A 72,089-nucleotide genomic window follows, 5' to 3' on the forward strand; every position below is an offset into this window, starting at 1 on the left:
AACATCACTATCCCTCAATATTAGATGTAAACACCTTTCGAATTTGGACAAGTTTGCCTGTTCGCTGGGAGTGATCTGGCCAAGGAGGGCATAAAAGAGCTGAAATTGAATTATAAATTCAAAGCATCTACAAACAGGGGCCCCCAAAACCCTGAAGCTGTCCATTATTGAATTGACCTTCACAGAGTGCAGCTCTCAGTATTTATAATTAGTTCATGATGTCCTGTCCTTCAAGTTTGTGCTGTTTTCAGTTGATTCTCTGCCTCTCTTCTGAATTAAAATTCCATTAAATAGAAAGTTTAGCAGACAATGCTGAACACTGTCTGTTTCTGGCTCATTTACACTATAATCTTTAGTCTCCTAAAATCCTGTTGTAATAGTAACGTGTTGTTGGCAGGGTTCAGATTCGTTTCTGATTGCCTTTATCATTAGATATGCAAATTTCCATTTAACGAGAACAACATGCCGTTGAACACAGGTATTCACACTGATTAATTGTTAGGAGTCTGACTAGCTGCTTCCACGTTTTTGGTTGCAGAGGTAAGATTACATTTGCATTTTGGAGAACAATTGCTGTTTGTACAAAAGAAAAACTTAGTTCAGAATGCGACTAATGACACATTTACCTTTAATTAAAGTGTTTACCTTTCCTGCCTTCAATTCTTCCCTCAAAACCCTGGGTACTTCGCTAAAAATGCAAAGTGTGCTCTCGCTGATGATACACGATTTACGGCTGATTTGAGACTTTAATTTAGTTTTATGATTTGCAAATGTGGTTGAAGAAACCCTGTGATTATTAACATTGAAATGCACAGAGAACTGCAATCTGCTCTCTTCACGACCAGGACGTGTTAAGCTGTCTGTGTAGCTCTGAATGGCACAAGCAATATTTCAAAATGGCATACTCTGGATAAGGTTGAAAGAAGTTTATTGTCTTTCCAACGCACCACCATCAGACACTGCCAGCTCAGTGGTCCCCCAGTCTCCAACTGCCTCAGCAGAGACATTACCATGGAGACTAGAACACACAGCACGAGCTGGAATGTAAGGCAAACATAACACGTCACTACAAAACAACACTTAGCAAAATGTAGGCATAAGTCGGAATATTATGCCTGTTCAACGTGGTGATGTCAAAATGACTAGAGAGAAGATTCAGTACAGCATAATATATTGGGGTTCAAAGGAAAGGGGGCCCAATGACAGCCACAATTGTGAATAAAAATGTTCAGAGAAGGGAGGCAATAAACATAGTAATTAGTACATAGTTTTTTTTTTTAATTGGGTTACTGGTTGACTCGGGTGTGAGCCCTGGTTAAGCAGAAACCACAATCCCAGTCAGGGCAAGGCACAAGCAAACCCCAAATTAACCTGTACTTAACTCCCTGGTAGTTTGGCACAGAGCAGTCAGGATTAACTTAGAGGCAATGTGTGAAGTATTTGTGCCACACTTCGAGCAGTAAAACAGTGCAAACGCCACACAGAAAGATCCCACACTACGTTTGAACAATAGAGCTTAATTTAATAAATAAAACAAGAACAAAACAATGAAAATCCAATTTGTAGAACTGGAGTTTTTAAACAATAAACTGCAAAATAGGACCTAGAAGCATTAAGCAACAACTGGGGATATCTGGTAGCGCTAAACCGGGTCAAATTCAAAAGTTCAAGCCAACTGCAATGGAGCACAGGTCGGATACAGTCCCAGATTAGTCACACTGAAGGTTTACCTTCCCAGGTTTGGTGCCAATAGTCCTGTTCATGTGGTAGATCGCTGGGAGCAAGAATAGCGTTGCTGCCAGTGGTCGGTGTGGCACGAGGAGCACCCCGGTTGTCCAAACGGGTGACCTGGTGCTTTGTGTTGGCAGTCCACGTGGACGATAGATACTTGCTGTGTGAGGAGATGAACTTGTGGTGGCTCGCACTGATTTTCAGAACAAGTGGCACAGTTCTGGCACAAATGGGCTTGTTTGTGGTTGTGAACAGCCCAAAAGCTGAATTTAAGAGCTCAAGAACTACACCAAGGGTCCAGAACCTGAGGGGCACTTGTTGAGGTTCAGGATCTTGCTGAAGACAGGTCCAGAAACTGTGGAGAGACTGTTAAGTACTGGAGACTCAGATCAGGAGGCCGGCAGACTAGCCCTTTGAGTCACTCCGGGGCCCTAGTTTCAAGATGAAGTTGCAGGTTCAGTTCTTCTTCCCCAGGCAAGAGGGCAGCAGGCAGCAGCTCAGCACAGCAAGGCAGCAGCACTTTCATAATACTGGAAGGTGAAGAAGCTTCTAGACAGTGGCTTTAAAGTGCATAGAATTCTCAGCCTCCCCTGCCCTGGCTCTACGTTGGCAGAAGTGACAATGCAGGGTGGTTAGGCCCTTTGTGTGGAAGTAGGACACAGCCTATTCAAGTGTAAATGGGGCTGTGCCCAACTCTGCCTTCCCATCCTGCCAGTGATGCCCTATTCAGTCACGCCTAAGCTTTCCATTGTATGTGGCTGTCAAGGAGGAATACAAAAAACCCAACTGCCAACTACACTCGGTCATGTGATCAGAGTCAAAGACAAACTGAAGGCAGCAAATATCTAAGGAAAGGAAATGCCAACATTCTATAAGTGAAAAACAAAGAAACAGCTGTGTTGCGCTCAATTGAACAAGAAAGTAAACTGTATTCAGCAGAAACAAACAATACTATTTATAGTGTGCACCCTCTGGGGTGGTTCTACCCAACCACCTGGTTCAACAACCATTTGCAATGCAATCGGTCTCACATTTGTGAAAGTTAGAGCTTTTGGCATTGTAAATGAAAAAGTTTTTTACTTTAGTTTTTCTGCTTGCAGTGGAGTGATCATATTTGCATAGAGCTTTTGCCATTCATATGACTTTATGGCACCAGAGAACCAGAAACTGGGAAAAAGGTTACGAGGTAGTGGAGGCGAAAAATCAATGACACCAATTAAAAAAGGAATTATAAAAAATGGGAAGGATTTGCTTTAAAGGGTCAGGGATAATGTACTACAGGAGAGGGCGTGATATTGGAGCAGAATATATGTGTGAGAGACAGAGTGAAAGAGGGTTAAGAGAGAAGTGTGCCTAATGGGGCATAGCTATGTTCTAGACTCTATCACCGTCACCGTTTCTTTGCCATTGGATGCCAGCAGAAGATGAAAGGTGGGTGCTTATGGCCGACCTGTGACACAATAAAAAATGAACATGTAAATCTGTTAAATAAGAGCTTTAATACCAGCAAGTGCACATGTGGTACTTTTTGGTTTGCATAGACAGAACTATTGTTTAGAAAGCAAGAAACAGTAATGCTTTAACGCTAAATTTTATGATTTTGAGGAGAAAATTTGATAGTGCACTGTGACAGTGATGCGACCTGCAGAGACGGTGACTTAAACTGCAGAACGGACAAGTAGAGAGGGTATTCAGATAAGACACCTAGAGAGAGGTGGGGCCAGGGGCCTGGGAGTAACACTGGATAGCTTTACAAAACAAGCATTTGCAATGCAATAGGTCTCACATTTGCGAGAGATTAAGCTATTGGCATTGCACATGGAAATTCCTTTCATTATGTTTTAAAAAACAACACGTAAATAAAAGGCATTGTTGTTTACAATGCCAACAGCTCAAACTCTCACAAATGCGAGACCTATTGCATTGCAAATGCTTGTTTTAGAAGCAGGCAGTGGTCCAAGGGACCAAAGCTTCTAAAAATGTTTATCGACAATCCCTTCTCTATTGTAAATGGTTACCATTAATTTGGATTTGGTTGTAAAATATTAATGTTTTGTAACTGGATGTAAGTTGCAATACATAAGTTTAGGAATCGGTATTTGGAAGGTATGCTCTTTGCACACCCTTTCCAAATACTGAATCTGTATTGAGCCTGGAACACTACTTGCGATTCCATAAAAATTCTATTTTGTAGTCGCAACGGCTCAACTTTGACCTCTGCAACTGCAAAATTGCTTTGTGCATCTGGCCCCATGTCGCTGGCTGTTAAGAAATGCGCCGAGCTTGACGATCACAAGTTTAAACCTGGCAATGAGATTTAGTATTTCATCCTTGCAAGGTAGGTAAAATGAGTACCATTAAAATGCATTGATTGCAACAAACGCTGTTTGTGGTGAGAAGTGCTATGTAAAACAAGAAACAAAAAACCTGTCACTCACCCACAAGAAACCTATGTGTGACTGTGCGCTTTACAAATATAGGTTATGTATGAAAAAACACGTATTTCTACATGTTACAGCAATACAGGTTGTGTTTAATACAAACGCCAAAGTGGAACAAAGTCCGTAAATAAAAGCAAATGTTTCATTTGGGAGACAGCACCCGGGAATATCCCAAACATTACAAATAACGCAAAACCAATCGACCTTATTACAACACACCGCAGCTCGGTGAGCAAGCAATCAATCGACCACCGAATAGGCACAGAACAGGTGGTAGCAGTGCAAGTGCCTCATACACATACAAGATACACTGCAGCACATTTAAGCGCCCCTAGAGAACATACACAGCATGGGAAACATTAGTGTGGGCTTCTCCCACACACTAAAACATATAGGTTGTATACCAGTAGCGGAAGCTTCCCATACACACACAGAACAGGTAAAACAGTAACGAACAGGCGTTCATCTTTCTGTCTAGATAAAGAACTGGTGCTGCGTGGGGCAAGTCGAGCAGCAGGACTGCAAACCTCACTTACATATTCTGGGTACAGTACAGGCGGCAGTGGTGCAAGTGGCCTAAACACACATACCCACACATCTCACAGATATAGTACAGATTGTAGTGCTGCACCATTTAGAACACAGACTACACCCCCAACTTTACACACACATATAAACGCAAACATGTACACACTCGCATGCATGCTCACGTTTACACAAGCACACACATGTAAAAAGGCATCAATAAAGCAAAATCCAATATTTTTCTTTTTGAACTACCAGACATTATAGTCGTGGTGTTGTGCGCTTGCAGCCTGCTCCATGGGGAACAGTGAAAACAAACCATCGCAGTACAGAGAGTCCATAGTGTTGTAGTTAAGGACACGCAGATAACAGAGAAGTTCAGTAACACTACTTGGCTGCATATTGATGGCAGAATGTATGAAGAAGCAAGATGAAACCCGGGCTGGGGGAGGCGAAGCCGGACCCATGAGGGGCCCGGGTCAAACGCCGTCCGGGGGCGTGAAGCCCCTCTATGGAAAAGAAGTAGCCCGTAAGTGTAAGCCCCAGGATCGGGGGCCAAATGGAAGGGGGGGATAAATAGGGGCTTCTAGGCCCATGGAGACACAAGGAGGCAGAAGAAGAATAGGGAGAAACCCTATTGTGTGAGGAACGATGACGCTGGGAAGGAATTGGAATACGGCAGGGCTGGTTTTGCGTGCTTTGTGACCAGGCTGCGCTTGTCCCCTTCCAGCAGCGGTAACCATCGTTGGGCCGGTGGGAGCAGTATAGGAAGAGCCTCCACCCTCGCCATCTGCTCAAGCAGCGTTTTCTGGAGGGCTACCAGCCGGCGGGAGCAGTGTAAAGAGAGCCTACACCCCCGCCGAAGCAGCAGCGGTTCACCTGGAGTGGACCACTTTGATTAGCAGCATTGCGGGGGCAGCGTGTGCTGAGCCTGCACCCAGGCAAGACAACGGAAAACAACGGTGGAGCAGCGGGGCAAGCGGCAATCAACAGCCGGCCTTCACGCTACACCAGGCTCCCTTGGTGTTTGATCGACGCGGCGCAGGAGAAAAGAGTACGCGAAGTTCCTTAATCAAATAAAATAAATAAAAGAATGTGGCCAAGCAACACAAAGAGTATTGATTTTGGGGGGGGGTACAATGGTGCGTGCGAGTAAGCAGCTGCTTTCTATAATCGATAAAAAGTGGCTCAGGCGAGACGTATCAAGGGGCAGGCTCCACGAAGAAAAGAGCCCATCAAGCAGAAGGGAGGTGGGTGCATCCAGCCTGCTTGAAAATCTCCAATTACAAAGGAAGACTACAGCCTGCAAAACAGATGCCACTGAAACAGATGGCACTGAAAGAAGTGCAAGCAGAGTGAAATAACACAGTAGTTAGGCGCCGCTGTATCGGGACTACACGGAAGTTAGGAAATCACCAACAGCCAACAGAAAAGGAGATACCAACAACACTAACACAGCTAAGCCAATAGCAAGCGAAAAGACAAATAACATGAAATTTAACCCAACATAAAGATTACTTTAGGTCTCGCTGAGACAGCGCATGCAGCGCATGTGCTGTCAAGGCGAGACCTAAAAAGGTGGTGCTGCTAAATACACAGACCAACCTTCTGTCCTAGTTTAATCAGTAAAAGAAAAACAATAGGTTTAGGGCACACCCACGAGCATGTGACTTTGTCTGCAAACAAATAACTAAAGACCACACAGTCTTTGCACCCACCATCCTTGAAATATAAGAAAAAGAAGGCTTATTTGTAAGCTATAACCTCACTTGCACAAGCTCTAAACTCTGAGAAGCATTCTGGTATCTTCCTTTGTAGTCTTTTCTGGAGAAGTGTGCTCAATGGTTAGAGCGGCAGACCCTGATGCAGAGGTCTGGCCGGGGACCAGGGTTCAATTCCCCGCCTCGGCGGGTCTTGGGCTCAAAATTCCACGGACCTGACAATTCTCGCCTCGGAGCCTATTCCAATCATGGAGTCCCACTCTGCAACTCTGGGCAATAGCTTGCTTAATCTCCACAACGGCCCCCACAACGCTAAGGATGCCTGGCCTCCACCTTGGGGGTGCCCAGGAGTGGACACCTCACAGGGAAAGCCAGGATGGGTTCCACAGCGGTATTCGTACAAGCGCCTTGAGACCCTTGCGGGTGAGTAGTGCGCTATACAAGTATCAATTTACATTTTTTTCTGTATTCTGCGTTTTGATCATGGATAAACAACTCTTTTATTTGTCTTCTTTTCTAGCTGTGTGCTCCATCCTTATTGGCGTCTCTAATTTCGGTTTTGACAATCCACATTCCTCTGATTACGTTACCATGTAGGGAAGGGATGTGTCTGCGGAAGATGGGGTGAGCCGTGCCTGCGCTTTGGCTTGACAGTTATAGCACGCATTTAAACAGCTGATTTGTATGTAAATAAAGAACATATGTCCTTGTGCATGATTTTTGTTTAGGCAAGCAGATTAAAGTGTTTGGCCAATGTTTTGCAACAATGCTTTTGAAAGGTTTCATAACAGCCAGAACGCATTGTACTGGGTCAATTATTTCGGCACCCAGACAATTCCACCCTTTCAACTATTATTGTGCTCAGTGGCAGAATACACCAGTGCAAGATGGCCGTGGCATAAACTCACACAGCTGACAAACATCCTGTTACTTAATTCGTACTCCATTGTCCAATTAATCCCTTCGGCCCCTATGTCTGTACATGGCGGCTCAACAAACGTTCAATTTGAACAGACTTCAAATAATAAGTTAAGTTTATAGGGAAGCACTGGTTTGAGTAGTAGCACGCTCAGCCATTGGTTGCGGACGCAGTTACTGAGCAAGGAGGCACCGATATAAAAAACAAAGCAGTACGCGGCTACTCATGAAGTGAACCTCTTAAACAGCATTCACGCCATTGTTAGGCACCAACATTTGAAATTAATATTTTTATAACAATGCCAACGAAGTATATACATGTATTTGGATATGTTTGCAAAAACTGGAGAGAGCACATTGACGGTAACAATATTAGCAGCTACTCTTTGTTTATTGAAATCTTGCTGGTGGTTCCACATTAAACTATTTTTATGGTAGGCAGAGACCGGGACTAGGGCATGATGCGTGCGCAGTGGGCATTGCTAAGGGGGGCAGGGGGCCTCAATCGGTACACCTTGCAGGTCAGGAGTAGCTGCAGCTGAATGTTGTGCTTCGCGAGGAACGTCGGAGATGCGTTATTGCGCAGTTGTGGGGTGCAGCATGTTCCATCTGATGCTAGAAGGGGGGTTGGGGGGGTATGAAGACTTAAGACCTAACACAGGAACTTGCTCGTGGGGAGGGAGGGAGGGAATAGAATAAGGTAGAGCTGCCACCGGAACTACCAGCAGATGTTTAGTGGCGGTGTCTCGTGCTATGAGGAGCGGGGGCCGCGAGATGGGTGTGCAGTATAACTTTGGTAAATGAGGGCATGCCATGACGTTTGGACTCCACTGCATTTGTGTCAGAGGGTTGGAAGCAGCGACGGGCTTTAAGGGAAACTCCGCGTTTTTGTTGAAGGGTGGTGGGAGGGCGGAAGCAAGGCCAGGTGTAAAATAGCCTTTTAAAAAGAAGTTCCGTAAAACCACACATAAAGAGAGTAAGCGCAAGGAGATTGTGCTAGGCCTGTGCTGCTTAGTTAGACCGGAAGTGACGTTTCAGCTGCGTGGACGACTTGGGAGGCAGCAAAGAGGAGCAACGCAGGAGCAAACGAAAGGTAAGTGGTAGGCGGGAATAAAGCCATTTGTAGACTACAATCGGTCTTGCAGACAGCGCATGTGCAATGCCTAGGCTCGACCTAAAAATGAAGAGAAAAACTAAGACTTGAGCCTTAGACAGAAGATGCCCTACTAAATACACTCTTAGAGTGTCTATCACATGATGTTCTCATTATAAACTCGTTCACATCAATAGACAAAACATAACAGAATCTAAAGCATCAATTACATTATTCACCATATCTCAGTGAATTGTCCTTAACACAGTAAATTGTTTGCTTCTTCGTTATTTATTATTCAAACGCAGATATTTCACGGGACAAACAATTCGTCATTTTTGGTAGCACATTCCTTTTCATGCTCTCATTTTTAAAGAGTAAGTAGTCTGACCTGCCTTCTCCTGATGAGGCCCAGGGACTTGTGCCACTTAAGGGTGAAAGGTCGACAGCTACTGAAAGGACTGAATATTTTTTCAAATATTAGGAACGTCTCCACAAATAATTGCTCTGAATTCCGATCACACTTAAACACTTTTGCATCTACTCACCTTCCTTCTCTGTGCACTGAGATCTCAGTGCTATTTGCATTTGGATAACCATCGAATACATGAATGTTGTTTATATACCACATTGCATACTTTACTTTTGCAAACAAATGCTTTTTGTTTGGTACTTCAATTTGTGTAATTTCCTTTAAGAAAATTTGGCGAAATGACCACAAAATCACACATTATTGCATATAATGCCGGTTTCTGTATTCTGCACTATTTTTTGTCGTGAGGATGCATTCTATGCAAAAATGTGCAAAGTCACACATGACACAAACAACAGCCACTCGTGCTCAGTTAATTTGTGTTCTTCCTATGTTACAGAGAAAGGGTTTTCCCAAAGTGTCATGTATGCATTGTGGCTTACTGGTGTAATCGTATGCGTTTGTAACACTTCTAACGCAAAATGCTGGAAATTATGCAAGATCACGCTGACGTAAATAAAATTTCACCTAGTCCTAGTGTTATTTTTGTTGTTTTGAAAAAATGCCTTCACTTGTATTGATTGCCTGTTGTGCTATTTGATGTACGACTATCCATTGAAAACATGTGGATGAGTTACCGTGTACGGCATAATAACTAACTTTATTACATGACTGAGTCCTTGGGAACTTCCAGTCTCCTAGTACCAGAGATCTATTACTACAATTAATGAATGGCATCATGGCTGTGATCTATCGTTCTTCCTAAATCACCCTTCTACATCACAAAATATTCATGGAAATCAATGTACTTCGAACGGAAACTGTAATCCTGAAATTCAACCAAACCAAACTCGCCCAATTAATTATTTTAGAAAGTGAGCCACCATATTCTCCCCACCCTTGGACAGAACCAGTTTTCCACCCCCACCACAGAATAAATCAGCACACATTATATATCATACACTAAGCACTATTATTTATTTATTCCAATGTGTGTCTAAGTAAACAAACTCATTGACAATTTATCATGACTGCTGGGTAAGTCCTTCTCTGACTGCTGAGTGCAGAAATACAGCGAGTCATATCTATGTAGTTTTCATAATTTGGTCATTTAGATGCAATTGGCTACGAGACGTTGCATATTACAACTACCATAATGTGGTGGGGAAGGAAGAAGATGACTACACTTAAGAGAATGAAGGCACTTTGAAGCGGTCAAAGGTGTTTCCATCCCCTGCTGAAACTTGCCAAACTCATAAGAAAGCGGCAGCCTCCATCACAGTCTATTATTTGCATGAAATTGCTCCTATTTAGGAAATCACTGAGATTCCAGCACCCCGAGATTCATGAATATCTCTTTTTATTCTCAGATGGACCTCACTGGTGTTTTACAGATAATAGAAGCCATCACGACCTCTATTTAACGTAATTGCTAACAACAAATGCTGGAAATGTAAAAGCTATATCTGTCTACAGCAAAGGCAACCATTTTCCACCAGGGAATAATATGTACTCTGCTTTGAGATGAAACCAATATCAATGTAATAAGCTTTAGCAGTGGTGGGTATTTCATCACTAAGCGCTTTCCTCGTATTTTATGTCAGCGTTACCTCTGCGGCGGGATATAGGAATATGGCGGAGAAGTTGTCAGCTGACATTTCTAGATGAATGGTAAGTTATTACTTCTTCAAGGTTGTGAATATGTCATGTGTCATTCCAACTGCCCCCATTAATCTCGATGAGGTTGGTAATATTTATTTGAAATCCACCTGATTTGTATTCCCATCTTTCGAATACCTTATAATTCCCCATGTAAACAACTGAGAGTACCTCACGCCAGCACTTTAAAACCCCAGGGATCCCTTGCACTAGCACTTCTAAAGCACTTGTAATAATTCACACCAACATTTTAAACCACTGAAAATGCTCCATACTAACACTTCGAAAAATTCTGCATATGTATCCCTGACACACATACACCATTCGAAATTACTCATGTTTCCTAACACAGTGAAACCACTGGAACTATTTTGTGCTTTTAATTCTGAACAGTTGATGATAATACCTCGTGCTAACTCTTTTAAACCACTGGGAATACTTCAAATGTGCACTTCTAAACTACTGGAAATTCCACTTACTATTACTTTCAAATCACTGGGTATACCTCCTGGTAACAGCTCTCAGCTACTAGGAACACCTACATCTAACACTTCTAAAACTAAGGAAATTCTGATTCTAACACGTATAAACCACTGACAATACATCACACTAACACTTCCACGCCACAAGGCGTCCCTCTCGCCAACACTTCTTGATTGCTGGGACCAGCTTGTACTAGGACTTCTAAGCCATTTGGCAACAAATCACACTAATACTTCTAAACCTCTGGAAATGCACACAGTAACCATTTTAAACCTTTGGATGTATGTCCCACTAACATTTCCAAGCCACTGAGAATACCTTACACTATGACTTTTAAGGCATTTGCAATATCTCACACTAACACTTAGAAACTGCAGAAAATATCAACCTGCTTCCACAAAACTAGTAATACCACTGCTAACAGCTTTAAACTTTTGGGAATACATCACCCTAATTTCTAAAAAACTGTGAGTGCCTATGGTAGTTGTTGTTTTTTTTTTTACTTTGTTGTACTTCTCTTTTTCGTTGTTGAACTTCTTCTTTGTCTAGAGAACTAGAGTTATGCAAATCAGTCCTGCCTTGCTGTAAAAGAAGACGCTTGGCCAGAACTGCAAAGGCACATCAGTACTTCATACGATGAGCAATCCTAAAGTTTATCAGCCTTACAGGTCCATGCTGAACAAGACTACCTTATATCCTGGTTGAGGAGCATTGTGAGGTCTGGCGCCGAGGATGCAACCTGCAACCCAGACGATGCGTTGGTTTCAAGAGGTTACGAAGATGTCATGCGTGGTCCTGCATCGTCGTAGAGGATCCCATTGTTGAGGGCTTGCGATGCAAATTTTGGCATTGAGGATGCGTTGCACAGTCGAGGCCAGGCCTCTGTTCTGAAGAGCTGTGAGGCTGCGTTGCAAGAACCTGCATCATCGCTGTGGCTGCCGTCAACAAGAGATTTGCGATTTGACCTTTGCCGAGAAAGCTTCCCACAGATGGCGGTTCCGATGTGGACTGTGCGGTCCATGCGGAGTCCATGTGTCAGTAGAACCCTCACAGCAGAAGTGATGCATTGGTTCTGCTCAGAATTGCACCGCGCAGCAAAGAATTTGCCTTGGTTCCGTTGGGTCCACATATGGGCTGGCAGAGCACCTTTAGGTCCACTTCCAACGATCCAGGACCGGGGTGGTACCACTTGGCAGGGTAGAACTCACAGATAGCAGGGTCCAGGTGCTAGGTTCATGGTGGATAGAGCCTTCTTTTTATTTATTTTATTATTGTTTTTTGCAGTTTTATATGGTGTGAACTTGGCCCTAATGTATTGGAGTGCTTTACATGGACACCAGTTACATTAGAGAAGGACACATTCATTTTATGTAGGCACTGGGAGATTAAGTGATTTGCCCAGAAGCACAGAATGTTGAGCTGATGCTGAGACTCGAACCTGGTTCCCCAGCTCCATTGTCAGCAGCTCTGGCCTTTATGCCACATCCTCTCACCTTCTGTTGCTGAGGTTGTGATTAGGAGGCCAGCTAACTATCAATTGGAATACCTCTGGGGACCTGGGATAACAAGATGCAGGTCCAGTTCTTCTCACCCAGACAAGAGGGCAACAGGTCAGTCCAGTAGAGTGGCAGTCCTTCCAGCAGCACAGCAGTTGCACTTACTGACAGAGTACCCACAGTTCCAGAAGTGAACTGAAGAGTTGGTGTCGGAGATCCAATATTTATACCCATTTCTGCCTTTGAAGTGGGAGAAGCTTCTAGAGGTTTCCCTTTGACGTTCACAGGCTTCCTGCCTTCCCTTTTTCTGGCTCCACACTAACTACAGGGGATATGCAACCATTTTGGGGGGGGGGGGGGGAAGACCACCCATTGATGTGTGAGTAAGGCTGTCCCAACTTATCTCTCCCATCCTGCCAGTGATGGCACATCTATCCTCTCTATCGTGTGTGGCTGCCCAGGACACATACACAATCCTAAGTGTCAGCTGCACCCAGTCATGGGACCCAGAAACAGGCTACATAAACTAAATGGCTAAGGCAGGAAAATACCAACTTTCTAAAAGTGGCCTTTACAAAATTGTAATTCAAAATCTGACTTCACCTTAAGAGAGAATTGTTCATTACAATTCCACAGACACCAAACATTATCTGGTGACCTTTTCCCATTTGGAAATTACAGCTTATTTAATGTAATAAGGTTTCTCCAATGTTATCCAGTGGGGGAGGTAGGCCTTGTAGTAATGGAGAACACATTTAAACGTTTTTCACTAGCAGGACATGTCAAACTTAAAATCACATGTCCTACCTTTTACATACACTGCACCCTGCCCTCTGGGCTGTCCAGGGACTACACTAGAGGTGACCTTTATGGACTTATAAGAACATTAATAGGCCAATTGGGGATAAGCAATGTTACCATGTTTTAAGGAGTAAGCACATGCTCTTTAGAATTGGTTGCAAAAACAACAGTTGATGGACAGAATGCAGAACAATGTCATACATTCACCCCAATACAGGGATCTGTGCCTAAATCCATCGTTTTTTTACTCACCATGCCATTCCAGTTTGAACCCAGCCATATGCAAATCAGTCTTGACCCTGTGCCTAATGGGAACAGTCCAGCCCGAATTTCCAAGCCAGGTCCTCCCTGGACAGGAAACAAGCATCCTAGGACTGGTTTCGGGGTTTCACCCCTCTTCAGCCAGGATAGCTTGATTCCAGTGGCATGGAGAGCACAGGACCCACATCTGGGCATACCCATCCCAATCAGGGTGACAAATGCAAAAACAACAGTTGATGGACCGAATGCAGAACAATGTCATACATTCACCCCAGAACAGAGATCTGGGCCTAAATCCATCGTTTTTTTGCTCACCATGCCATTCCAGTTTGAACCCAGTCATATGCAAATCAGTCTTGTCCCTGTGCCTCATGGGAACAATCCAGACCGAAATGCCAAGCCAGATCCTTCCTGGACTGGAAACAAGCATCCTAGGACCGGTTTTGGGGTTTCACCCCTCTTCAGCCAGGATAGCTTGCTTCTAATGGCATGGAGAGCACGGGACCCACTTCTGGGCATACCCGTCCCACTCGGGGTGACAAATGCAAAAACAACAGTTGATGGACCGAATGCAGAACAATGTCATACATTCACCCCAGAACAGAGATCTGGGTCTAAATCCATAGTTTTTTTGCTCACCATTCCATTCCAGTTTGAACCCAGCCATATGCAACTCAGTCTTGACTCTGTGTCTAATGGGAACAGTCCAGACAGAACTGCCAAGCCAGGTCCTCCCTGGACTGGAAACAAGCATCCTAGAACCGGTTTCGGGGTTTCACCCCTCTTCAGCCAGGATAGCTTGATTACAGTGGCATGGAGAGCACGGACCCATGTCTGGGCATGCCTGTCCCACTCAGGGGGACAAATGCAAAAACAACAGTTGATGGACAGAATTGGTTAGCAGTGGTAAAGTGCACAGGGTCCTAAAGCCACAGAAAACGCGATTAGCAAAAGTGGAGAAGGAAGGCATCACATTTAGGGGGAATACTACCATAAGGCTGGCAGTTCTAAAATATGTCTCTCCCACTGAAAGTGGGGAGAACTACCTAACCTCTTGCGAGTCCTCATCACTAAGGCAAAATACCTTGGATAGACCATTAGCTTTGGTGCGGTTTGACCCAGGATGGTGTTCCACCATAACATTAATTCCCTGTAGAGAGATAGACCACCTCAACAGTTTGGAATTTTTACCCCTCATTTGCATGAGCCATCTGAGTGCTCTGTCTGAACTCAGAAGCAAGTACCATTCATGTATGGTAATGCCCAGACCACGTGAAGGCCCCCTTTATAATCACACTCCATCTCTGTTCCCAGGGAAGTAATCTCCTGCTAATGAAGGCTACAAGTTGGTCTAGGCCCTCCTCATTTAACTGTCCTAAGACAGCACCTATTCCATGGTCAGAAGCGTCCCGTCTGTCTGCACAATAAAATCCTTAGAGATATAATGAGCCTTGAATACTGGTCCTGCACACAGAGCTTCCTTAAGGGTGTCATAGATTTTCTGGTAGGCCTCTGTCCAGAACCCCTTTATGGGCTGCTCTTAGAAGTCAGCTCTGTTAAGGGAGTAATAATGGTGCCATATACCTTAACAAACTTCCTACAATATCCTGTAAGGCCCAGGAAGGCCCTCACTTCATTCTGAATTCTCAGGGGTTGCCAGGCCAGGATAGGCTCAATCTTGGCCTGGAGGGTTGGCACCTTGCCACCGCCCACCATGAGGCAGTATATACCTCGGAACACTCCCCAATCTAGCATTTACTGGCCTTGACCATCAGGTCTGCCTACTGTAGGGCTTCAAGCACCTCTTAAAGTTCATACAGTTGCTCTGACCAGCTGGAGATGAAGACAGCAATGTCGTTCAAGTAGGTCGCACAAAATGTCTCCTTCCCAGATGGGACCCTCCAACAAAGGACAGCAGTCACTCTTCTGGGGTCAGAGAATTGGATAGGTTGACTCCCTCTACTGACCCATACGGCTCTTGGACATACAAGGAGGTCAGGAGAGGTTTAGTTTCCTCTTCCACCCCTTCATATGTCATCAGGAACCTATTGACTTCAGACCTCTCTAAGTGGAGTTTGAGGCAGTTTATGTCGAGCACCCTTAATGGGTTCCTAGGGGTCTTGAGATCAACTAAGTAGGTTGATTCCCCCTTCCCCGCCTTCACCTCATATGGGTCTGTCAAGTGATCCTGGAGAACTCTGGGGTCCATGGGTTCCATAACCCACACCTGCTGGTCAGGTTGAAACTCTACCAGAGTGGCCTTCTGGTCACACCAGAGTTTCATTACTTCTTGACTGACCTCAAGATTGCTTTTTGACTTTTTCTAGAAGTGATTCATCTGGTTGTAGAGTGTCATCATGTAGCTAACTACATCCTCATGGGGTTTCCTTCATACAAGTCTGAGAGGTCTCCTAACAGGGTGGTCATAGAGTAGTTTGAAGGGGCTATATTCAACCCCCTTTTGTGGCACCTCCCAGTAGGCAAACATAAAGCATGGGCGGAGGGTGTCCCACATACACATCATGGGCTCATGGTAGGTCCATTATCATTCCTTTGAGGGTCTTGCTAAATCTCTCACCAAGCCTGGTTGTTTGGGGGTGATAGTGTGTGGATGAATGAATGAATGAATGAAAGTGAATTTATAACAGCGCGATTGCTGCCCTGAGGCGTCCAAGCGCTAAAAAGGAACCAGTGAAGAATAAAGAGGATGAGAGCCAAAAGAAGAAAAAAACTGAGTGAAAAGTTAAACAGAATTGAATAGGTGTGTTTTTAATTGTTTACGGAAGGAAACAAGATCAGGATTGGATCTCAAATGAAACGGGAGGGAGTTCCAGATCTTGGCGGCATTAAAGGCATACGACCTTCCGCCAGATCTAGACCTTGTGACTCTGGGGACTGCTGCCATGAAGGCCTGACTAGAACGCAGATTTCTAACTGGGTGATACTGACTTACTAGATCACGGGTGATTGGAGGACCTGAGTCCCAGAAAGCCTGGTGGGCAATACACATTGATTTAAAAGAGAATCGCTTACGCACTGGGAGCCAGTGAAGATTGATCAGGGCCGCCTTTACTGACAATCTGCGAGGAATCTGTAGCAGGGTACGCGCGGCACAGTTTTGTACCAGCTGTAGTCTCTTTAAGGTGTACTCTGGTGCACCCAGGTATAGGACGTTGTTGGAGTCCAGCCGTGATTGTATCAGGCCCTGTATGGCTATCTGCTTTGCCTCCATTGGGAGCAGAGGAAGAACTTTCTTCAGTGTCCTGAGTATTCCAAAGCAGGTGGCTGAGAGTTTTGTGGCCTGGGTGTTAAGTGAGAGACTCCTGTCCAGCCAAACCCCAAGGCTTTTGATGTTATCCTTCGGGGCCGGGGGGAGACCTAGACAGGGGGGCCACAGTGAGTTGAAACACGTGGGGTCGGCAGGGCCCAGGAGCATAAGCTCCGTTTTGTCGCCATTGAGTTTTAATGATGACGAGTCATCCAGGTCTTCACCTCCTCCAGACATTCGGTAAGTCCCCCTGATCGTGATTGAAGAGCCTCATGCGCTAATGAGACCACCAGCTGGGTATCGTCCGCATAGGATATGATCTTGACTCCATACGGGCGAACTACCTCTGCCAGTGGCCTCATATAGACGTTAAAAAGCGCGGGGCTTAATGAGGAGCCCTGCGGGACTCCGCACTTCAGAGGAATGCTAGAGGACACTGTCTGTCCATCAAACACTTGGAATGACCTGTTGCTCAAAAAAGATTTTAGCCAGAGCCACGCCTTGTCCACAATGCCGACATCCGAAAGACGGTTCAGTAAGGTGGCATGACTGACCGTGTCGAATGCCGCACTGAGATCAAGGAGGATCACTGCCACTGATCCTCCATGATCAAGGATTTTCCTAGACTCCTCGATGACCATTAGGAGGGTGGATTCTGTTCCATGCTTAGGCCTGAACCCTGTCTGGGTGGTGTCTAGCAGCTGGTTATCCTCAAGGAAGCTAACCAGCTGGAGATTGACATTCCTCTCCACGATCTTACTCACCCAGGGAAGCAAGGAAATCGGACGATAGTTCCCGAAGTCCGATGGTTCCAGATTGGGCTTTTTTATCAGCACTCGGACCATCGCCCGTTTCCAGGCAGAAGGGACAATGCCCGAGGCAATGGAGGCATTTAGCAGGTTCCTAATGATCGGTAGGACAGTCTGAAAGACCAACATCATAGCTTCAGGGGGTGCCGGGTCAGAAGGAGATCCAGATTTTACTTTCCGGGCCATGGATTCCACTACTTCGAGATCCATGCAAGGAAAGTGACTGAGCAGAGGTGGAGGGGCCAGGGCGGAGTCTAGGGTCTTGATTTTATCCTGAATTGACGGAGGGGTAGGAGTGAAGGTGCAGGGAAAGGAGGCATATATTTTATTTACTTTTGCAGAAAAGAATTCAGCCAAGTCATTGCACTGGGAAGCAGACTTTTCCTTCAGAACAGTTGGGGACGGGAGTTTAGTAAGTTTTTGCAAAGTTTGAAAAATTTCTCTGGGTTTGGATTTTGCAGCTAAAATCTTGTCAGAGAAGTACACTGCTTGGGCAGTTTTTAGTTCCCTTTTATTGGCTTTTATCTCCTCTCGATATCAAGTCTTTTCCTCCATGGAATAGTCTAAACGCCATTTTCTTTCAATTTGCCGGCATTGGCGCTTTTTGTTCCTAAGTGCCTCCGAAAACCACGGTGCTGTTTTATAGAGGCGTTTTACCGTTGATTTCTTAAGGGGGAGGATGGATTCGAGAGAGTGCAGGATCCAGTTTTCATAGGCCTGGTTAGCCAAACATGGATCCTCATTGTTAGGGGGAAATTCTTTCATAAGTGAGTTTTTCCATTCTTCTGTAGGTATCCGTGCCCAGGATCTGGCGAGTCTTATCGATGGTTTTACCGGACTGGATTTTTGAGTAGACCAAGTAAAGGGCACCAAAAAGTGGTCAGTCCACGGGAGGGGCAGCGGAGGCCCAGCCACAAGGTCCTCGCAGTTACTGAACACTGGGTCTAACATGTGACCCTTCACATGGGTCGGGGCTTTTACTCGTTGGCTAAGTTGCAATGCAGCCAGATCATCGGTTAACGTGATAGCCAGAGAATCCAGCGGTGACTTAAAGTGAAAATTGAGGTCACCTAGCACAGTATAATTGGCGGAAGTGCTAACGTGTGGTGCCATAATTACTGATAAGAGGTTGTGAAATTGTTTAGGGGGACCAGGAGGGCAGTATATCAATGTGCCTGAAAAGCAATGCTTAGGGGAAAACTCCAGTGAGAAAGCAAGGCTCTCACAATCTGGGATAGTTTCAGGGATGAGTCTGCAGTGATATTGTTCTCTGACTATAATTGCTAACCCTCCACCTCTACCCTCCGAACGATCTTGTCGGATGATTTGAAAGCCTGAGGGGAGGGAGGTTACAACCGGCGGATCAGAGTCGGGTGTCAGCCACGTTTCAGATAGAAATACTGCGTCCGGCGAACGATCTTCTAGTAGAAACGAAATTTCCACCTTATGTTTTGGCAGAGATCTGCAGTTTAGTGAAAACATGCGGTATTTCTGCTTCGGTGATTTGGTCTGCCACCGGATAAAAGGGGCGTTGCAATGTGGACAAATAGTTGGAAGGGACGTTGCCTCGTAGCAATGCAGCTCACAAACCGGACCTGAGGACCTCAGGCCATGGAGGACCTCCGCACTGTAGGCTATGGGATGTTTGGAATAGGATGTAGGGGAGGTGGCCCCTGGCCCGGATTCGGCGCGGACGAGCGCAGACGAGCTTGTATGTCACTAAATACTCATCCCACATGGACTTCATATACGTTGACATGAAGGTAGTGCCTCTGTCAGACACTTCTTCTTTGTGTTGAAAACTAAAACAGCGATATGATTAAGCATTCACTAAAGACATGAATTCTCTCTAGTTGAAACATGTTTCTTGTCTTATGTTGACTAATGTCCGGACTCCATCTTGTATTGTCGTGTCTCCACTGGAACCAGTGAAGAATAAAGAGGATGAGAGCCAAAAGAAGAAAAAAACTGAGTGAAAAGTTAAACAGAATTGAATAGGTGTGTTTTTAATTGTTTACGGAAGGAAACAAGATCAGGATTGGATCTCAAATGAAACGGGAGGGAGTTCCAGATCTTGGCGGCATTAAAGGCATACGACCTTCCGCCAGATCTAGACCTTGTGACTCTGGGGACTGCTGCCATGAAGGCCTGACTAGAACGCAGATTTCTAACTGGGTGATACTGACTTACTAGATCACGGGTGATTGGAGGACCTGAGTCCCAGAAAGCCTGGTGGGCAATACACATTGATTTAAAAGAGAATCGCTTACGCACTGGGAGCCAGTGAAGATTGATCAGGGCCGCCTTTACTGACAATCTGCGAGGAATCTGTAGCAGGGTACGCGCGGCACAGTTTTGTACCAGCTGTAGTCTCTTTAAGGTGTACTCTGGTGCACCCAGGTATAGGACGTTGTTGGAGTCCAGCCGTGATTGTATCAGGCCCTGTATGGCTATCTGCTTTGCCTCCATTGGGAGCAGAGGAAGAACTTTCTTCAGTGTCCTGAGTATTCCAAAGCAGGTGGCTGAGAGTTTTGTGGCCTGGGTGTTAAGTGAGAGACTCCTGTCCAGCCAAACCCCAAGGCTTTTGATGTTATCCTTCGGGGCCGGGGGGAGACCTAGACAGGGGGGCCACAGTGAGTTGAAACACGTGGGGTCGGCAGGGCCCAGGAGCATAAGCTCCGTTTTGTCGCCATTGAGTTTTAATGATGACCGAGTCATCCAGGTCTTCACCTCCTCCAGACATTCGGTAAGTCCCCCTGATCGTGATTGAAGAGCCTCATGCGCTAATGAGACCACCAGCTGGGTATCGTCCGCATAGGATATGATCTTGACTCCATACGGGCGAACTACCTCTGCCAGTGGCCTCATATAGACGTTAAAAAGCGCGGGGCTTAATGAGGAGCCCTGCGGGACTCCGCACTTCAGAGGAATGCTAGAGGACACTGTCTGTCCATCAAACACTTGGAATGACCTGTTGCTCAAAAAAGATTTTAGCCAGAGCCACGCCTTGTCCACAATGCCGACATCCGAAAGACGGTTCAGTAAGGTGGCATGACTGACCGTGTCGAATGCCGCACTGAGATCAAGGAGGATCACTGCCACTGATCCTCCATGATCAAGGATTTTCCTAGACTCCTCGATGACCATTAGGAGGGCGGATTCTGTTCCATGCTTAGGCCTGAACCCTGTCTGGGTGGTGTCTAGCAGCTGGTTATCCTCAAGGAAGCTAACCAGCTGGAGATTGACATTCCTCTCCACGATCTTACTCACCCAGGGAAGCAAGGAAATCGGACGATAGTTCCCGAAGTCCGATGGTTCCAGATTGGGCTTTTTTATCAGCACTCGGACCATCGCCCGTTTCCAGGCAGAAGGGACAATGCCCGAGGCAATGGAGGCATTTAGCAGGTTCCTAATGATCGGTAGGACAGTCTGAAAGACCAACATCATAGCTTCAGGGGGTGCCGGGTCAGAAGGAGATCCAGATTTTACTTTCCGGGCCATGGATTCCACTACTTCGAGATCCATGCAAGGAAAGTGACTGAGCAGAGGTGGAGGGGCCAGGGCGGAGTCTAGGGTCTTGATTTTATCCTGAATTGACGGAGGGGTAGGAGTGAAGGTGCAGGGAAAGGAGGCATATATTTTATTTACTTTTGCAGAAAAGAATTCAGCCAAGTCATTGCACTGGGAAGCAGACTTTTCCTTCAGAACAGTTGGGGACGGGAGTTTAGTAAGTTTTTGCAAAGTTTGAAAAATTTCTCTGGGTTTGGATTTTGCAGCTAAAATCTTGTCAGAGAAGTACACTGCTTGGGCAGTTTTTAGTTCCCTTTTATTGGCTTTTATCTCCTCTCGATATCAAGTCTTTTCCTCCATGGAATAGTCTAAACGCCATTTTCTTTCAATTTGCCGGCATTGGCGCTTTTTGTTCCTAAGTGCCTCCGAAAACCACGGTGCTGTTTTATAGAGGCGTTTTACCGTTGATTTCTTAAGGGGGAGGATGGATTCGAGAGAGTGCAGGATCCAGTTTTCATAGGCCTGGTTAGCCAAACATGGATCCTCATTGTTAGGGGGAAATTCTTTCATAAGTGAGTTTTTCCATTCTTCTGTAGGTATCCGTGCCCAGGATCTGGCGAGTCTTATCGATGGTTTTACCGGACTGGATTTTTGAGTAGACCAAGTAAAGGGCACCAAAAAGTGGTCAGTCCACGGGAGGGGCAGCGGAGGCCCAGCCACAAGGTCCTCGCAGTTACTGAACACTGGGTCTAACATGTGAGCCTTCACATGGGTCGGGGCTTTTACTCGTTGGCTAAGTTGCAATGCAGCCAGATCATCGGTTAACGTGATAGCCAGAGAATCCAGCGGTGACTTAAAGTGAAAATTGAGGTCACCTAGCACAGTATAATTGGCGGAAGTGCTAACGTGTGGTGCCATAATTACTGATAAGAGGTTGTGAAATTGTTTAGGGGGACCAGGAGGGCAGTATATCAATGTGCCTGAAAAGCAATGCTTAGGGGAAAACTCCAGTGAGAAAGCAAGGCTCTCACAATCTGGGATAGTTTCAGGGATGAGTCTGCAGTGATATTGTTCTCTGACTATAATTGCTAACCCTCCACCTCTACCCTCCGAACGATCTTGTCGGATGATTTGAAAGCCTGAGGGGAGGGAGGTTACAACCGGCGGATCAGAGTCGGGTGTCAGCCACGTTTCAGATAGAAATACTGCGTCCGGCGAACGATCTTCTAGTAGAAACGAAATTTCCACCTTATGTTTTGGCAGAGATCTGCAGTTTAGTGAAAACATGCGGTATTTCTGCTTCGGTGATTTGGTCTGCCACCGGATAAAAGGGGCGTTGCAATGTGGACAAATAGTTGGAAGGGACGTTGCCTCGTAGCAATGCAGCTCACAAACCGGACCTGAGGACCTCAGGCCATGGAGGACCTCCGCACTGTAGGCTATGGGATGTTTGGAATAGGATGTAGGGGAGGTGGCCCCTGGCCCGGACTCGGCGCGGACGAGCGCAGACGAGCTTGTATGTCACTAAATACTCATCCCACATGGACTTCATATACGTTGACATGAAGGTAGTGCCTCTGTCAGACACTTCTTCTTTGTGTTGAAAACTAAAACAGCGATATGATTAAGCATTCACTAAAGACATGAATTCTCTCTAGTTGAAACATGTTTCTTGTCTTATGTTGACTAATGTCCGGACTCCATCTTGTATTGTCGTGTCTCCACGTGCTCAGCACGAGAAGAGTCCTACCTTTTCGCTAGTTGTTCTTGTAATCTGCCTAGTAACAGTCTATAAATAGCTCCTTTGTCCGTCTGGCGCATGCCCAGACTTGACCACATCTGTTATCAGTTAGTCCTTGCTTGACCATGTTTTCGCGGGCTTAAGGAGTGTGTTAACTCCGCCCACATATTGGTTCTGTATCGAAAATAACCATAAAAGGTAATGAATTCTGCTTCATGCTGTATCCACCCACTTATGAGCCCCTCTGTTGTGTATAAAAGGGGACTGTGTATGCAAGTTCTTTGTGCTACTCTATGCAATACTGAAGAGTGTTGTATAGGTTGTAGGACCACCCTTAAGGGTTAATAAACTCTGTCTTTGTACTTTGCAGTTTCCGTGCCAACTTCCTTCTAGTCTTTGTTATAGGAGAGCGAACCCTTGTACTCTGCGGGCCTAGCTGGGGCCTGTATTCATCATTTGGAGAACCCCACATTGGAGAACCCCACATTTGAAAAAAATCCCCATCAGGGCTCTAGCCTCTGCAGATGCAGTCACCAACCCCAGAGGAATGGCCTCTGGGTAGTGAGTGGCATGGTCCACTAAGACCAGGATGAAACTGTTCTCTAAAATTGTCTTGAGGTCCCAGGGACCAATAATGTTAATCCCTGCCTTCTCAATCAATCAATCAATCAATCAAAGCATTTGTATAGCGCGCTACTCACCCGTAGGGTCTCAAGGCGCTGAGGGAGGGGGTCCGCTACTGCTCGAACAGCCAGGTCTTGAGTTGCTTCCTGAAGGAGAGGTGGTCTTGGGTCAGGCGGAGGTGGATGGGGAGGGAGTTCCACGTCTTGGCAGCCAGGTAGGAGAAGGATCTTCCTCCCGTTGTGACCCTTCGGATGAGGGGAACGGCGGCGAGGGCGTGGCTGGTCGATCGTAGCTGGCGGGTGGGTGTGTAGAAGGTCAGATGGTCGTTGAGGTATCTTGGGCCTTGGTTGTGGAGCGCTTTGTGTGCGTGGGTGAGGAGTCGGAACGTGATTCTCTTGCTGACGGGGAGCCAGTGCAGGTTTCTCAGGTGTTCGGAGATGTGGCTGTGTCGGGGGATGTCCAGGATGATGCGTGCTGAGGCGTTCTGGATGCGCTGGAGTCTCTTCTGGAGTTTGGCTGTCGTTCCGGCATAGAGGGTGTTGCCGTAGTCCAGTCGGCTGGTGACGAGGGCCTGGGTGACCGTCTTCCTGGTTTCGGTGGGGATCCACCGGAAGATCTTACGTAGCATGCGGAGGATGTTGAAGCATGATGAGGAGACGGCATTGACTTGTCTGGTCATGGAGAGGGAGGAGTCCAGGATGAAGCCCAGGTTGCGTACGTGGTCTGTGGGCTTGGGTGCGCTGCCCAGGGCAGGGGGCCACCAGGAGTCGTCCCAGGCGGAGGGTGAGGATCCCAGGATGAGGACTTCCGTCTTATCTGAGTTCAGTTTCAGGCGGCTGTTCATCATCCACTCGGCTACGTCTTTCATCCCTTCGTGTAGGTTAGTTTTGGCGGTGGCGGGGTCGTTGGTGAGGGAGTGGATCAGCTGGGTGTCGTCGGCGTAGTAGATGATGTTGAGGTTGTGTTGGCGTGCGATGGCCGCAAGGGGGCTCATGTAGATGTTGAACAGCATGGGGCTGAGGGATGACCCTTGGGGTACGCCGCAGATGAATTCGGTGGCCTCGGATCTGAACGGAGGGAGGCGGACTCTCTGGGTTCTTCGGGCGAGGAAGGAGATGATCCACTCCAGTGCCTTCTCTTGGATTCCGATGTTGCTGAGGCATTGTACTAGGGTGCGGTGGCAGACCGCGTCGAACGCCGCGGAGAGGTCCAGGAGGATGAGGGCCGCTGTTTCTCCGTTGTCGAGTAGGGATCTGATGTCGTCGGTGGCTGCGATGAGGGCGGTCTCGGTGCTGTGGTTGGCCCGGAAGCCAGACTGTGAGTGGTCGAGGGATCCATTCGTCTCGAGGAAGGCGGCCAGGTGTCTGTTGACAGTCTTCTCGATGACTTTGGCAGGAAAAGGAAGGAGCGAGATGGGCCGGTAGTTTTTGAGTTCGGTGGGGTCCGCTGATGGTTTCTTCAGTAGGGCGCTGAGTTCGGCGTGCTTCCAGCTCTCAGGGAAGGTGGCGGTGTTGAAGGAGGAGTTGATGATGTCCTGCAGGTGGGGTGCGATGATGGCGTCGGCCTTGTTGAAGACGTGGTGAGGGCAGGGGTCGGTTGGTGATCCGGAGTGGATGGAGTTCATCGTGCGGATGGTGTCTTCGGTGTTGACCGGGGTCCAGGCTCGGATGGTGGTGGTGGGCGGTGTCGGTGCGGTTGTAGGGGGTGTTGGCTGTGTGCTGAAACTGTTGTGTATGTCTGCGATCTTGCTGTGGAAGAACGAGGCGAGTGAGTTGCAGAGGTCTTGCGAGGGGGTGATGTCGTTGTCTTCGGCGCTGGGGTTCAAGAGCTCTTTGACGATGTTGAAGAGTTCCTTGCAGTTGTGGGCGTTGTTGTCTAGTCGTTCCTTGAATGCGGTTTTCTTGGTGGTGCGGATCAGCTGGTGGTGTTTTCGAGTGGCGAGCTTGAGGGTAGTCATGTTGTCTGTAGTAGGGTCTCTGCGCCAGAGCTCTTGAGTTCGTCGGTAAACCAGGACGCTTTCTTGGTGCCGGGTCCGGCGGAGGGGGTCTTCAGTGGGGTGAGGTCGTCTGCGCAGTTGCTGATCCACCTTGTGAGGTTGTTGGCGGCTTGGTCGGGGTTCGTTGAGCTGGCTGGAGGGTTCTGGTTCAGGGATGTGGCGAGCTGGTCGGCTGTGATCTTGTTCCAGCTTCTGCGGGGGACCTGTTGTGGGCGGTGGTGGATCGTGGTCCTTCTGAAGCTGAAGTGGACGCAGCTGTGATCCCTCCAGTGGAGTCCGGTAGCGTGGCTGAAGGAGACGTCCTTGCTGGAGGAGAAGACAGGGTCAAGCGTGTGGCCGGCGTAGTGGGTGGGGGTGGTCACCAGTTGCTTGAGTCCGAGGTTGGCGAGGTTGTCCATCAGGGTGGTGGTGTTGCGGTCATTGTTGTTCTCCAGGTGGAAGTTGAGGTCCCCGAGGAGGATGTAGTCAGCGGAGGGGAGGGCGTGCGGGCTGATGAAATCTGTGATGTCTTCGCTGAATTGTGTGCGTGGTCCCGGGGGTCTGTAGATGAGGGTGCCTCTGAGGGTGGTCTTGTGGAGTCGGTGTGTTTTTGGAAGTGCAGGTGTTCTGCCGCTGTGAGGGTGTCGTCGGAGTTGGTCGTGATGCGGATGGTGTTCTTGTGGACGATGGCGATGCCTCAAAGGGATTGTCAATGACAGATAATGGGTTCAGGGGAGCCTCAAGCTGTTCCCTGACTCCCATTGGCCTGGGAGGTAGGACAGGATGTTATAGGGATTACATTTTGTCTCCATTCAAGTTTTCCGTTTTAACTCAGCATCTTTTTGAGATGGTGGTTTGAACATATTTTTCACAGACACAAGAAAATGCCATGCACACATTTAATATAGATTGACATTGTTGTTCTGTAGTCTGTACTGTTTTTTCAGGGACACATAGTAGAACACTTGCTTTGTTCTGTGCTTGTAGGAGACAACTCTTTTACCCCGACTAAGTAAAGCTGTTCTTCTGTATCTCTTGCAGAATGAGCTAAGGCTCATGTTTTAATATTTAAACAGCGTCCTTTCAGAATTAGGGTGAGAGGCACTCCACACCGGAGTTATTATGGATTCTCTGAAGGCTGCATGTTTATGGATTATTCTCCATACAGCCCCAGGAGATTGAAACACCCAACCCTCCTCCTCCTGTCTTTGGTATATGGCTACTCGCTGCATGTGCACATGTGCGTCTGCTCTTCAGTATGTCATAGATTTAATGTTATTGTTCTAGTAAATATAAATGATGAGTACGACATGGTCCTCCAAATTAATATAAAGCAAACAGAATAAATCACAATAAGTTGTGTATTCCACAAGTGAAATTACCAAAAAACATTCATGTGAAAATGCTTCACTTTTATGCTTGTGCTGCAGTCACAGATACACATTAGTATTCTTGGTAAATAAATGTGTATAAAAATAGTGACAATTGAAAAGCTTCAAATCTCTAAAACAAAGCACGCTGCAGGTCCCTTGTATGAGCCCCGTCATCTCTCTTCACACTGTGAGGACCTTAGGAAGGTGTCATGTGGCCTCTTTGAGATTTTCCTAGCTTTCCTGTAGAAAAGGCTGGATTTTATTAAAGACACCAAAGCAAGTATTATGTTTTCTTTTCTTAAATAGCAGTCAGTAGAAGAATAAAATTAAATTACCCAGAAAATCTCTGTATTGAACCACTAACATGACATCACAATAACCTAACCAATGGTAAGTCATGTAGACTGATAAATATCCTGACTGACAGCAACTAACCCTATTTTCTTTGCAAACTAGTCGCTCAGGGTAAAACATAGGATACATCACCTAAACTGTAGATAACGTTATCAGAACCGAAAAAAGGTCCTTAGTAAAGTCCCCCAAAATGCAGATAACTGGAAAAGGGTTTTTAAACTGTCCTGGAAGTTCCAAGGAAGGAGACGTGCAACCGGCGTTACATTGATGTAGAAGTTGTGATTAATGGTTCTGGAACTGCTGAAGAAGAACGACAAAGGGTTAATAAAGCAATGGCGTGACAAGACTCCCCTCTGTGTCTTTAATAAAGTATACCCTTTCTTACACCAAGAGTAGGAATATCTCAGTTTAATCACAAGACCGGAGGTTACTTTTATGCTTGTTTAAAGCGTTGAAACCACAGAGTTAGACAAGTGAGTAATAGGTTTGAAATAATATGTGCTGTACATATTAACATTAGTCCAATCTGCAGATTCGAGAATGTCATGCAAACCCGCTCCTGCCCAGAAGGCTTTTGAGCCCAAAGCATCCCTGACAGAATGGGCTCCAAACATATCAGTATTAATACCCGCTAAAGACATAACCCATTTAACCCAAAGAACCAAGGGGCATATCATCAAGGGCAATATCGCCGCTTTAGCACCACTTTTTGCCGCTAAAGCGGCAATATTTTTATCGGCCAATTAGCAAGCTGTCGCTAACAGCTGTTAGCGACAGTTTACTGGCAATAGCGCCTGTTTTTTTGCCGCTTTGCATGTCAGCGATATTTATCGCTAATGACATGCAAAGTATGCGTTCCTGACTAAAAGTAGATGGAAAAAGTTGTAAAGACAAGTTCTCCCTATTATCAATGCCCGCATTGCGATAAAAAAAGTTGCGCTACCCGAGATTATCGCCGTAAACTAACGTCTGCAAAAATCCAGACTTAGTTATACATATAATGGGAGGAGGATTCTATGGCTGAATCCACATCTCCCTATCATCAAGGTTTTCCCTATCGCTGCAGGAATATCGCTGGGTTTTCAGCAATATTCCTGCATTTTGCCGCTATCGCTGGATTTTTTATCGCCTTGGAGATAAGAGTTGATAATAGCGCGCTATCTCGGCGATGAAATCCAGCGATAGACGGCGATAATTATCACATCTTCTTGCTAATATGCCCCCAAGGTTGGAGCGGAGACTGGTTTGTGATGTTTTTTAATAGAAATTAGTAATTGAGAGGCAGAGGGCGTTCTCAAATCTGCAGTCCTTAGAACTTAAGATTTCAAGCTATTCTACACACAATTTTGGTTGAGAAGGGAAAAAAGAATAATGAATGAACAGAAATTAAATTGGTTTTAGTGCGTCTGTGAATATAAAAAGAAACACCTAGAGAAGAATACTGGATAGAAGATACGTCAAGGGCTCTGACACCAGAAATATGCTTCAAAGAAATCAAACACAAAAGCATTGTTAACTTTGCAGACATATGTTTGAGAGAAAGATGAGATTAGCATATTTAAGACTGGGTTAAAATTTCACATTACATTATATTTAGGAACAGGAGGTTTAGAAAATCATACTCTCTTTAATATGCGACAGACAAAAAGGTGTACTTCCATCAACTCTAATATGTTTGGAAGAAATAGGATGATTTGTATAGTTTTGTTGTGCAAGAGCCCAGGATAAGTTGGACAGCTTTGTCGGAAATTCCTGGGGATCTCCATGAATCCCAAGCAATGAGGGACAGTGAACCATTTAGAATCAGGTCGTGACAGGTCCCCTGTAGATTGAGGAAAACATTTGGAAGGTGTGGAATCAGTACTGGATAATCTGAAAACAGTTCCAGAAGAGTTGGATGCCAAAGTTGAGCCTGCCAAAAGGAGATAACAAGTATTAGAGACAATTGTTCTCTGCGAGCCTGTGCTAACACTCAGAAAATCATCACACATGCGCAGTCCTACCATGACATATGTCTGATGTAGGAAATTATGGCAAGGAGTAGGAGGGCAGCCTGGGACACCGCTATAAGGTAAGTGCGGTTTTATTTTACTTTAATTGTAAATTGTATTTAGAAAATATTTATTGCGGGGGTGGAAGGCAGGAGGGCTGAACTCCGCTCTTCTGGAAGTCGGAAGTTTTGCAGGAACTTCGAGTTCAGTGCCCAGGGTTACTAATTACTGGAATCTTGAAGGTGTTTGGAGCACCAATCCACCACGAGATTCAAGTTGCCCGGAAGCAATTCTGCTCAGATGGAAAGATTCAGTTGAAGGCAAAATACCAATAGACTGTGTTCAGATCTGCTAGTGGCTTTGATTTTGTGCCCCCTAGATGGCTTATATACCTGACTGCTGAGAGATTCCCCATTCTTAAAAGAATTGTACATTTTTTCTTGTCTATTGCAAACATCTGGATGGCAAATGGACCTGCAAGCATCTCTGAACATTTGATGTGCATGTTTGACTTCTAAGACGACCATGTACTACCAGTCGAGAACGGCCACATCTTGCGCTCCAACCTGTCCAACTTACATCGGATTCTAAGACAAGATCTGGCCTGACAGAGAAAATCATTCTCCCGTTCCAGGCATCTAAGTGATTCAGTAAAATCAATTTTCCCCTTGAGGATGCAAATACAGAAACCAACTATTTGCCTTTAAACAATCACTCCACAGTCCTCACTCATACCCCAAAGATCTACATTCAAGAATGCGTACCAAGTCAATGTCAAATGTTCTCATAAATTCCTACACAGGAGTTCAAAAAGTGCGTGTATGCATCATTATGCAAAAAAAAATTAAACTTCCTTATTGTGTTCTTGACAGATTACAATTACAAAACGAGAAGGGCCCCAAAGTATTAAATGTTCACTACACAGGTATTGACCTCTCCTCGCAATATGGTGCTAAAATGTAATAACAGTTAAAAACAAACAATATCACAAAATCAATTTAGAAGAAGACAAAAGGGAGAACACACAATATACTACACTTGAGGCTATTCAAGTGATACTGGTCCGCACAGAAGTTGGTGGTAGACCACCCTCCCCGCCCAGTGCGACCTGGGCATATTGTGCAGCTGGTGCACGGGATCATAGCTCACTACTTCAACGCATAGATGCCTATGCATTGTGCAGGACGGGGGTTGTGGGAGAGCAGCAGAGAGACCCCTACCTGTATTGCATATGGAGCAAGTGCGAGGAATCTCATCTCTGGTGTTGCAAATTTCACTACAGTAGTCATGCCTCTAGCTAGAAGCTATCTTACTGTCGGACACAAGTGCCTGCAGAGAAAATGCCATGCTATACCTTCACTTAAGATACCAACTTTAGGAGCAGGAGGGGCTTGAGGTCCTCACTGGGCGTCGACACCTATGCACATTTATTTATTCGCTTGGTGTTCGCATGTTGTTGGTCTGCACAGTAGAGCATTGTTTAAATTACAGGTAGTTTAGCATTACGTGATGCACAGGATTAAGAGGTTTGTTTACCATTGACAGATTGATTCAATCAGCGTGATGCCGTGGACGCAAGGTCACATATTTGTTGAGTGTGCTAGAGAAATGGTTTTTTTTATTTATTTATTCACTTGAATGGGTGCATTTGGTGAATTTAATTTGGGTTTCCATTCATCAGTACATGTTACATGAGTGTTGTTTGATTGTGTTTGATTGCTTTACTTCATGCATGATTTTTCATTCAAGATAAGATCTTTTTGTGAAAGAGTTTTGCTTGATTTCATGTATTTTCCAAAATAGGGGAAACCTGGCCCATGTTGATATCAGAGTACTATTCATTGAACACTGTTAATAAATGTAGTCCTATTTCGATGGTGGAAAATATTCAGGCACATTTGTCAGACTTTTAAATGATGGTTAGCAATGGTAAAAGCCAGCTTCTCAGTATACTAGGAATATTAAGTAACAGAATAAATGAACATGGGTTCAGAGTGCATATTGCGTTTTTATATAAGTTAGCACAGCACGTACCTGTGATACAGCGGGTCAGTAATATTAGAGCAAGGGAGGCGTGTTTTATAGAAAAAGAGAGTTGTTGTGCCAATGCATGTGGGTATTGTGCATGACATAGAAGACCAATGGACATATTTACGACACTCAGTGCCACTGGAGCGTCCGTTCTTTTGATGTTCTGGTGGCGCCGCGCCATTTTCCATATGTGCAAGGTGGCGCTAAGGCCCTTTGGATCGCTTAACGCCACCGTGTAAATATGCCCCTTTCTGTTGCAGTCCTCTGCAGCAAAGGGGCGTGCAATGGGTGTTGCTATGGGCATTCCACAGCAACACCTTTTGCTTTTTGATACTGCCCCAGATTTACACGGCTGAGGCAGTGCCAAAAACGCCATTGGATACCAGGTGATAAAATGATGCAACAGGGAGAAATTGTTGATTTCTTCTCGTTTTTTGCTCTTTCTGCAGCATACATAGGGTGCAAAATACCATTATTGATTGTTTATGTACAGGAAGGTGTTCCTTCCTGCACATAAACAAACATCCCTGCAGCTCAGGCACCCTTGCAACATGGCGGCAGGGTTCCTTAGCTGGCGCTAGGCACCTTTTTTTAAGCCAGCGCTAGGGGAAACACAGGGGTATCCATATTCTCGTGAATACGGCACATCCCTGTGTTTTGAAAATGTCAAATTTGGTGCAGCTCCGTGCTCTGACATTTTCTCGTGAATATGTCCCCCAGAAGCGTCAAATATTCTGTAGAAAAGATAGTAGTAGGGTGTTGACTTAGGTAAAGATGAGCACATCAGGTACATTAGTTAGAAATCCAATAGTGTTTATAAGTAGAAAATTCTTGGTGCAAACATTAGTTAAAGGTTTGCACCAGAAGCAAGAAGCAGAGCTAGTCTAAAAAGTGGACAAGTGGCAGAACATGGCTGATAAAATTGACTAAATAGCAAATAACTGATAAGAATAAAAACTGTGAACTAATTCACATAGTAGATTTAGGGATGCTTCAAAATATGGAGGTGGTATTAGAACACAGGGGAGACTTGATTTTGTTTATATAAAAAAAACACCACTGAAGAGAGACACGAAATAACTGTATATACCGGTTTTGTTTCTCAAGAAGCAGTTTCTTTAGGATTGATTTGAAAACAACAAAGAAAGAAGCATTCCTGATTTGAGGAGCAGGAGTGATCCAAGTTCCAGGTTCTGGGTGAGTTTCCAGAGAAGAGTGCTTCTTGAAGAGAGGAATGGAAAGGGACCTTTTGATTTTTCATCACATTTTGTGTGACCCTCCAGATATAGATCATTTTTGGGTTAGATATCTGGGAGTTTTTAGTTGTGTGGCAAGAAGTCCCTTTTGAGCAATGTGTGTCAGGAGCTATTTATGGTCAGTAAATGTACAAGTGATTGGATCATATTTTTTGCTGCTGCTCAGGAATCTAGCAGCAAGGTGAAGGGTAGCTCTTATAGGTGGAAACCTGTTTTTGGGAAGCCAGGTAAGATCTGAATGAAATGACCTAGATTCAACTGCTGCTTTCAGATATTGTTCCAAAAGTATCTGTTTCATGTTTTTGAGCTTTTGAAGTTGGAATCTTATGAACTTGGACATTGGTTGTATGTTTTCTTTGAAATTTAGGTTTTCATCTAGCAGGATACATAGGGAACTTTGGTAGATGGCATTTCTGGAGAAATACAGTAGTTTTTGATGGTTTTTAAGACAATTATGGTTTTCTACAGGGTAGGGTTTTGAGATGAGAAGAAGAAATTCCATCTTTAGAGGATTACATTTTAGGTGTTACTGTTCCATCCATTTATCAATGTGCTGCAGACATTGTTTGATTGTGAAGATCGATCCAGGGGAGTCCAATTTAAGATCAACTTTGGTGTCATTCGTGTACAATGAAAGGATATACCAAGAGCTTACAGTAAACCACCCAGTGGCTCGACATGGATATTGAAAACAATGGGCTCTAGCATTGAACTCTGAGTGGCACAGCATATAAAAGGAGTAGGATCAGAGATGCTTTGCCTATTTTTATTACCTGAGTGTGATCAAAAAGATATAAATGATATAATTCAAACCATTTCAGAACTATTCTATCACACGTCATCTCAATAGGACTTTGTGGCCATAGGTGCTAAAAGCTGCACCCGAAGAGGCGGGAGCTGTCATCAGTGAGGACCTTAATAGAAGAGTTGTTATTATGAAAACAAAGATTAATGTTGTTGCTCAAAGGAGCAAGAGATCAGAGTATTTTGGAAGCTGATGAAGACCAGAAAATACGTATGGTTTCAGAGATTGTCTTGTTTAGCCACAAAGAGGTTATAAATAACACCATTACCATGATAGTGACAAATGATAGACATTGTAATGTTGTAAAAAGTTGTTAGTTGAGATGAAGGATGTAAGTTCTGCGGTGGTTGTCAGGTCAAATAAGAGTGTTGATACTCTCTCCCTTGGAGATGGTGTCAAAATGGAGAAGACACTAGAAGTAATGAGTTCAATGGGCTCTTCTAACAAAACTAATGTATGAGCCTTTTCTGGTGTACATAATATAAAATTGATGTTTGATTGGTGTTTGTACTGAAGAGAGCCTTGTTTAGTGTAATTAAGATTCGTCAATCAGCGCCAAAGATATAGGCAAGTCAAAAAACACTTTTCTTTTTGGAAGCTAGGTCCTAACTATAGGTACGTACTGGCGACCATGAAAATGTTTGAATAAAATGCTTTTTTGCCATAGGCAGGGTCCCTGAGAGTACCCCCCAAGAGGCCTAGGGGGTCAGGGTATTTCTACCCAGCCCCTTTCTCTTTTTTTTGCATTTTGAGCTGAGCCCCAAGATGTGCTGCCAACACTTCCTGGCTACAGTGTTGGCAGCCAGTCACATTTCATGACGGGACTATCAGCGGCTCGGAGGAATCTCGGCCTAATACATCTATGGTTTTTTATTTTTTATTTTGCAAGAACTACTGAAAGGATTTACACCAAATAACAAAAAGGGTTCTTTCTGGACCCAGAGCTACCTTTCTGCCAAATTTGGCATAACTCCATTCAGCGGGTCGAGCTGTAGTCGCGAATAAATCTCTATGCGAAACACACTTTTTTGACTCCCCCCCTTTTTCTTGGCCCCTGCTTGACAGAACACCCCAACATTTTCCATGTGCAACAAAAATCCCTTGGGCACTTTATTTTGGGAAATTTTGTAATGATTCGTCAACAGTTGCTAAAGATATAGGCACGTCAAAAATTGCTTTTCCTATGGAAACATGGTCGTATTATAACTACCTACTGGCAACTGTCAGCACGTAATATATATATATTGGACTTTTAAATCTAACAATAAAAAAAGCACGTCATAACCTGTTTTGTTCATCGCATAATCAGGATTTTCGTATATATATATATATACATATATGTATATATATATATATATATATATATATATATATATATATATATATATATATACTTTTCCAACACAACCCACTTCAGGAATCATGGGCGCTCTGCGGTGGTGCGTTCGAGGTACGGCAGGGTTAAGCCGTTGTAATATCCACTTCGTTTACCCACACAGGTTTCCTCGCGCACTCCCAGAAGGACAAACAGCTTCACCAATGATCGTTTTTTATAATTCCTTTACTTTCAGCATGCCAGATACAAAAAGACAAACTCTACGCGTTTCAGTCTCAGCAGAGACCTTGCTCACGAGTCTAGCGGTTGCTCAAAGGTAGTCAGGATTTTTAAACATACAAACAAATCAATTAGTGACATCACTTCCTGAGACAGTGCTGCTTGGCATTCTGGTCATTGTAGTGCCCAATACATTTTCTGACAAAACCCGACATTTTCCAATCCAAATAAAGTTCGTTTTCAACAAAAATAGGAATGAAAAACCCATTCCGTAGGCCTATGCACCTTTCTGTACATTTCAGGTCATTAAAACCATGCAATGTTATGATAACTATGATAGACATTTATATAGCTTAGTCTACGGTAATGTTGACAAGGTCTGGTCACCATTTGATTATTCACTTTCTACTAAACATAGTAGTAAACCACAGATTTCTATTAAAGTGAGTCATAATGTTACACCCTGGTGATCTTATATTAAGGATTGGAACTGTTGATTTTGAACATAAATCAAGCCCTCTAGTGGGCAGTATTCTACAACTTGTGATATGAAGGCACTGTCTCTCATCGTGAAAAAGGAACAAAAAAATGTGAGACATACATTAATGTAATAAACCTAAAAGTGTAAAAATGTAGGGGGCCAATGTCAGTGTCCTTGGTCAATTCTGACCCTTTCCTTGATAATTTTGGATGGCATAATTAAAGATGGTAATGAAGTTCCTCATCCTGATTTAAACCAAAAGGAGTCAGAGTCCTGAAATTCAAAATGTGTTTAGATTCTTTTTGCCGAAGGGTTTTCTCTCGGTCTCCTCCCCGTGGATGTATTCCTACGGATTCCACTGCATAGAATTTCAAGTCCTTCCATCTTCCTCCATGCTCCTTCTCCATGTGCTTTGCGACAGCATTGCTCCTGTCAGTGTTGACAGTGGCACGAACATGTTCCAAGATACGTTTTTTCAGTTCGCACTTGGTGCTTCCAACGTACTTTAGGGGGCAGGGACATTCGATGATGTATATGACGAATTGGCTTTTGCAATTGATTAGTTGTTGAATTCTCCATTTGCGTTTATTAGCCATCACCAACTCCTTGGTATTCTGAGCAATGGGGCATACCTTACAGCTCGTACATTTATAGAATCCTTTAGGTTTTAACCAGGTTTCTTTTTTGTTCTGTTGTTTGAAGTGGCTGTGGATCAATTGATCCCTAAGGTTTCTGGTTCGTCTGTAGGTAATGTTGGGATGATCACCTACAATTGATGACATTGTTGGATCCATGTGTAAGATGTGCCAATTTTTGCGTAGTATTTTCATCACCTGTTGGTTTCCTGTTGAGTGGGTAGTTATGAATCGTATTTGATTTTCTTCATTTGTTTTAGCTTCTTTGTCCTTTAGCAAATCTGTTCTGTTGATAGTTGCCGTTCGTTGTAAAGACATCTGGATGGTTTTGGAGCTGTAATTTCTTCTTTTGAAGCGTGTTATTGCCTGATTACGGTGTTTGAACCACTCTTCATCCCTGGAGCATATCCTTTTGATCCTGAGAAATTCCCCATAAGGGATGTTTTGTATCAGACTTTTTTGATGGAAGGATTCTGCATGCAGTACTGCATTTGTTGCGGTGTCTTTGCGATGTAGAGTTGTGTGTACAGTGTTGTCTACAATGTAAATTACAGTGTCCAGAAACACCACTTTTTCGTCACTGATATTGTATGTGAATTTCAATTTGAAGTTGGAGTTGTTCAAGATTTCGAAATATTCTGCAAACTCGCTATTTGTTCCATCCCAGATGATCAATAGGTCGTCTATATACCTAAACCAAGCTATGGTTTTATTCACATAGGTGTCGTTCTCTTGGCTCCATGCCCATGCTTTTTCCCATACGCCCATAGTCAAACAGGCATACGATGGGCTAAATGAAAAACCCATAGCTGTCCCTTTTACTTGGCGGTAGATCTCCTCGCCGAACATGAATGTATTTTGTTCAAGGCATAGCTGTATCATTTGTAATAACATCTCGTTATGGTCAGAGAATTGTATGTTTCTTTCAGCCAGGAATTGTTTACATGCCTTTAATCCAATGTCATTCTGAATGTTTGAGTACAATGATATTACATCCATTGTTACTAATTTGTAGGACGCTTGCCATGGGGTGTTTTGTAGGTGTCTTAACAAATCTCCTGTGTCTTGTAGGTAAGAAGATAACCCCTTCACATATGGTAGTAGGAAAACATCCAGGAAATTGGCCATTGGTTCGAGTAGAGCTCCTTTTGCTGAAATTATAGGCCTTCCCGGTGGTTTCGTCGGATGTTTGTGGATTTTTGGAAGAAAGTATATTGTAGCCATTTTGGGGTGTTCCATTTTCAGATATTTTACTTCTTCCTCATTCAATAGATTTTGTTTGCTCCACAGATCCAATTTCAAATCTAATTCCTCCTTCCATCTTTTGGTGGGGTTGGTTTTCAATTTCTCATAATATTCTTTGTTTTCCAATTGTGAATATGCTTCTTTAACATATGCTTCTTTCTGTAGGATGATGACGTTACCTCCTTTATCTGCCATCTTTATTTCAATTGTATCATCATTTTTTAGATCAGTTAAGGCATTACGTTCTTCATGTGAGAGATTGTCTAGTTTCTTGGAGTGGTTAATTTTGTAAAGGTCTTTGATAACACACTCATGAAATAAATCAATTTTGTTGCCTTGTGGTAGTTGTGGATAGAATTTAGACTTCGGTTTTTTGCTGCTGCAGCCAGCTCCCAATTGGTTACAGTAGGTTCGTACGTCACCTTTCTCATGTTCAGGATTTTTGTCTAGTTCCATCAGAGTAACAAAGTTTTCTGCATCTTGTGCCAGCAGTTCCATTTCTGGTATTTGGGTGATCTTTCGATGTTTATCCAGACCAGGGTTTTCAACAAACAATTTTGCTAGTTTAATTTTGCGAACGTATTTATATAGATCAATTCTTGTTTCAGCTATATCAATGCCGGTGGTGGGACAGAAATTCAAACCGCGTTGGAGAAGTTTTATTTCCATTTCGGTCAGTGTCTTTTTGGAGAGGTTGATTACTTGTAGTTCTTGATTCTCACTTGCGACGACTTCTTGTGAGTCTGTTAATTCCATTTCTGTCGCATGCTCCTCGTCATTGTTCCCACTCGAGTAGTGCTTGAATTTGTGTTTCCGCTTTCCTCTTCTTGTGCGTTTCTGCGGGCACCTCCACGTCCTCTGCCCCTTCCCCGGGTGTTGATTGATGGTGTTCCCACGTTCTTTTCCCAGTTCTTTTGCTGTAAAGCCAGCCTCATTTCTCCTAAAAAAGAACACTTAGGTTTTGTAGTGCTTGGCTCCCCTTCTACATCGCTCACATCCGTTGAGGTTAATGAGGAAAGGCTGCTGGCGTTTGTGGCCATATCCCATCTATCTTGTTCTTTGAACCGATCATACTTTCTAGCATAAGTAAAGATGCGTCCTTCTAAATAATCCTCTTTGTCTCTTTGAAACTTAGATTGTTTCTTGCTCTCACAGTTATTTCATGTTTTTCGATGTAGTGACTCAGTTCTTCCTTAAATTTTGCCAAGTCTGCATTCAGTTCCACTGTTGTTAATTCTTTTTCCAATTCCCTTAGCTGGTTGGTAACATTGCATGGTTTTAATGACCTGAAATGTACAGAAAGGTGCATAGGCCTACGGAATGGGTTTTTCATTCCTATTTTTGTTGAAAACGAACTTTATTTGGATTGGAAAATGTCGGGTTTTGTCAGAAAATGTATTGGGCACTACAATGACCAGAATGCCAAGCAGCACTGTCTCAGGAAGTGATGTCACTAATTGATTTGTTTGTATGTTTAAAAATCCTGACTACCTTTGAGCAACCGCTAGACTCGTGAGCAAGGTCTCTGCTGAGACTGAAACGCGTAGAGTTTGTCTTTTTGTATCTGGCATGCTGAAAGTAAAGGAATTATAAAAAACGATCATTGGTGAAGCTGTTTGTCCTTCTGGGAGTGCGCGAGGAAACCTGTGTGGGTAAACGAAGTGGATATATATATATACATATATATATATATATAAATCTAATGAAAGCTATGCATGACAGGATAAATGCAGTAGAAGATGAAATAGCGCAAAAAAAGGCATGAAAATTTAATAGAGACAGAGTTGATTATCAAACCGGCCTAATATACACCTTTGCGAAATGCTTCAATAATCTGAGGAGGCAAAGATTGAAATGGGTGGTGAGAACACAGCAAGAGCCCCCACCAAGTGATGCAAGTACATCTGACATGGACCATGAAGAAGGCAGACGAATGGGCAGCCACACTTCACTTCCAGATGACTTTGATTGTTTAACGATGGATAGGAGAACAAACAACAGACCCTGGCGACGAAACACAAGACAAAGAGGCAAAGGAAGAAGAAGAACGTAAGAGGTGGCCAAGGATAATGCAAACATCAAAGACAGCAGTGGCAAAGTGACGAGGAGCAACAGGAGATATTGAATAACAAAACTCTGATGGTAATAAACCTTTCAGACATGACACTTACAGATGAAGACCAAAAAAACTTTACATTAGGACTATCATATTGTGAACCAAAAATAATTTGATTATGAAGAGACCAGAATCGAGACTTTTAAATTTGTTAGGAAACTTAAACTAGCTAAACTATACAAAATGAATACCCCCAAAAATGTAACCTCAGCCGCCATGAATATCCCAGAGCAGAATCTGGTAGTAGGAGATATTGAGGTTATGCAGGAGTTATGGGAACTTGAAGGTACTGATCATGGCCCCACTGAGCATGACTAGATAGCGGAAAGACTGGAGAATGAGGGTATCTGGGTCGCCGAAGAGGGAGGCTCAGCATTAACACAGAGATTGAGAGCTCTGCCACCTACCCTTAATGATGACATAGACACATTTGTTGAAAGGGTCCCAGTTGAAATCAAAGAAATGAGGAACTCCAGCAAAGTAGTGAAATATGATATGAATCGCAGCCTCAGGGAAACCATTAAGAAAATAACTGAAAATTGTGATGTAGTAGTTAGGAATGCTGACAAAGGGGCCAATATAGACCTGTGGTCTAAAAAGGCTTATATGATTGAAGCTTATAATCATCTGAGGGTCCGAGCATGCTACAAAAAGGTTACTATTGCACTTTGCAAGGAAGTGGAAAAAGGTTTCAGTGAAAGATTATAGCACTGGAGAAATGAAGGGTTTATTAGCAATGATGAATAGAGCTTCTTGAAAGTTGATAAACCCAAACTTCCGGTTTTCTAACTCATCCCCCAAATACACAAAGATGCCTCTAGACCACCGGGTAGGCCTATCATTGCAGCACAGGGGAGTCTATTTGAAAATGTGTCTAAGTATATAGACACCTTCCTCAGACCATTTGTAGAGGGGTTACCTTTTCATATTAGAGACACCACAGACGTCCTGAGGCATTTGCATGACACACTATGGAAGGAGGAATTTTTACTCATGACACTAGCTATCCAGTCACTATGTACCAGCATCAAACATGAGGAGGGCATCAGAGGTACAGATTATTTTCTTAAGGAGAGACATATCAGATTTAGCAAACATAATGTGATGTTGACAGAAATTATGAGTTTGTGTCTTAGGCACAACATTTTCTTTTTTAACAATTACATCTTTGAGCAACAGCAAGGGACAGCCATGGGTATGTGCTTTGCCCCTAGCTTTGCTAACCTGCACATGGGATGGTGGGAAGATCAGGTCTTGAATAATTCCCAATTAGAGAAATGGAGCAATAACATTGTGACATGGCTCCGTTTCATTGATGACATTTTTATCATCTGGTGAGGTAACACTGATATTGCGGAGAAATTTGTTTGTGAAATCAATGAGAATACACTGAATCTCAAATTCACTAGCCTGATAAGTAAGACTGTGGCAGAGTTCCTAGATGTTAAAATTGAAGTGGTAGACAATGAAATTGTAACTTCCCTATTCAGAAAACGGAGCGCAGGGAATAGTTTGTTGCATGCACATAGCTTTCACCCCAGCAGCCAGATACAAGGTATTCCCTATGGCGAGTACCTAAGAGCCTGAATAAACTGTAATTCAGATGGGAGTTTTAGAAAAGCGAAAGAAGAAATGACTCAGAGGTTTCAGGAGCGAGGATACAACAAACACACCCTAACAAAAGAGAGTGAGAGTGTAGAGAGAACACTTAGAGAAACTCTCCTTTATAGAAAAAAGCACAGAACACAGAACAAATTGGAACACAGTTTCATTGCAACTTACAACACAGCACATAAAAAACTTAGAACTATAATGCAGAAAATTGGCATCTACTGAAAAGTGACCCCATCATAGGTATGGATATACTGAAAAACCCATAGATCACATTCAAGAGAACAGACTTGATCCATGACCGGCTGGTCCACAGAGATGTGAGAGTGGAAAAAGAAACTTGGTTATGACCACTAGGTGTTTTTTCCATTGCAGCAAATGCAAAGCTTGCAAAAACGGGGAAAATCGGAAAGAGTTCCCCATAAACAACAGAACCCAGAAAATCAAAGGGCACTATACTTGTAAGTAAAAGTGAATATGTGGTATATGTGTTGAAATGTGGATGTGATAAACTGTTTGTAGGGAGTACCCCCCTGCAGGTACACAGACGTATCCTGCAACACTTGAGAGCTGTTAAGAACAATGACCACAGTTGCCCTAGCACGACACTGTAATACCTTTCATGACGGTGATACGAAGGACATCAAGTACAGTGTGATTCATGGTATAAAGATAGATGAAAGAGGGGGGTACAGATAAAAAAGACTTAGGATTCTGGAACCTAGATACATCTTGGCATTCGATAGCAAGGAGCCAAAAGGGCTCAATGCCGCCCATTTTATAGTTAGAATGTTTTTAAAATTTCATTATTTTGTGACCAGACAACTAATGTCTAATTTTATTTGTTCTATTTGCAGGTTAGAGTGAATGCTTTTGTACTCAGAGTGGACACTGGAGATCAAAGAGCAGCGATTAAGACTAATAGTCCAATGGGGTATGAACTTAAACCATTACTATACCCATGTAAATATGGGGTATCATTTTTACAAGCCTAGGAGGAAGCTATTTATAATGATGACATTGTGAAGGTTACATCTTGGCCCATTTGTAATTTTGTTTATTTTATATTGTTTACTTTATTTGGTTTACTTTATAGTATTATGCTGCATTCTTAATAACAAGCATTCTCACACCAGTGGGAAAAACAGGTTTAGCATTTATCATTCTGTGTAACTCCTGAGCCCACTTGGGCAGTATTGTGAAAACTTTTCCCTGTCTGTGCTCTACTGATGCCCTGCAAGATGTATGAGGGAATAAAAGTCCTTTGCAGAATGGTGATTAAGATGTTGATGAAGGCGAAAGCCGAAACGCATGCTGAGAGACTGTTGTTGTCGTTGTTTGCCCAGCTGTGAATAAAACACCTGAAAGCATTGAGTGCCCCACCTTCATTTATCAAGGGGAAGGAGCACTGGTAATATATATATATATATATATATATATATATATATTCACTGAAAAAACCATAGGTTTCAGGCCTGATATAGTTAGGAATTAGCATTTAAAAAACCTTCGAAATTCACTGAAAAAAACAATAGGGTTTAGGGGTGTTATAGCTAGCTGGACATTTCACTCGAACAAAACCATTTAAATTCTTCAGATATAGTTAGTTGTACTAACTACATCTCGCGCGCCCGCAATCCACTGCTGATGATGTCACATATTACAACATTCATGACATGGTCAGTGACAGCACTGATGACATCTCAAATGACATCACTGATGACATCATCCATTGAATGTGGTTTGGTTCTTTATTTAAATATGTATTATATATCTAGCAATTTGCATTGAAGAATGAGTGGATATAGAAATCGGATTTAGTAGCAGTGTGATTGACTGTTTACTTGACTAATTTATAGTGTCTCACTAAATATATTGGATAGTGACAAAACTATGTGAATATCTGTATCACTTTGTCAGTTGTTGTGTAAACTGCTGCACTAGTTGGTTACTAGCTACGTGAAAGTCTATATTATTTATTGATTAGTTAACTGAGTATTTGTATGGGAGAGTGAATGTGTGTGTGGTTCGGTGGGGGGTGTGGGACTGCCCAAAGATGTGTGAATAGTTGATTCAGTAGGTATATGAAGTTAAAACTACATGTTATAACAGTTGTTTGGGTGAGTGAATATCTTTATGGGTGTGGCGATGAGCAAATATATGTCTCAATGGTACATGTCCAACAAACTGGAAAAACTGGAAAAATAAAAGCCAGTGTATGTGTCAGTTGTTGTATATAAATAAGTATACATATGACTCAGTGATTGTATGAGTGACTGTATGGATAACTGTATACTTGTAATACAGTAACCACCACTGAATCTCTTCTCGAGCCTCCCTGGCCAAGACAACTTTTTGTGAGTAAGGAAACCCTTTTAGAAGGAAGTATGCTTTCAGGCGTTGCAGGGCCCTGTTATGCAGAGGGCCCGGGAAAATTGCTTGAATCGACGCCGAGAGGAGTCTGACCACTCACGCTTACTGGCGAAGGGAAACCTGTTGTCTGGAAAGGACACGCCGGAGTTTGTGTTGGATTTTCGAAATCTTCCTTAACGGGAGGCTCAGAGTAGAGACAGTGGAGTCTATAATGAAGCCCAAAAAGATGAAGGACTGAGAGGGCTGTAAAAGAGACTTTTCCTCATTTATCACGAAACCCAGACTTTGTAGTAGGTTCACTGCCATTTGAAGATGCGCTGATAACTGGCGCGGGCAAGCTCCCATAAGGAGGAGGTGGTCCAGATACACAATCATTTGCACGCCTCAAGCTCACAGGAACTCCACCAATGGTTTGAGTACCTTGGTGAAGCACCAGGGAACTGAGGACAGTCCGAATGGAACAGCGGCGAATTAGAAAGTCTGCAGATGCCAGATGAACTGGAGGAAACGTCTGTGCGGAGGGAACAATTTCCAGGTAGGAGTCTTTGAGGTCGAGATGCACCATCCAATCCTGTGGAAGCAAAACATCCCTGAGGAGGTGAATCCCCTCCATCCTGAAGTGGCGGTACACTAGCCACTCATTGAATTTGCTCAAGTTTATGACCGGCCTTTTGTCGCCATCGGTCTTCTCCACCTAGAATATGTTGCTTATAAAACCTGCGCGGTGTGGGGCGACGGGGATGATGGCGCCCTTGTTGAGGAGGGATGTTACTTCCTCGTCCACGAGGGTGGTCTCCTGAAGAGAAAACTGAATGGGTCGGGTCTGGACCTCAGAACAGGTCTCCTCAGAAAATCTAAACGGAACCCCTGTATTGTCTGAAGGACCCTTGCATCCCTTGTGAGAGAAACCCATGCCGGGAAACAATTTGCCAGCCGCCCCCCTATTTTCAGGCGGGAAGAAGGGAGAACACTCACCAGGACTTGAGGTGGCTGCTGCTCCTCTGAAGCCTCTGCCCTTGCCACGCCATCCTCTTGTAGGGTAAAAGTTCCTTAATCGAGACTGATCCTGGTACTGTCTGGAGCCTTGTCCTTTTTGCGCGTTCTGGTGGAACTGGTGGCCGGTCAAGCAGCCCCTACCTCGACCGATGCTGTGAAAAACACGGGGGAACACTTTCTTGATTGTTGTCTGGCCTTGTCCAGCGATGTAAATTTGCCCAGTTCTTTGATAAAAGGTTCTCCGAAGAAGCCCCCCTTAGCTACAGCTCCCGCCTCTGAGTCTACCAGATCTCCCAATTTCGGGTCAACCTTCATGAGAAGGGAGCAGCGGCGCTCAGGGGAGAGAGCATAATTAGCGTTGCCTAAGAAAACTATGGCTCTCTGGGCCCATCCTGACAAAGTGTCTGGGGAAATTAGTGAACCTGAGACTTTTGCACTCCTCCGCCATATCTAAAATCTTCGTCAAGGGGCCTAGGACATCAAGGAGCTTGTCTTGACAAGCCCACCATGACCTGTCAATCCCTTTCTTGGGATCCCAAACAAACTTTTGCAGGAAAGTGTCCATGCGGGGATCAATATCTGGGGTAAGAGCCACTTTACCCTCGAGAGAGGGCCCGGGACATTCCACCCTAAGGCAATTATGGGCCTCCTTCTCTAGGGGCCTACACATTCGCCCCGCTACATAAGTAGCGACCTTATCGACCGAGGCCCATTTGGAGGAATGCAGATGGACAATCTCATCAGGGTCCAGCATAACTGACGCATCTTTAGAGGGCTGGGACGGGCAGGAAGGGAGCCAAAGTCTGGAAGGGCCTGGGTCGTCCCCTGAATTCCCCTGTCGTACCAGGGGTATCTACCGGCGGAGGAGTAGGGGGCGTCCCTGCCGGAAGAGCCGGCTGACTGTCAAGGAAGGCCTGCTTCAGTCTGGCAAATGCATCCAAATCCACCCCTGAGTCACAGGATTTTTTAGACGGAGGGGGCTCCAAATCCCCTTGAGATGGCCCTTCAGGTATAGGAGGGGGGATCCCGAAGTGGAAGGTTGGGGTGCTAGACGGTCAGAAGCTTGGGCAATCTGGTGTGAGAGACTCTCCTCTAACGGAGTCATGGCCTCTGCCACCGCCTTGTAGATAGACGTGCCCACAGCTTCATAAAAATCATCCCCCCAGTGAAAAACAGCCAGAGGATCTTCCTTCTGGTAATACTCCTGGAATTCCTGGTATTCCATAGTACACTGCAGGGTCAATAGACGTGCTTGGTTGTCAGAGCACAAGGCCTCACAATAGGGCCTACCAGTGAGGGCTGGGTGTCAGCCTAAGATAGGGAGCGAGCTACAGGTAATTCATTTTTAAATGGGCTTAAAATCCCTTGGGACATGGGCTGGTGCACTGAAGTGTGGAGGTATAACCCCTGTGAAGGAAGGACGGAGGGGGCAGTGTCCCAAAAATCAAGGCTGTCAAGCCAGTACAGACCTAGAACACGGGTGTGCAAATAACTAAAATACAGACTCTGCTCCCAATCTTCCGGGGCAGCAGAGCGTTCAATGAAACTGACAAGTGATTGGCTGTTTTTCATTGAACAGCACGATCGCATACAGACCCACATGGGCGTAAAGCCTTCTCCACTGGGGGCTGCTCAGGAATGCGTGCGAGGATCAAAATTCCAGAAATGTAAGGAATTCGAACCTCGCGCTGCACTCCGTGTCTCCTCCCTCGCCCCCTGGCGGTGGGAGGCCAACAGGACGGGCGCCAGCACCAGCGCACCACATAAGAGGGAGACCGCTCCCGCGATGTCAAATTCTTTTCACACAGAAAATAAAAGTGAGGTAACAGAGCGCGAGCCGCGCTTGCCGCACAACCCTGCCAGAATAAAATTCAATCAGTCAGTGAAAGATGACACGGTAGCACGCGCATGGCAGAAAAAGCCTTACAATACAACAGTAAAACTGAACACAAAGCGCAATATAGCGGTATAAGTCTAAGAAATAGAAAGCAAACGCAGCTTCAGCACCAACGGTAAGATAACAAACTGGAGGGTACTTAGCTCAGCTGCGTAGCAGCAAAGAAAGAGGACAAACGGCCAGTAACAGAGGACTATGTTGGGCTTTGAGCCCCCTGATTGGATAGTATTGCATTGCCAGGATTGGCTGTTGCTATGTGTTTTTTCTGAACTACTTTTTCCCTAGGATGTTTGGGAAACGTAGTTTTGTTATCTTTTAATGTGCTGCTATTGTAATAAAATGGAGAAAGAAGGCATAATCCTTGCCTCCAGTCCTGACAGAATTGGTTGACTTCAAGACAAAAGTCAGCAGGTGCATTCTTAGGGTCCTAAACCTCCTGAGCCACCCACCCAGCCCCATGCGCTGGAAATATGGAGCTTTCTTCCTGAACCACTTTTCAGCTTAGGCCACTGAACCATGATAAAGAGCTGTGGGTGCTCAAGAGTTGATGCCACCAATTACCAATGTTTTCCAGGATTATGAAGGTGGCGGCAGCTTCTTGGTGCTATTGACTGGTATTCAGTGGGGCTGGAAGCGAAGCCTGGTTCTTCCTGCATTGAGTTTCAATCTAACAGTGTGAGGCTTCATGTCCTCCTGGATTGAAGCCATAATTCCTCCTCTTGGCTTATTGACTTTTCATCGGCTTCCATCTCCCATCCCTCTCGCTGTGTCTTGCTAATACCCAATGTTGCTCATGGTTCGCAAAGTCTGTTTCTTGGCTGCCCCGCTTTTCTTCTTTCTGAATTGGGTTTTGTGTAGGTCTGCTGCCCAGAGGTCACCATTCCCTTATTACTGGGCTTCTCTGTTTATTAATTGAATAATCCACTCTTTGGAGCATGTGCTCCTTGAAAGTTGGTCTTTTCTTTGCTGTTACAGTTTTAGCAAATTTGTTGCTTTGGTTTATATTTGTTCCATGGTCCGTTGCTTCTTTATATCTAGTTTCGAGACTTTGCGAAGCTCATAAAAGTAAGTATGCCCGCTGGTGATATAATTTTTCAGTTTAAAAATCACACAATTTCGTGGTTCCCACATGGCTTTTAGGCAGTAAGATATTTTTTTCGTCCTATTTTATCCCTTTTGTTTTCCCTGGAGTCTTCCTTGTATCTGTAGTTTATCTACCATGTCTTATTAACATCGATCATGGCGTGAGTAGGCACAGTGATGAGCAAGTGGATGCTATGAGCAGGTGAGAAGGGATATCGATTGACCAAGTACTATCATGAGTGATGTGGTGGATATTGCAAGTGAGAGGGGGCCTGGTGCGTGCAAACTGCGTCAAAAGAAAATGAATGACGTGTTCCACAGGAAGGCCATATGTCAATGTGATTCCTTTAAAAAAGGAGTTAGAGTGCTATATGCAAGCCTGATGGCACACCTCAGTAGCATAGCATAGCATAGCATAGTGCTGTACGTGAGCGAGAAGAGACCATGGAGAGATGGGGAGCATAACACCAAGGCCCCGCGCTAAAATTATCGCCGCTTAGCGTCCGTTTACGGACGAAAAGCGGCGATATTTTATCACCCTATCAGCAAAGACATGCAACCGCGGGTTAAAATGCCTTAGCACCCGTTTCCTCAACGCCCATCTTTGCATCGCTAATCAGATGCAAAGTGGGCATTCCTCCCCAAAAGAACGTGAGAAATGTCGCTAACAGACATTTCTCCTATCAGCAAGCTGCACGCTAACCTACGTAGCGATAAGAAAAGTAGCGCTAACCGCGGTTATCGCTACTTTCCTTACGCCTGCTTTCAGTCTGACTTAGCCATTATATCCACAGGAAGGTGGATATAATGGCTAAGTCTGCCCTGCCCTATAATCAAGCTATCGCCAAACGTTGTGCGATTATCGCTGGATTTCCAGCGATAATCGCATATTAGGCAGCTTGCGCTTCGAATTTTATCGCTTTGGAGATAAGCGTCGCTGATAGCACGCTATCTCAGCGATAAAATCCAGCGATAGCCTGTGATATTTATCCTCACGCTAAGCGTGCTCAGCGATAATTATCGCCGGCCCTTGCTGATATGCCCCGTGGATCCATATAGAGCGAGAATTGAACTCTGTGCTCTCATGCAGTGCACGAGGAGCCGTGTGCAAGGATGATCTCCTGTGGGTCCAAGCGTGGAACGGTGTGCTTTTGTGGTGGCGCGTCTGAGCATGGTGCCATGTTGGGTTAGTGCCCATGTACGAGGATGCTACAGTGTGCGATGTATCTTGATACTATGTGTGTGTTCGTGGTGGTGAGTGAGAGCATGGTACTGTACTTGAGTTAGACAAGTGCATGTGCACAGGGATGAAGTAACCAATATGTGCACATGAAGCTTGTGATTTGCTGTCCATTTACAAGTGTCTCTGTACTTCTGCTAAATAAGGTTTTGGTGTATGCTTTCATTCTCTCTCAATTGTTATTGGAATAAGGAGTAGGTTGCAATTTCTACTCAGAACTGACTGCTTTATTTGGTCTGAACCAGAAACTGAAATGTGGCTAGATGTGTCCACCCACGTATTTCAGAGCACTTGTAGTGTCTAGGGCTGCTGTCACTGCTGGTGATTTTTTAGAAAGATGCCACTTTTAGGGCGTTGATGGTACATGGAGGACCTGCTCGTGTTGGTGTATACTAGAGGGATGTAGACGTTGATGGCGAACAGAGATGCTGACATTGTTGGTGCATTGGATTGATGGCACATAAGATTGCTGGTTGTCGGGATTGCAAATGTGAACGGTGCATTGTGTTGTTGATGGTGAATGGGGATGCTAACCATTTTTTTTTGCTTTGTTTAAATGTCTTTATTGGTTATACAATTTTTCATGTATTACAGCAGTTACTAACAACGGAAATTGCACATTTGCCTCTCTTATTAACAGTTTTTATCACGTGTGATAACTCTTTGTACTGCCTTTATCGTATCTGGAACCGAAGATAAACAGGGTGCTGTATTAATTATAGCAACATGAGTTTGCACCTGCAAATCTATCTCTAGGGTGTACCCCGCTTTGCTGGTAATAACATGTTAGCCTGTAGGGGGGTGAACAATAGGATAGGGGAGAGGGGTAAGGGGGGAGAGCATCTTACTGCAAGGGTATTGTAACCGTGCTGGTGCAAGGGGACTCTTTCATGATGCATAGTGACTTTAATGAAGATGGTGCATGGGGACGCTGGCATGGATGCTGAGTTTGAGCAACAGGCCAGAGCTGGTCAATCTTCACTCAATGCTTCATGGTACACTGGAGCCATCTAGCAGAGGATTTGTATTTCCTCCACCAGACAAGGCCCATGCAGCGCATTGCGGCTATGTTACTGGTAGCAAAATGAATCGTTAATGATGCTCATTGCAGACCGTCTCCAAGAAACTGAATGTGTTTCACTAAATGTGGTGTGTTGTGAGATGTTGCACGGTGGGCGCAGGTGTCTCCTACTTCAACATGGACTATGAGAGGCACTGTCTTTCAAAGTTACATTTCACTTCCTGTTATGCAGCTCCAGTCGAAATATTTCCCCCCTCCATTAAAATGAGTGCAATATCTTTCTGATGGCTTGAGAGTCCAAGAAAGGTGTAATTTGGATAAGTTTCAAATTTTGAAACCCCTTGACTGCCTGGCCAAATCACTAGTCTCCTTGTACCTTACTTTCTTTATCTGCCAAAACTTGGAGCAAATAGAAGCAATTCAATTCACAAAGTAAAAATAATAATAATCCACATTTGTAAAGCGCGAACAATCACCCGTAAGGGTCTCCAGGTGCTGGGGGCCGTTGGGAAGATTAAGCAAGCTAATGCCCAGAGTCACATGGTGCTGGGCTAATCTGCCGCCGGCGCCAGGGATCGAACCTTGATACCCAGATTCCGGAGTCAGTCGCCCTCGCCACACCTCTTTCTTACTTTTAAAGTGAACTTTAAAAGAAAATAATATAGTTTATTTAGGGTAGATAGTAGTAGCGACTTCTCTACCAGCTGAGTGGCGGGGGGGATGAGGGGTGTGAGCTGGGGGGATAAGCAGACAACAAAAATAAAGAAAAAATTATTTATCTTTCCCTTGCTGATCGCCACTCTTCCTCTAGCTGAGGCTCCCAGACTCCCCTGCAGCCAATCCCAGTGTTTCTCTCATGCTAATACCAGCATGAGAGAAGTGCTGGGATTGGCCTGAGCGGCCTTGTTTTCGACTCTAATGGTGATTGGGAGCCTACGCCTCTGATTCTCTCTACTCAGCAATGAAGGTTGGGTCAGGGAGATGTCAATGCGCATGACAGTTTGGCCATCCTGAGACAGGCGGTCAAACCATCATGCGCACTGAGGCAGTGCCACCACTCTTTCCTGTGACTGCTCCACACGATGGCCCCACCCACAAGACATGGTAGGAAAGGAAAAATAAAACGCTAATAAACATGTTATATTATTGTTTTATTTTTAACATTTTGAGGCCGCTGGCAGGGGGGAGGTGATGCTACTTCCGCATAACAGATGAGCCGCCGCTGGTGGATAGGGTTCTTTGATTAGGTTTATATTTATTTTTCACAGAAATGTAATAAATAGTACATTTTACAGAATTAGTTTTTTATAAAGAAATTCATCTGAGGATTTGTAATTTTTATTTTGATCAAGCGTAAACGTGGCTTGCCTCCACTTTGCAAGCTGTCCTGTCTCCAGCAACAGTTAAGAATAGTCGGGCATATTTGGTATTTCTGTAGCGTGAACCTAGCCAAGAAGCAGAGAGCATTGTACATGGTTAAAGACAAGCGTTAAGCCAATGAGTAATAGGAAAGGAAGCTGGGTTGTAGGTGGTTAATGCATTGTGATGTAGTGTTTTTAAAAGAGGTGGGTATTGGAGTAGCTTTGGGGAAGTCTTGATGGTTTCGGGAATATTGTTCCACATCTTGGGTGCATTGAAATAAAAATCCCTGCTGTCTTGTTTTTTTCTATTTTACACTTCTCAGTCTGCATTCTGATAGTGTCTTAGCAGCGGGTATGCCGAGAATCACCAGAGATGGTAAGCTTGTCTCCAGTAGAAGTGGCAGTGCTTGTTGTGACAGCTTTGCAAATGCTGCAGCTGGTTTTGAAGATGATACCTGCCAGTAAGAGGAGTCAATAGATTTCTATCAGGATGGGGTAGATGTGATCATATTTCTTCAGGCCTCGATGAAACGTTCTGTGACGTGTAGGATGCCCTTAATTGGAGCCAGTGTGGAGTTTGGAAGGCCATTGAGAAGGACATTCCCAATATCCTGATATTCAAATACAAGAATGTAAGGGCTTAAACAGCTGTTCTGAAGTTGCTTTCTGGAAGAAACTCTTCAAAGAAAGAGCTAATACGAGGCCTTCTCACTCTCTCTCTTTTAAAACAGTTTTTTTAAGCAGTGAGTTTTGTGTGATGTCCAGGGTGAACCCTAATGACTTTTGTGGCTTGGCAATAGGTGAAATGTGGTTTGAACTCATTAATTTTCATGTCATTGATCCATGTTTGTACTATGTTTCGTTTGCTCTTAACAATGAACAGGAGTTCTGCCTTGGTTGGAGTAAGCTTTAGGTAGGCACTGGACAGCCAAGTCTGGATAGTATGCAAGCAGTGCTTTACTTGTTAGATGTTTGAAACAGATGACCCTTTCAAGTACAGTTGTGTATTATCATTATATTTGTAAATCTTGATGCTGTTATCTTTGAGTAGAACATCAAGTGGCTCCGTGCAAAAGTTGAAGACAACCGGAGACCGTGTAGAACCACAGGAGACTCTGCAGGTGATAGGGATCCTTTGTCACCTGGAGGTGCCCATGTGAACAAACCGCTGTTGCTTGGAAAAGTATGAGGAGAATGAATGGTGAATCCCATGGGTTGGTCTGCAGTGCTTGATTGTCTTCAAAAGCGTTCTGCTTCTGTTGGTTGGTTCATTGATACTTTGCTTGGCTATGATGAGAGGTTGCATTTACTTTCCTGTCCGCAGATGGCTTGTTTATTGTTTTTTGTATTTGTATTTGTATAGCGCAACATTCATCCCAAAGAACATCACGGCACTAGGATAGCATACAATGTGGTATAGGAAAGGAGGGTATTTGATTGCAGCGCAGGTTATTCTTAGTTAATGGCTCATTGACTTAGTATCTGGGGAACAGGGAGGTTTTAAGCTTCTTTCTAAAAAGCATATAGTCATCTGTCAGGCATAAGTCAAGTGGAAGGCCATTCCACAGAACAGCAGCAGACTTGGAAAGGAGCGATCTCCCATCCTGACTCTGGTGGTGCGTTCGACCTTTGTAAGGGCCTGAAGGCGCGATCTCAGGTTCCGTGATGGGACATGGAATGCCATTTTGTCTCGCAAAATGTGTGGGCCTTTCTGGTTCTGTGAGCATAGCAGAGAAGCTTGAATTTGGCTCTTTGGCGCACCGGCAACCAGTGTAGCTCCTTCATGCTATCAGATGCTGAACTGTATCTGTTTTTATTACAGATCAGTCTAGCGGCTTCGTTCTGGACTACTTAAGGGCGAGAAAAAATGTATTCGGGCATGCCCACGTAAAGTGCATTTCCGTAGTCTAGTCTACTCAGAAAAAGAGTGACCGTTTTTCTGCAATTCAGAGGGATCCAAGGAAAAAGTCTGCGAAAAAGTTTCAATATGGCGAAAGGTTTTCCACATAACGTGCATACTTGGTCCTGCATGGATAGAGCATTATCGAACAGGATGCCCAGATTTTTAGCAACACGCTTGGGTTCAGGGGCGGTTCCCAACACTTGGGGCCACCAGCTGCTGTCCCAAATTGAGTGTGCACACCCAAAGAGCAAAATCTTTTAATTCTTTAGAAGGTGATCAGCCATTCAAGTTGCGACTTCGGAGAGGCAGGTTTTTAGGTTGCTTTTAGTGTCAGTATTAGCAAGTCTGTCATCCAGAGGGATCAGTAGTTGCGTGTCATCAGTATATGAGCAGATGTCAAAGCTCCATTTCCTACAGATGGCAGCTAGGGAAGAGACATACGCATTATAAAGGGTAGGGGTTAGAGTGGCTCCCTGTGGGACTCCAAGTTTGATGCTTTCTGGAGTTGAAGAGCAAGAGCCCATTTGAATATTTTGGGTTCTGTTTTTCAGGAAGGATGCGAACCATGAGAGGGCTTTTGAATGTAATCCTTTCCCGTGGAGAATTCGTAGTAAGTTATGAGATACGGTATCAAAAGCCGCAGTGAGGTCCAAGAGGATCAGTGCTACAGCTCCCCCTTGATCCACAAGGGATCTGATATTATTGGATACAGCAAGTAAAGTGGCCTCGGCGCTGTTGTTGGCTCTAAAACCAGTCTGGGAGGGGTCCAGTAGGTTATTAGTTTCAATAAAATTGGTGAGTTGTCTATTAACCAGTCTCTCCAGGATTTTAGATAAGTATGGTAGCTGCAAGATCGGTCGGTAGTTTGCTGGATTGTAAATTTCCAGGCCTGTGTCAATCAGGGGTTGTAAAGCATGCTACTCACCCGTGAGGGTCTCAGGGCGCTGGGGAGGGGAGGAGGGAGCAGGAAAATCTACTGTTTCCTTCCATATGGTTGGGAAAGAAGCTAGCTCTAAAGATTGATTAAAGATTTTGGTAACATGGGGGAATAAAACTGACACTAGTCGGGGGAAGATGAAATGGGGGCAGGAATCGAGTGGTGATCCTTCCTTAACCTCAGTCATAGCTTTAGCTACCTGCTCTTCTGAGAGCGGGCCAGAGTGGCCAGATGGACCTTAGCCAGGGGATGGGGTGTCATGGTTTCCCAGTCTATATTATCTCCCTCGGGCTGATTGTTAAAGGATTCATAGATATTGGTCACTTTATCAGTAGAAAGATATTAAGTAACTCACAGTTATCTATTGTAGGTGCCATAGTTTGAGACAAACTCGACGAGTTCTTTGGATGAATTACCATCGTCCTCGATCCTTTTTGTATAGTAGTTTTTCTTTCCATTTTTTAGGGCACAGTGGTAACTTTTCAGTTTGACTAGGTAGCTCTGTCTATCCTTGCTGTCTTTTGACAGTCTCCATTTATGCTCCCGGGTTCTACACTTTCTTTTCATTAGTTTTAGTTCTAATGAGTACGATTTTTCAGATTGCGTTTTATTGCTAAATTTGCTATTTAGTTTAGGAGCGCACTGATCAAGTGCTTTCTAGATTTCTTTTTGCAGATGCTCAGCTTCCGTTTGAACGGAATTAGTGTAAAACGTGTCGGGGTTATGGTGGGAGAAATGTGAGGAAAACAAGTCATGGGTGATTCAGTTCCAGGCTTTTTTCCCTGACTCTCTTTTTGCCTGGAGTGGTTTATCTGGTAGGCTGAAAGAGAAGGAGATTAGGGTGTGGTCAGTCAAAGGCAATGATTTGATGTCAGGAACATTGGTAGTCTCGATGTTGGAAAACAGTAGATCCAGTGTACGTCCAGCCATATGGGTTGGTCCTTTGATCCACTGAACTAATTGTATTATTGCCTTGTCATTTTCCAGATGGTTGGTGGAGTTTTCATAGTGGATATTGAAGTCACCTATGACTAAAAACTGTTTCTCTTTTAGGCAGAAAGGGAGAAGTTGTGATAGCAAGTTTGCGCTGAAGTCAGGGTTATGGCCAGTGAGATTGTAGACAATAGCCCCTCCGAATAATTTGTATTCACCTTTGAGCACAGAGAAAGCTAGTATCTCATGTGTGCCTGTTCGGGTAACTGCCTCAGGGATACAGGTAAGGTGCTCTTTAAATAGGATGGCTGTGCCCCCTCCCTTCTTACCCTTTCTATCTTGTTTTAATAGTTTATAACCTGGTGGTAGAGCTAAGACAATGTCAGAGGTGTTGTTGTCGTCTAGACATGTTTCGGTAATAAATGCTAGATCTGGGTTTAGGTTGTCTAAGGTTTCCCAGATCTCGATGTTACGTCTAGGAATGACCTGGAATTAAAGTAGATACAGTTCTTTTACAGTGAGTACGTTATTTAAAACACAAGGGTGCTGTAGGCTTTGGCATGGACTTGCATGTTACAATTTAGGCGTGGGTGTTCACATAGTTTCCCAAAAAAGTGTTGAAGTTATTTAGAAGGCTGTTGGCATTGGACATGGAGTTCATAGGGTGAGAGAGGAGTGCAAACTTTAGGTATTTATCTAGAAGTAATTGAAGGATATAAAGGTTTGGTCTTCTCTTTAGTGTTGACCTGGTTTTGTTGGTAGGATGCTGAGTGGAGAGATGGGGTTGTCAAAGTGGTCAGTCTAAGCATGTGGGGGGTTTGCATTGAATTGTTGGTGATGGTGAGAAGACAAGATCAAGGATGTGGCCTTCGGAGTGTATTGGCTGTGTGACATGCTGTGCCACGTTGAGCGTATTAATGAGGCTGAAGATGCTGCTTCTTGCTTTGTTTTTGTGCTTGTGCTGTCTGGGAGGTAGAACTCGCCCAAGAGGGTTGTATGAGCATATCAAATCGATGAGGCGTTGAGGAGATCTGAAACTTTATCATGTAAGTGCTTGTTTTAACTGTGAGGCCTGTAGATGAGATGAAAGGTGGTGGTCTAACTTGCAGAGAGCGGACAAAAGCATGTGAGCAACTTCATGTTGAGGGTGTAGGACCAGGACAACTTATGGATGATAGTGAGGCCTCTTAACTTCTTATATGCAAGGTGTACACGATGAATGCTGTAGCCTATAGGAAGGTATTTTGGCACTGCTTAGGAATTGTTTGTTTAAAACAGTACATTTTCACCTACCTGTAATATCCTTTTAACCTTTGTTTCTTTGTTTTTTGTTTTTAATGCAAAGTAAGATATTGCCATACCTAACAATAACCTCACTCTAACCTTTCGTTTTTTAAGTAAATTTCTAGGATTTTTAACATGAAGTAATATTTTATTACCAGATGTAAGGTTAGCCATCTGTGGTGTGTGCTTGGCTGCAGGGCCGAATTATGTGTCCGGGCCCTGCATCCTACCCCTCGCAGGCCAGCAAGCCTACACCGTGCACGCCGTCAGGGCCTGATCTGCGGCCAGGCCCTACATCCAACCCCTTGCAAGCAGCCAATCCCACCATAAGCACAGCCTTTGGCCATGCAGAGCGTGGGGTTACCCGCAGATTGGGATGCAGCCATGCCTTGTGTCCAACTCCTCACAGGCTGTTAATTATAATACATTTATATTTAATCTATACACTTCAATGTTTAATACAAGTGATTGTCATTTAAAACTGTAATAGAGCTTTATTAAAAAACATGTATTTTAAAAAAAAATTTAGGCTACAAAGTGCACCTATAGAACTGACCAATAGGAGGCTCTGCCTGAGAGCTGAAGAGCATAGAACTCCAATCAGGAATGCTTTAAAAACAAGCATTGACAAAGACAACAGGTCTCACCTATGCGGGATGTATTGACTTTGTCAATGTTTTCTTAGTGGTGTGATATTTAATGCCCTATCATTCCATAGTGTAGTATGGTGTGGCCTGTCAATCTATAGTATAGTAAGGCATGGTATTTCGTGGTATGGTATGGCCTGTCATTGTATGGCATGATCTGTCATTGTATAGTATAGTATGGTATGGTATGGCCTACCATTGTTTAGGCTATCATTGTATAGCATGGTATGGCCTGACATTGTATGGTACAGTACGGCCTGTCATTTTATGGTAAGGTATGGGCTGTCATTGTATGGTATGGTATGGTCTGTTATTGTATAGTATAGAATGGGCTGTCGTTGTATAATATACTATGGCCTGTCATGGTATGGTATGGTATGGCCTGTCGTTGTAGAGTTTAGTAAGGTATGGTATGGTCTGTCATTGTATGGTATGGGATGACCTATCATTGTATAGTATGGTATGGTATGTTGTATAGTATAGGATGGTATAGTATGGCCTGTCATTGTATAGTATGGTATGGTATGTCATTGTAGAGTTTATTATGGTATGTCTATGAAGTGTTTAGTATGATATTGTCTTTTAATGTATAGGAAGTATGGTATGGTCTCTCACCTTCACGGCTAAGCTCACTTCTAGTACATTAAACACCTACCTGCCCTGGGACACTGGCAATCAGCGCAGCTCAGCCACTGTGGAGAAAGGAACTGGCCACCTTTTGGTAACACCTGAAGTTCCTGCCTGCTCTCCCTCCTCTGCAGCTTCTGTTCGTTAATTTCCCATTTCCACTGTTATCATTTCCCACTGAGAAGTGGTGGAGGGGTACATTGGTGGCCCCTTTCTGTGCATTCGGAGACAACTCAGGGTCTGCTACAAGTGAACTCCATCAGAGGCGCTCCGAACAGGCAGCCATTCTGTATACAGTTTTTGTGAGTGTCCAACAATCTCACTATTTGCAGGACTATTAACAGCTGCTTTACTGTTGAACAATAAAATATGTATATGTGTATTTATCTATGTGTGTATATAAATGTATGTGTGTATAAATATTTATATGTGTGTGTGTGTGTGTGTGTATATATACATATTTAAACAAGTACATTCACTTAAAGTACAGTAACACTTGAAAGTCTGAGTTTATTAAATACAACGTAAATCTACATATATTACCTTCCTTATACACATATACCTTCCATGTACTTTTGTTTCTTTATTTCAGCATATCCAATGTACTACCCTATTTCCCACACTATACCTCTCTCAATATACCCTCTACCTCCACTCTGACTCATCTCAAACCTTATTCTACTACTGAGATCCCCAAAATAACCCTTTCTAGACTCCTCCCTCTTCTAGCCCCCTTGCATCATCTCATACATCTTTTCCTATTCAGATCCCCCAAACAAGCCTCTCTAAACCCTTTCCTCTGACTCTTCCCCCTCCACTTCCACTTACTCATCCCAAACCTCCTCCTACTGCTATGAGCTCCAAAATAAATAAATACAATCTTTCTAGTCCTTCCCTCTTCTATCCCTCCACTATCCTTTCAATCCAACTAACAAACAAACATATCCACCATCAAATTAATTTCATATTTCCCTATACGAATACTCCACTAATCCTGTTTGGGTTCTGGAGTAGCATGCTGTTCGCCAAAAGCGCCTCAACACCTCATCAGGGATAGCAAGCGCTATATAAATGCCAAACCTTCCCTCTTCTATTCCTCCACTATTCTTTAACTGACAGACTAACATTCCACCGATCAAATAAATTTAATATTTTCCTATACTAATTGCCCTCTAATCCTGTTTGGGTTCCGGAGTAGCATTCTACCCGCCAAAAAGCACCTCAAGGCCTCATCAGGGGTAGCAAGCGCTATATAGATGCAAAACCTTCCCTTTTCTATCCCTCCACTATCCTTTTCAATTCGAATAACAAACTCACATGTCCACTGCTCAAATTATTTCATATCTCCATATACTAATTCACCACTAATCCTTCTTGGGTTTCGGAGTAGTGTGCTTCTCGAAAAAAAGCACTTCGAAGCCTTGTCAGGGTTAGTAAGCACTATATAAATACAATTACAATGCAGTACAATACTGCCTGAGGCGTCTATGCCTGCTCCGGCCACAAATCATCCCCTCCCTGTCACTGCTTTAAACCCTCATTGTGGTCCGGTTAATGAGGATGCCAATGCTGCTCTGTTTCCTGTGTTTTCATTTATGATCAAGCCACTCCCAGCACCACCCCGCCACTGCCGTCCCCCCCCTGTCGCCTGTGTTTCTTCATCACTTCAATATGTAAGTATTGAGTGGAAAGTGCCCAAGTTTCTTTATGCTTCCATGATGCGTTCACTAGCCCTGTTACCCACCTCATTGACAAAGCAAATAGGTCTACCATCGGCAAGACCAATAGGCATTGCCAATGCTTATATTACAATGCCATCAGAATGAATTATCGGGCCAGAGCCGCGACACGAGCCACCATAGCTTACAAGACCAAACATCAAGTTAATATGATTTTGGGCTGCATCAGCTCGGGGAGCTCTATTAATCAAGAGCAGTAGTTACAGCAGAGGAGGGGGGCATCCTGTACGTAAGCAAACTGGCCCCCTAACTGGGAAACTCTGGTTAAGCTCTGGATAGTTAAGGCCTTATCTATGACCTGAGATATTCACTGATGTACTTCTTCAAGCAATGCATTGTAGGTTGTGAGCAGATACCACTGGTTAGCTGTTTAATCCTCATGACTGCAGCACATTCACCATCTCCACACTCATAGAGGGTCCCCTCCCACTCATAATGCTTCTGTGGCCTAGAAAAGTACCCAACTCACCCTCTTCATAGACTCCAATAATAATCTTTACTCCTCTTTTCATTATTATAATAACCACATGTTATAATTACTAAAGGTCGCCACTGCTGCTTTTATCATCATTATCAATACTATCATAATTCTGGTATTCATTACAACCATTATTAGCACTCTAAGATTCATCAATATTATCTTCCGTGGCATACTTGTTATCTTAATATGTTCATCATTAAGATACCTAGAACTATTTCTAGTTTAATTGATTTTTAATGTACCAGTATTATTTTTATCACTCCTATTACTAACATCTTTTCAATAAAAAACAGGACGCTGAGAATACTCATGAACCCTTGCTGTCCAAATGATCGCTATAAAGTTTTTACTATCTTCATCGCGATTATCGGCAATACTATTATTATTGTTACTTTCATCATTGTCTTCATTCTTACAGTCATTTGAATATGCAAATAAATATTATATAAATCTGTCACTGAACCTGGATCTAATCATGTTGTTATAACACAGGTAACAAAGTAAATAACAATGATACTACTTCAGTTCAAGGGTCGTCTATCAGGATAATTTTCTAAGCCTAAAGTCCAAACCCTAAACTCTCTTGCAGGCCTAAGTTATGATTTGTCAGAGACGTTTTAAGGCATGGGCAAAGTGGACAACCACCCAGGGCCCCCACTTTACCAGAGGCCCCTTGGGAAACTGAACTTTCTCTATATTTGACCTCTGTCTATTACGTTTCTCTATATATATCTCTCTCCATCTCTGCCTACATCTACCTCTGTCTCTCTACCCAGTGTCATCTAAAGGAGTTTTGGGGACCTGGACAGGGCATATTTCAAAAGTTTTTTGTGATCCTGTTAAAGTTCATTGAGTATCATTTGGAATAATGCAGGCTTGATGTAGCAGGAAATGGGAAATTAAATAGAAATCTATTCCCAACAGGCCCCCCCCAAGTTAATTCTTGCTCAAGGGCACCAAAATCCTTAAGATGATACTGATTTAGTATACAATTGGTGCTACACAAGAAAACAGATGCTGCCGCTCAGCACTTCCAGTTCTCATCTGGCCCTTGGATGGGCTATTTTCTCCTCTCTTCTCTTAAGCCTAACAAATCATCTTTTTTTACAAGGGAAGACCGGGCCACCAAAGACCCACGTATGTTGGAGAAAGGCATTCTGCTCCTCGGCCTGCTGAAGTTGATGGAAGTGATCTCATGAGAGGCTCTCAATGGTTTTTGGCACTCCCTTCTGGACTTCACCAGCCACTGGCAAAGCTTCTAAACCCCCAAAACCTTTTTTTAATACAAAGAGTTATGCATTTTAACAGAATCTCTTTAAAACAGAGAGGCCCTTAACTTAAGAGACTAAATCATGGTAGCACAGAGATCTGTAGTGTTCTTCTAGAATGACCCTTTTATGCTGGGGTGCTTGTCTGATCTGGCTTGTATTGCTGATTTATTCCTTAGTCTGCTAATGCTACTCATGCTTGCTTCCAGGAATGTACATGTTTCCTCCCAGCATACCTGTAATTCTTCCAATTCACGCCTCTTAGATGTAATAGACTTCTTCCTCTCACATCCTATCTAAGAGCTGTACCCCCAACAATAAAACATCTCTTTACAAAGATTCCTACTATAGCCTAACTCAGTTTCCCTCCACAACTACCTGAGTGCTTTGAAAACCACTCTTTGCCCCACTTCCATCATGGCTTGGAGTGTTTGTGCTCCTACAATTTCAGAGTCGGCGGATGAAGACATGGCCTCTGAAGGTAGACCCAGGATAACGCAAGGCTACTATGGATGCCCAGGGTCCAGATACTGTATTTTATTATTAGTAGCATTTCATAAATATGGAAGTGAAAGGGTCAATACTCTAGCCCTAAAGCATCTTGAATGCATATGTTTTCAGGGTTGGGCAACAAGAGGAGTGGATGAAGGAGAGATGTACGTCGCATGGGCTACACACATTGGTTAGAAGAGAAAGGCGATACACCAGATGGGATAGAACACGTAGGAACAGCTGAATGCCCATGCAACAGCCTGGAAGGGCAACATGCAGCACAGTATTTTCCACCACTTCCATCTACTTTCATAAAAGCTGCTTCATGTTTCCACAATATTTGTGTCATGCACCCCCTTACAGTTCCTATGTATTCTAAAACCACTCATTTTACTTAGAAAGAAATGCCTCCAGTACTATCTGCCTACTAGAACGAGACTCACTGCTCACTCCTCTAGTTCATGGTTCTGTGCAAGGACACTGGTTCTGGAGTCCTGTGAAGGTTTCAAGCCCTTTTCAGTTTAAGTTCATCACACTGTATAATATTTGGCAAGCTGGGCAACAAAGGTGTTTCAGAGAGGCACAGGGATCATCTCTTGAAGCAGGAGCAACAAGGGCCATCCTTAGAATCTCAGGCACAGGAATGATCCTCTTAACATATCACTGAGCTACCCATTTAACCTGGGGAACTGAAGTAATTTCTTTTACTTGAAGCCATGAGAAATTAGGTTACTTTTTACTATGTAGACATGGGGCCACTTGTTTATTTTGAAGCCATGGTTTTTTGCCCCAAAGAGGTATTCTTTTGTGAATTGTATTGGTTGTTGGTACGAAAATAATAAAAAAATGTTTAAACAAAAAAAAAAAAGAGGTATCCTTTTGTGGACACAAGTGAACCCCTGAACTTGGCCATCCCTCTAATCTGGAGCCACTTATCCATCTTTGTAATATACCAACAGGGAGTAATCCTGGAGCCATGAACTTGAATACATGGATCACCCAATGAACTTGGATCACGGGGATCCAACTTTGTACTTGCAGTCTTGGAGCTCAAAGGACCACCCTTAAACCTCGACCATTAAAGGTCACTCTTTATAACCTGGTGCCAAAGGGGCGGGGGGCAGACTATTGTATGTCACTGGAATTAGTGAGTTTACACTGAAGTCCTGAGTCATGAGAGCTTCCAATATACTAAGACTTCCTCAGGGTATTCTGTCCACCTAGAAGCATACCTCCACAAATCTGGAGTTGTTATGGAAATGCCCTTTAATCTAAGATCTATCTGGTCTTCTCTTTAGTCTGGAACAATCCAGTCCCCCAGTGGAATTGCTCAATCATTCAATTCATGTTCTGGAATTCCAGTTATTTTCAAAGACCAAACCTCACTCAAATTCCTTCGCTCTACAGCCAGGTTTACATGAAAACGTCTCCATCAGTCCACCATCCACTAGCCCACCCTGCTAGATTTGATATGCATCTGTGTAAATGACTGTGTCCCATCACTGCTGGACATGGTTAGTCTGCACTTATGCACATCCCATTTTTATTTTTCAGAGTATACAAGGGGCATCATCAGTCATTTGTCTTTACCCTGCACAGCTCTCCTGTTTAGGGTATGACTACCTACAAGAAAGATCTAGACATCAACAGACCCTCATGTTCTAAGGCACATCCACAGTCTGTTGTTGTTCTTCTGAGCACTGTGAACTCTTCATCTGTAGGTTACTCGAAAGAACTTTGGATTTTTGTTGTTCTGTAGATCTATACCACATTCACACACACACTTCACTTCCCACCAATCCTACTTCCCTTGGTTGTATGTCATAATATCAAAGTCAATAGTATTGCCTTGCACATGTATAGACACCACAATATCAACTATCAATATATGGTCAAAGTATGGATGTACTATTCTTAATTCCACATCTACTTACTTTGACAATATTTTTCATTGGCTTGTGTCATTGTCCTTTGTAAATGCTGGCTTCTGATTTGTTAATATGCTTGTCAGTCCCTCCTTACCACCTTGTCTTCAATTGTAACCTCCCATGAGGACTGGCCCTTTTACTTCGATTGCTACACGGTCTGTCTTTTTTTGTCTGTAAACACTATGGGGGATATTCATAAGGACTTACCGCCGAGTTAGCGGCATTTTATCGCAGCCAAAGTGGCGATAAAATTATCGCCCTATTCACAAGCTGGTGCTAACAGCCGATACCACTTGTTTCCCTGTGATAGCAGCCACACAAAATATAGCCACAGATGACCCCCACAACTATCGCTTATGAGATGCAGAGTAGGCATTCCCGTGCCAAACCCCGCGACAACACCACTCCACAACATTCACAACAATGAGACAGAACTGCGATAAGAACACAAAACAGGCGATAATGCACGTTAGCAGCAGGAAAATAACACCTCCTCCGACCTGGTGCAAAGTCGGACTGCAACCTGCACCACAGCCCTCAGCCACACCTGAAGAACAACAGATGCACCCGGGCAACTGAACATGCAGCCCGGTGGGCTGAAAGGGCAACAACACCCTCCGCCACCACCTCCTCGACCCCCGCTCCCCGGCACCGCCCCCCGACCAAAGTCATGCCACATCAGCTACACCTAAACATGTGCAAAATAATCCGCTTGATGTCGCACAATCACAACTGGTGACATGCATGTGTCATCACATAAATGAGCATCACACATTCACTTTCGAAGCAACAAATGAAACTTTATTAAAAGGAACACTGAAATTAAATTGAGACACATGGCGGCTCCCCTCGGTACAATCCGTAGGTCACAGCCTGCAAGACAAAAATCATGATGAGAAGGTGTGTCCTGCGCACATCAAAGGACAGAGAGAGAGCGAAGGAGAGAGAGAGGAAGAGAGGAGAGAGATAGGAAGAGAGGGGAGAGAGAGAGAGAGAGAGAGAGAAGAGGGGGGAGAGAGAGAAAGAGAGAGAAGAAGAGAGGGGGAGAGAGAGAGAGAGAGAGAGAGAGAGAAGAAGAGAGGGGAGAGAGAGAGAAGAAGAGAGGGGGAGAGAGAGAGAGAAGAAGAGAGGGGGAGAGAGAGAGAACAAGAGAGGGGGAGAGAAAGAGAGCAAAGAAGAGAGGGGAAGAGAGAGAGAGAAGAAGAGAGGGAGAGAGAGAGAGCGCTGCCCCTGCGCACCCAGGCCACACTGCTCACCTGCTGCCACCGGTGTGTCTCCAACCACTTGCCGGTACGTATAGCAGTAAACCAGGTAACACATCTGAGAAAGAGCCGTCATCTGAAACAGAGTCCAGAAACATGATTGGCACAGTACACACGCTTGCACAAGACAACATCTCCTGCCCGCCCATGCACACCCACGCAGAGGCACCGCAGCCCCTCCTGCACCCATCGGAGCATGTCCGCCCATGCACACCCAGGCAGAGGCACCCCAACCCCTCCCGCTGCCCATCGGAGCATGCCCACCAAATCACACCCAGGTCTCACTGCTCACCTTCCGCCACCGGCGTGTAGACAGGAGGTCCCACCACGTGTCGCTGCAAGCCACAAGCCCGGGGCCCGCGGACACGGCACCCTCCACACCATGCAGCCATGCTCGGCAGGCCACCAAGTCTCACGTTTGGTGCTGGGTCTTGATTACTTCATGGCATAGGACATACCAGTGCACCCGGCATCATCGCAGGCTGCACACCCGCTCAGCCCAATGGGTGCCACTTACTCTGTATCCCGTAAGCGAAGCAACGTGGCGGTAGGCCCGCGCTGCCCACTGGCTCTGGCCTACACTGCGGTCCAGCAGGGCATATAAAACCTGAGCTGTCCGGACCACTGGGATGGGGCATCATCGCAGGCTGCACACCCGCTCAGCAGCTTAAGGTGCCACTAACTCAGTGCACCCAAAGTCACCGTCCCGTGGCGGGGTGCCTGTGCTGGCTGCAATGCTCGGGTGCCACTAACCCTGTGCAGCTCAAGTCAGCGCCACGTGGTGGTAGGCCCGTGACAGGTGCAAGGCCTCGGGTGCCCTGTGCACAACAACTCATGGGCCCTTTATGATTGGGAACCGTGGAGCATCGGTCATCCAGTCACCACCAGCAGAGGGGAATGTGACGTAGTTGGCCCATAATGTTCGCTGAGTCACATAGCCTGTGACGCCTCTGCCGGATGGGTGTGGTGTGTGTACAAACCTGCCCTCGGGTAGTGGCTGTGACATGCTGACAAATAGACCAGTGACCCACACACCACCAGCGAGTACGCCTGTGACGGGCAGCAATGAGGGGCCCCCATCGCAGCGTTAGCGGAGTGGTCTGGCCTGCCGTACACCGGACCAGTGCAGGGCTTGCAACAATGACTTGTGGGCTCTGGGCGTGGTTCAGTCCATGTCCGGACCTGGAAGTGACTGATGCGTGTGTCCCTGTTGTAGTATTCACAGGACCCGGTACACACTATGCAATGTAGCACCCTCTGACTGGCATCCCACAGGATGAGCCTCAATGACGCAAAGGAAATCACTGTCCCTACATTCATTCACACATTCATATATGAATGATGACAGACATGACACAGCAGTGCGTCACTGGATGTTTATTGCACATTCAGTGCAGTTCTGCAGCTGGGGCGGTACAGGGCAATGCCGAGCACACAACACAATATGGGCCTGTGGAGGGCCAGCCAGAGTCCATCCAGGGATGACAAGTCCTGCGGAAGAGGAAGGGTACAGTCCGCAGTCTGGTAGCCAGGATATGGCAGTCCATGTCGCTGTCCAAAGTGAGTGCATCAGAGTGTATCGGGGGTCAGTGGAAGGTCATGAGGCCATGTGCTGCACCAAGCAGAAACAGGCCAGGTGGTGGAGATTAATGCTAGTTCCTCCTGATCACAAACCCATCCACGTCCTCGTCCCCGGATGTGTGCTCTGCCCCACCTGTGGGTGTTACAGTACCAGCTGTGGCACTGTGTGGCAGTGACACATCAGGTGCCGGAGTGGATACACCTGCCGCACTGTGAGGCACTGACATACCAGGGGTGCGGAGATGTGGATGGTGTTGGGGCAGCAGCATTCATCATCGCCACGCCTTGTGGCAGCAATGCCATGATGATGGTTTGCAGGGCATGGTAGATCCCAGCTACATTTCGCTGATGTGCAGCGGTGGCTGCCATCGTTTCCGCCTCCATCTGCGCCATGCCCTCCGTGAGCCTCTGTATGTGTGCCAATTCACAGCTGTTATCGCTGGTGCCCCTCTGAGCGGACAGGTGTTCTTCTCTCCACATCAGGGCACCAGCGATGTCAGTCAGGGCTCGTTAGAGGCCATGGAGCAGGCCTAGACAGCCATGGATGTTGTCCAGTTTGGTGGCCATGAGGTCGAACCCCAACCGCACCTGCTCAGCTGTCTCCCTATGGGCCTCCAGCACTTGGGTGTTGGTCAGTTTGTGTTTGGCAGTTTTTTTCTACTTTTATGGTGATTTTTCCCGCCTGCCAGGTGTGTGTTGCAGGCCTGGCACTGCTTATCACTGATTTCCTCATCGCGCTTTGGCCCATCGCAGGTTTTTTTGTTTGTGGTTTGTGTTTTTATCTCCATCGAGGTGGTTGTATCGCGGACAATGTCCACGGCTTCGGCAGACTATCGCATGGTACCGCCTTGTTGTGAATTCCACGTTGACACAGGGTTATTTTCCAGCGATGTGCTGCGATGTTGAGAGTTGCGTTAAGCTACTCTTGCGATAGTTATCACACGTTCTTGTGAAGATCCCCCTATTTTCTTTAATGAGTTTCTCATACTGCAGGCACGACATGCTTTCCTGCAACATTCAGTGCGCCCTGCACGCTTTCACTTTCCAAGCAGCACCGGACAATGGCGGCTGCTACTTTGAAATGAAATAGGTCTCACATTTACTAGAGCTTGAGCTATTGTCATTGTAAATGACAATGCCTTTTATTTATGTGATAATTATCAAAATAGATAAATAAAAGGCATTGTCATTTACAATGCCAATAGCTTAAACTCTCACAAATGAGCGAATTATTGCATTGCAAATGTTTGTCTGTTCAGCAAACAGGAAATGCAATTATATGACACATACAAAATATTTGATATGAAACGCAGTGCTTCGTATTGAACGTATGGAGTCAATACTCGAAGGAAAACTTCAGAAACAACTTTGAAATGCGTAAATTATTACAAAGTATACTACCTACTGTTCATGCACAGAACTGTGTGTGCCTTTGAGATGAATCGGAGCCATCATTTATTTTGTCAGTGTGCTGTCACTGCGCCCCTAAAATACTGCTGAATGCTGTTGATAAAATGCTTAATTAGCTGCTTCGTCAAATTAATCACTTCTGCTAACAATGAGAAACTAGTCCGGGGGAACCTGCTCATTATTTCAAAGTCAATGCAGCAGAGTGGGGGCCTCGCTGATATAAATACTTAGATAAATCTTTCATAGGAGATTTGAAATCTAAGCAAAGGTACAACAAAGAGAGAAAAATTGCAAAAGCGTGTGCTTGTGCCAGCCATCTCTTTCCTCTATTTTTTTTTTAAACAACTTTAAGGTTTTGAAATATAAAAGCACAGACATGGGAGAGACACATGTTTGCAAATCTGTTTAAAAGAAATATGGGTAAACAGGGAAGCAGGACGCAGAAAGTAAAGAAAAAGGGTGCATTTAAAATTGGCATTACCACTATATTTAATGGGAAATTACCTTTCTAAGGTCGGATTATGGAAGTGGCCTGGGGCGCAATGGGCGTTCGCGCCCACTTTGCCTGCCCCTGGGGCACTTTGATATTACAGAAGAGGCTGCAGACATTTGTGGGTCCCCTTCTGTAATACCGATAGCGCAGGCGCACATAAAGCGCGGTGTTCCCACATTTGAATGGGGGCGTGGCCCCATGCAAATGAGGGAAACCCTTTGCTTCTGCACCCATGCCGTATTATAGACGTGGGCGCAGAGACAAAGAAGCTGTCAAGAGGCGCACTGACATTGTGCCACCAAAAAGGTGGAGTACTGTCAGTGCGCCCACTGATGGCAGCCCTACCATGGACCCCCAGACATCCCCTTGAAGGCTGGTGAAGTCACTTACTGCAGCAGCCTGCAACGGGATCTCTAATGCCCCTTAAAAGGGCAGGCAAATGGCCGCCTGCACTGTGAAACACAGAGTGGCTTCAAAGCAGTCGCTCCGTTTTTCACATGAATGCACTGCCACCAGGGCAGCCCGAGTTCGTGGCTGCCCTGGGGGCAGCACATTCCACATAATAGGGTGCACTTTCCCTGCTTGTGCCTGGCATACCTGCTTTAAGGTCGCAAACAGGGAAAGTGCGACCTTTTAATATTAGGGCCCTAGTGCGTTCATCTGTGCCTTCTTCCTCGCTTCCGTCCCCTCACCCCTGTTGCAGCCAGTTTGCCGAAATCATGGTTTGGGGACATTTCCCAAATATGGGGGAAACGGAAAATGTCCAACATTGTTGCTGCAACCTTTCCCAATTTCAAGGCAAATTTTGTGCCATTTCAACTGAAAATGTGTTGTCTGTATATGGCAGTGCACTATTACACCAGTGCTCCAAAATGCGCTACTGGCTTTATGCTACTATCAGGGGCGTAGCTTGGTCAGTTAGATTTAGGGGTGTGCTGTGGAGCAGAGATTTCCTAACCATCACTGCCATTGAAATGGCACAATGGATGAAAATAGTCTTAAATGTAAAAGGCTTCTCTGCATCACATAAGAGCCATGCGGTCCTTTCTTTATTCTTGGCCTGTTTGGTGTGAGAGGAGGGGTCGGTGTATACAATCTCTTCAGAGTTTCATAGAGGTGTGTGTCCGTGCTATGAGGGATGCTAATCTGAGTGGAAACTTGACCACAGACACTGCTAGCCTGACTGGAGGTCCCTGGAACCCAATGAAATACACCCGAATCAATTTATTACGGTGTGGCTAAGCCCCTGAATACATCCTTATCACTCTCCTACTGAGTGGGTGTGGCACATTTGCTACACTTGTTTGTTTGTATGATGCTTGGATCTTTCTCAATCCCTATCTGTGAGAAAATGGGTTACTGGTTGAGGGGGGTGCAATCCTACTCAAGCAGCAACAATAATCCTTGTCAGGGTAAGACACAAGCAACCCCCAAAATAACCGGTCCTCAACCCTTTAGTAGCTTGGCACTGAACAGTCAGGCTTAACTTAGAGGCAATGTGGTAAGAAATTATGCAGAAATTCAAACAGTAATAAAATGAAAACACAGCACAAGAAAAATCCCACACCAATTACACAAATAGATCAAACTTTTATAAATACATCAAGACCAAAATGATAAAAATTCAATCAGTACATCCGGAGATATGCAGTTTTATTTAAGTGAAAATAACACCAAAAATCCCAACTAGCCACTAGCGGCTATCTGGTCATGTGAGACTGGGAGAAAGTCAAAAGTTCAGGCTTACTGTGATGGAGCACAGGTCGGATACAGAGAACAGGCTAGTTGCACTGAAAAGTTACCGTCTTACTTTAGCGCAAAGCGTCCCATTGGCGGTGGAGGGGGCCATGAGGAGCAGAAAAGTGTTGCGGACAGCTGTCTCTGTATTGTGAAGAGCAGGCCTGGCCCTGCGGATTGTCATCGCAAACAGGCGGGCAGGAGCTTTGCGGTGGCGCTACACCTGAGCAGTCAATGCTATAGCGCAAAGGGTCAGGCTGACAGAACTTCTCGCTGGCGGGTTTTGCAAGTGACAAGGTTTCAGCACCAGCGGGCAGTTGCAAAGATACCATAACCTTTAATTCAGCCTCTCTAAGGCCAGACCACAGGCCCAGGACTTGAGGGGAACCACTTGAGGGTCAGGGGCTTGCTCCATCTACATCTGGGTGCTGGGGAAGGTGGTTATATGCCTGTTATGTCCCTTTGCTCTGGGCAGAAAGCCAGCAGACTAGCTCTTAGAAACAATCTGGGAGTACTGGATTCATGTGCAGGTCCAAATCCTTCTGACTCAGGCAGGAGGGCAGCAGGGCAGCAATCAAGCAAGGCAGCAGTCCAATAGGGCAGGAGACCAGCAGTCCAGCAGAGTGGCAGTCCTTTCAGCAGCACAGCAGTTCTTCTTTCTGGCATAGTCTCCATAGGTCCAGAAGTGTACTGAAGAGATGACGTCTGAGGTCCAAGATTTATAGTTGGTCCTTCCTTTGTTCCTTTGAAGTGAGAGCAGCTTCTAGAGGTGTCACTATTGAGTCCACAGGTTTCCTACCTTCCCTGAACTGGCTCAAGACTAACTACAGGGGGTATGCAGCCCTTTGTGTAGAGACTGGACACAGCTTATCTTTGTTTAAGTAGGGCTGTACCCAGCTCCACCCTCCCATCCTGCCAGTGATGGCCAATCCTGGCACTTCTAAACTCTCTATTGTGTTTGGCTGTCCAAGCCCAACAGTTAGCTACACCCAGTCATGTGACCAGGAGTCAGGCTACAGGCACTAAATAGCTAAGACAGAAAAATGGCAAGTTTCTAAAAGAAACATTTGCAAAATTATAATTTAAAATACGAATTCACCATGAGAGAGGAGTTTTCATTACAAATCCAAAGATACCAAACATGACCTGCTCCCATTTGGAAATTATCACGTATTTATGTAATAAGGTACTTCCAATGTTATCCCATAGGAGAGGCAGGTCTTTCAGTAGTGAAAAGCTAACCTGAGAGTTTTTCACTACCAGTACATGTCCAACTTAAAAGTACATGCCCTACTTTTTTTTACACCACACCCTGTCCTCTGGCCTGTCCAGAGCCTACCCTAGGGGTAACTTATATGTAGTAAACAAGAAGGTTTGGCGCTGGTCAAAGGTTTATTTTCCCAGAAGGAAATAGCAAAATAAAACTGCACACACAGGCTGGAATGGCAGACCTGAGACATGTTTAAAGGGTTTCTTAAGTGGGTGGCACAATCAGTACTGCATACTCACTAGTAGAATTTAATTTACAGGCCCTGGACACAGGTATGGCATATTACTAGTGACTTACAAGCAAATTAAATATGTCAATTGGGTATAAGCCAACTCTACCATGTTTCAAGGACAGAGCACAAGACTTTTAGCACTGGTTAGCATTGTGCATAGTTCTAAAGCCAGCAAAAATGAAGTCAGCAAAACAGGAGGGTTAAAGGCAAAAAGTTAAAACGTTAGGAGAGAACCAAGCCAAGAATGCCAGGTCTAACACACTGGGCCCGATTCACAGAATTAACTTAAGACAAAATCCTAAACTTACTACTTTTGGTATTCACAGAATGAGCTTACTACATTTGGTATTCACAGAATGCACTTACTACTTTTTTCACAGAATGGATATACGACTACTAACTTTACGTCCGCACTCGGGCCGGAAATTCTGGCCCGGAGGTGGAGCTTCTGGTCCGGAGGCAGGGCTTCTGGGCCGGAGGCGGGGCTTCCGGGCCAGAGGCGGAGCTTCCGGGCCGGAGTTGGGGATTCCGGCCAGTGGCGGAGATTTAGTCATGGCCAAAATCTCCACCTCTGGGCCGGAAGCTCCGCCTCTGGCCCGGAAGCCCCGCCTCCGGGCCGGAAGCTCTGCCTCTGGGCCGGAAGCTCCGCCTCCGGGCCAGAATTTTCGGCCCGAGTGCGGACGTAAAGTTAATAGTCGGAAATCCATTCTGTGAATACCAAAAGTAGTAAGTGCATTCTGTGAATACCAAAAGCATTAGGTGCATTCTGTGAATACCAAAATGGTAGTAAGTTTAGGATTTTGTCTTAAGTTAGTTCTGTGAATCGGGCCCTATCACTTCAGTGATATAACACTAATTGCAGCACCGCCACTCTAAAAAGTAATCCTGCACCACTAAATGCTGATATCGTTAC

Source organism: Triturus cristatus, chromosome 6 (genome assembly GCF_964204655.1).
Source record: "Triturus cristatus chromosome 6, aTriCri1.1, whole genome shotgun sequence".
NCBI lineage: Eukaryota > Metazoa > Chordata > Amphibia > Caudata > Salamandridae > Triturus > Triturus cristatus.